Raw genomic sequence first — 72,089 nt, forward strand, 5'->3', positions numbered from 1 at the left:
CATAAACGTTCATGTTCATTAAAATTCTAGTTCAAAATGTTCGCAAATGGTCCTTGCATTTATTGGGTTCATTTAATATGGGAAAGGTATATAAAGAAATAAGATGGAAACCTAGAGAGAGAAACATTCATACTTCATCTTCTTCTTCTTTCTTCTTTCTCACACTAAAACACATAGTGCAGCCACTTTTTCACACACAAAATTCATCCTTTGATCTTGGATTGTTAAATCAAAATCACTTGTACTTTTAGCATCCTTGTGATAATCAAAACGTGTTTCTGGAATCAAATCTCAGGTAACAACAACAAATTATGAGTTTTTGATCAAATTAAAAATGAACTTTTCCAACTTTATGTTCTTGATGATTTGGTCCAATTTTGATATGAAATCGTGTTAAAGATTAATGGGTTTGTGTCTAAATGTGTTTAATAACATATATGTGAACATTTTTGAAAGTTAAGGAAAATGTGTTCTTGATGTGCCACACCTTATTAATGTTATAGATGATCTTGAAATCGTTAAAAGTGTTAATGGTTAGTGTTTATGTGCATATATGTACAAGTTCTATGTCCTAACTTGTTTCGGAATCGATCTAGATCTTTGTGCAATGTTCTTGTCCTTGTTTCAGCTCGTTTGGGCAGTGAAACGGTCTTGGTGGGACGATCTTGGTCCCCAAGATCGTCCTGGCTGCTCACTTGGTTCATAGTTCATGTTCGTCTGATCTCGTGTGTGATGTTGTGATGTGTTGGTACGTTTATGGGTAATCGATCCTTTGGATTGGTTTAGCTCAAACAATTGTTCAATCGATTGATCATTTGCCTTGTTCTTGTGCAATGGATCATAGGACGATCCTGATCTAAGTCCTTTAAGACTATCTTGAGGTATTGTGCACCTAGAACGATCTTGGCTAAACTAAAAAACTAAGATCATCTTGAACCTTAACTTGTGAAACGATCTTGTACAATGAGGCAACTGAAACGATCTGGTCTAAGGTCCTGTAGGACGATCTTGAGTCACCTAGGACGATCTTGAAGGGTCACCTAGGACGATCTTGCATCCAAAACCCTAGGACGACTTTGTGCAACCTTGAACCGACACGTACTTGTTCTATATCATACCACACTCGATCCTTAATCATCTAATCAGTTCTTAACAACATCATGACTTGATTAAACATCTCAAAGGCTGTCCATTAACACCAAAGCTAGATCATGGTTCGATCTAAGACAATGTACAAAGTGCAAACCCTAATTAAGTGCAAATAAAACATGTTCTATCTTGATTATCAAGGTACGACTTCTATGATCAATTAAAATGAGTTCTAAAGACTAAAGGTTCATCATTAAAGACATGTTCAAACTCATTAACACGATAAGTACTTATTTATGAGTCCAAAGACGTTCAGTTCGAGTCCAATTCATGTACTTAAAGTTCATTTAAAACTCTTTTGAGTCAAAACGTTCAAAGATCTTCAAAGGACCAAATCATCAGTTCATCAAGGACATTTCTGTGATTGTATGATCACATGAACTAATATATGTACTTATTTATGATCATTATGTGCTTAGGAATCCATCAAGACGTGCCTGGATTTCGATAGATATACTTATCTATCTTTGTGCTTGTTCTCTGTACTAATACTACTTATGCTTGTACCAGATCACTGTGAGTTCACTAATCCCCCTTTCGTACATTTGTTCAAAGTTCTTTATCGGGGACTGAAAAGCATGAAAACTATTTTGTACAAGTACTTATGTTCTTGAACTATCTTACGTACTATTTTATGATCTACAATTCTGAAACTGATTTACAGAGTGTTTAAGTCTTGAATGGGCAGGATCTTAAACACATCTATACTATTGTACTTGATCTCTAACATGTTCTAGTTCGTACATGTACTTGCTAAGTTCTTGTTCACTGCTATCAATTCATATCCCACAGTTCAGGGAATGAACCGTAGGTAATTATGGACAACGCTATTTAGGGTAGGTCCACCCTCATTCTCCACAGTTCAGGAGGATGCATATTACTTGTTCTTATACATGTCATCTGTTCTGACATAGATCTTATTTGAAGTACTTGAGTTATATGGGCAGACTAATACATTACAATTCAGTTCTGGCTAATTGGTTTAGCAGTGACAACTTATACCTAAAGTTCATTATATGTTCTTGCTCAGTTCATATTATTATGAAGTACTTATGTTCAAAGTGCAGTTCTTGACCTAGTTCCGATTATTATAAAGTACTTATGTTCAACGTGCAGATCTTGATCTAGTTCTTATTATTACAGAACACATTGGTTCAACGTACAAAACTTATGTTCTTGTTCTTATTATACATATACATATATATATATATATATATATATATATATATATATATATATATATATGTAAACTAAAAGTACATTATGTGAATTTCACCAACTACTTTTGTAGTTGACCTTTTGAACTTACATGCTTTTCAGGCTAGGTTCATAGTTCTCTAGCATAGGAGTCTTCCTCTCTTAAGCTCATCCGTTAGCGATTGTTCGAGCATCCAAGATCGGGAGTTGTGAAGATCTCCCCTTTGCTATTCAGTTCAAGTACTGGTTCTTGAAGACAATTGTTCTGTCTTTGTTCATTGACTAAATTTGAGTACTTCTTATGTTCTATAATAACTATCGTACTTCTGCTCTCTGATTAATCTTAATGGCTGTGTTGGAACTTGTACTATGTGCAATTGTGCTTATCTGTGCATCCCGTATATTCCGCTTTAGCGGGGTGTTACAGTTTTAACGGTATTCCTATTAAGTCACCCAAGCAGTTTGGCTTCCTATCAAGTCCCCAACCTACTTTAACTAGATCAAACATAAAAACAGTTCAACAACTACAAGCAAATAATATCACTATAGAGACATGATCACATTATCCAAGCAGATGCAAAACTATTTAGCTACTCATTGCAAAACAAATACTACCAACAATGATTAATATAAATAAATCCATAATAATAACTGTCAAACAAATAGTCTTGCAGTAAAGTATGCTAACCATAATAACAGAGTAAAGAAAGATCAGACTAATAATATGGTGAAGTCGCGCGGTCCGTATCCTTCTTGGCCGCTCCTTCAATTCATCACCCCGAATCCCCCTATTATTATTTTGACCGATGTTGGCTACGTTGAATTGATTGTTGTTGATAACTGATGCTCGAATTCTTCATATTCCGCTTGCTAGCCTTCGTCCAAAAGTCTTGTGGCTACCTGTTAAGTTGAGTAGAGATGTTTGCCTTCACTTGCACGCCTTGTGAACCTATAATAACATGTCATCCCATTAAGTACCAAAAGTTCACATTTCTTAACTCATTTAAACATCAAAACACGACCTAAAGATATAGGAAATAATCACAAAATGGACGCTCATCAAAAATTCTATTTAAAATGTATAAATCAACTTAAAATATTTACACTATCATCGTTTACATCAGATAACTGTACATTAATAACTTACACTACTCGTCGTTGCTATCGCCACACCACCACCATTACCAATAACCCTACGTCCTATATCACTCGACGTCACCGCCATCATCACACCACCGCCACATCGTGTAAAAATACATCTAGCATTACCCGAAAGTCTAGTGGTAAGAGTTAGAAAAACCTAAAGTTTACTATAAGGGGAAGAAAGTAAAAACAAAAAATAGTGGCCAAAGTTGGTACATCTAAGAGTTTGATGATAAAAGTTAGAAACCCTTAAAATTTATTATAGGGGTTGAAAGTAAAAAAATAATAATTTTGGTGTCCAAAAATGAAAAGCCTTAAAGCTTGGTGATAAAAGTTAAAAGTTTTAAAAGTTTAAGCTTAAATATGTGTCAAAAGCAAGAAACTAAAAAATTATGTGATAAAATTAAAAATTGAAAAGTAGTTACTGTAGTTAAGCATGTCTATAAATGTATATATATAATAATATTAGTTTCCATAATTATATCATTAAAAATATTAATTATTAATGTCTACAAACTTAAATAAGAAAATAATAACAATTTAAATTTATTAAAATAAAATTAAATCTATATAAAAAAAAGTTAACATAATATAATTATACGTATTGCTAGATACCATGAAAGAATTATCTTTTAGGAAAACATTATAAAGATCAATATACATTGCATTAGTATTAGTAATGTATATGAGAAGTGATATTCGTACCATTATTTAAGCTTGGTGTATCACAATATACAAATTGTATAACCGACTGTAATAGTTAACATTGCATAATTGTCGATCAATAAGAAAAAAGAGTTTTGCTAAACGAAGCTCGTTAAGGTGTATTAAATAGTTATACACTTACTATAAATTCAAGGGGCGTGCTTCGACATGGAAACATACAACTTTTTTTTTCCATTAAAAATATGGTACGAGTATCACATTTCCTACAATGTATATATACGGTTATTAATAACCTTATTTAATTATAAAATATCATATAGATAGAAGATATATCATATAGGGGTTGAGTATTGTAAACAAGTATTAAGGATAAACAAATGCGACAGATCTTGACATTTAGATCATGACTATATTGATACACGGAGGTTCATGAAACAATTAAAGCACGATAATTTTCATGATACATAATGATTTCAAGGAAGAAAACCCTATTATTTTATTTGTTTTACTTTAATATTTGTTTTATTATATATATACTAAATACCTATGTAAATGTACATGTACTTTATGTGTAGAATGTACAAGCTTTTAAAGCACATACTAATTTTAACCAAATTTCGATTTAACCCCCTAAATTTTAACCAAATTTCATTTTAACCCCCTAAATTTTTTTTTTTAAACTTTTACCCATATCAAAGTTTTCGCTTCATTTTCGTGACACTAAACTTTTAGATTCTCATGTTTTCATCAAACAACTTTCACACAGTTACGGTTTTACTTCTAAACATTTGGTATTTGATTATTTTCATTTGTCTTTTTCTACATATAGCGTTTTCATTAGACAATAGCTTTTATCATCGTTACTTCTCACATTAATATAGTTATTGTTTATGTTTTTAACTTTTTATACATCTTGATATTCTTTTTATATTATTTTTATTGTATTGCTATATGTTTAGTTGTTTTTTTAGTGAAAGTTTTCATCTTTTAACTTGTATCCCACATCAAAATTTTCGTTTTCATTTTTATTGACACTTAACTCTTGGGTTTTTCAGGTTTTCATCATACAATTTGCACACAGTTATGGTTTTGATTTTAAAGATTTGATTTTGCTTATTTTCCTCCGTTTTTATACATATATAAAACATTTTTAATACATAATAATTTTCATCATGCTTATGTCTTAAATTCATGAAACATTTAAAACATTAATATAGTTATTGTTTGTGTTTTTATACGACTTATTATTCATTTAAGATATTTTTAATGTTATTGCTAGATAGTTAGTTGTCATTTTTAAAGTTTGGGTTAATTTTATTGTATAAAAAACATTCTCCACGACAACGCGCGAGGTCGATAACTAGTTTTACATAAAACCATATCATATATGTGATGCGGGCCTCCTAAGAAGGCGTAAGGAAAGCCCACTCCAGACGACAGGAATTAGAAGGCCCATGAAGGTGTAGTGTATCACTAATTCACTATCAGGGATGCCAATTTACATTTACGCCCCCACTCCCACCCCCTTTTATTATTGGAAGATAGATAGATAGAAGAATTGAAGATTCGGATTTGATTGTATCGATTGAAAAGAGATGATATACAGGAAATGGAGTCTGTTAACGGGTCCGGCCGTGATGGTTGGCGGTGTTGGAGCCACCCTTATTGCCCTCAATTTCTTCTTCTTCAAACAGGTCCCTCCCCTTCCTTTTTTCTTTTTTATATTTCCTTTTTTATTCAACAACGTTTGCATATTATTATGATTTGTAGAATAGATCTACCAATTCACTACTTTTGGATCTGAACTCTTTATTATTATTATTATTATTATTTATCAATTGCATCCCATCTAATCTAATACTCACTACTTACATATTATTTGTTATTATTTGATAAGAGGAAGGGTTAACTCACAAATAAAAAAGAACTCAAGAATCATTCTGGACCACTCATTTTTTTTTTCTTTCCCTCTCTTCAATTAAATAATTCACCCAAATCATTCAAAATGTTTTATCTCACAAACCGTAAATCATTAGACGAAATAAAAAGCATGGGTAATCTTAAAATTTCGTCCTCTTTCATTAGAGATGCAATTCGATATACTTTTGATGACTTTTTTATTTTCGTTTTTTTCTTCTTGTGTACCTACACATGTGTAGGATCATTGTTTTTACATGTAAATTAATAAATGAACATATGTACACAACAATGAAGGCCAAGGGCGGAGCCTGTCGGTCCATGGCGGAGCCATAGCGGCTGAGGGCGGAGCCCGTTAGATAGATCACCTATCACCAGTCACCTCTTATGACCTAATCACCCTCTATGACCTATCACCCTATGACCTATCACCCTCTATAACCTATCACCCCCACTAGCTTTGGTTTATGAATATCCTTAAGGGCTTCCGAATCATAATTTTGTGTTCAACCGCATGTGTAAGTTCAATCTACACATGTGTAAGTTCAATCTACACATGTGTAAGTTAGTGTAAGTACAACAAAAAAAACGAAAATAAAAAAGTCGTCAAAAGTATATCGAATTAGATCTCTAATGAAAGAGGACGAAATTTTAAGACTATTGATGCTTTTTGTTTCGTCTAATGATTTACGGTTTGTGAGATAAAATATTTTGAAATATTTGGGTGAATTTTATTATTTAATTGAAGAGAGAGAAAATGATAGAAAATGAATGGTCCAGATTTGTTCTCGCGTTCTTTTTTATTTGTGAGTTCTTAAAATAACTCACCCCTATTTGATAAAACATAAAGATTAATTAAGATTACATGTAATTGATGGATGGATTGAATAATGATTGATTGATATATACAATTACAAACTTCTATCTTGTGTCAAATTTTGACTGCTAAGTGCTAACTACCAACCGTCGACATCATCCTTCCTCTTTTTCACACGCCTTTTTCCCTCCTAAATCATCTCTTTTTCACTCACTACCACCCTACCCCTTCCTCAAAACAAACAATAAAAAACCTAAAAAATTCATTTGGTCCCACACTCAACCCCTCTCCCTTCGTCCTGCCCCTTCCACCCATCGACCACCCTTCATCGAGGAACCCCACGAGCCACTTGCTGCCAATGCATTCCTCGTCGACGGAAGTGAGGAAGAGCCAACGAACACCCCGTTGGCTAAGGCCTAAGAAAATGGAATGATTTCTATATCAGTTCTTTTTTTTTTTTTTATAATTCCTTCTATACGAAGCATATATAGCATCACGAGTTGCTTGATTTTATTTTATTTCTTGCTGTAGGATCCCTTTGCTAAACCACCTCCAGAAAAGAAACAACAAGAAGGCCCCTCTGCATTTGCAAGCAACTAGCTACAACATCTCTTCTTCTTGTTATCTTTTTCCAATTAACTAATTATTAATAATACTGCTCATTTCTGTTTGTGATTTGGAAACACGTGTTTTCAGACTCTTTATTACTGTTTTTTATTTTTTATGATGAATAAATGACAACTCTCGGGTAAAGGATGCTACAACAGTACATATCATTTTTACTCGTTTGGAAATTTGTTACATGTGAATTTCATATTTATTTTGATAGATACCATAACTAATCAACAAACCTAAAGAGCCATTCCTATATATGTTGTATGTTTAAACAACCGAATCCAATGAACAACGAAAATTCAAATGATATAGATCAAGTTAGCTCCACAAATGATTTCGGTGGCTGTCATATGGTTATCATTTTGTAGAACCTATGTTGAACGCTACCCTTCAAACGCTCGAACATATACAAAACTACATATTATATTGTTACCAGCCGATTTTTAACCTTTACAACGGATTTCATTGGACTAATCGAAAAATAGGTACATAAATAATGACCGAATTCAAGCAAACGTAAATAATGAAGTAGGAGTAGTAATCTAGTTCATCATTTGAAATCTGATAAACACAAAGCTTGATACAAACATATAGCTACGAAGATGAGTGCCCAGATGAACACTTGGTATTAGGCTTTGGGAATTCCCATATGAACAAAATGTTCGCTAATACAGTACTTGAATCCAAAAGACATACGGTGCAAAAAACTATGGCCTTGAAGGAGTAGGAGATGTTGGAGGTTTGAGATCAGGATACTGCAACAAATGTAATTAAATTCAAACAGAAACAGTGATCAGCCGCATAAACATAAAATCCTTAATCCAATATACTTTTATTTTCTTCATTTTCGACCGTAAAAGAATGAAAACTTAGCAATAAAATGTGTGTCAGTCAAAAAGACACAAGGTTTATCAAGAAAGGGTATTATGAGTGTTATCATTTTGAGTTGGAATACCGAAACTTTCTACCTTTTGTCAGGTCAAACCTCGTCTTCTTACAAGTGCTTATATACGAAATCAAGTGATTGGATTATTCCTTTAGTCATCATAACCTTAAGGATATTATGGAAAATCATGTTGGATAAGAAAAGATTGGAACTATCATCCATTGATGCTACATATGTTTTACTATTGCGTAGTGGCGGACCTAGGACTAAATACCAGGAAGGTCACAATATTTTTGGACATGGTGCACCTTTTTGTTCTACCTCATGCATTGTAGAAAAATCTGAGTTTTTTTTAATGAAATTTTACACTACACCGTAAAAAATCATGTGGTTTATAGGCACCCTCCATTCCCATTCAAGTAATTGGTTTCAGGGCTTGCTAAAGGTAAATTTAGAGAACTTACATAAGGGTATGGTGAAAGAGAGCGTGTTGGTTTTGGAAGTTCTTCTTCTTTGACGTCTACTTTAGGGACCGCATTGACTTGTGCAGGGGGCACTAATGGTGTTGCTGCTTCTATTTTTACTTCAGGTGGGTCAGAGTTGGTGGACTCGACAACCGCCTCTTTGCTGGTCGTTGCTGGGGCAGGAAGTACTTTGCTAGTTACAGGTGGTAGAAGCGCTTTCCCAATGTCCTGAATTTCTTAAATTATTGAGTTCCATTTAAAGCTGAATGTAACATGCACACACACAAAGTCGAAATACCTTGATATCATCTAGGAGCTCTTTGGGTCCAATTTTTGAGGTCACAAAATCATTGAATTCTTGGAGAGTTTTTTTCCGATCCTGCCATGGAAAAATCAAAGGAAAGCCAAAAAATTGATGCAAGTCCAACCTGTTATTGTGATTTCGGATTTGACTGTAAAAGTGATTATGATACTAATTTTCTCATTTCGGAGAAATAATTTTCTCAATCCAAAGATACTACAAGAATTCATCTCTGACTATGATAAAATAGTCTCAATAAGTTTCAGAATGTACATCCAAGACCCAAATGCGAGTAATGATTCTAGAATCATTATGGTACCATATATAACCAAAAAAAAAAAACAAAAAAACAAAAAGGCTTGAGAATACAGCAGCCTATTCTAAAATAGAGCCAACAGTTTCACTTTTAAGGTGAAAAAACAGAGCTAATAGTTCGACTTCAAGATTGATATATATTTTAAATAGAATTTTTAAATACGTTAAAAGCCATAAGATTATATCTAGGGTTAAGTATCTGGGAGTGTAAGTAACTTTTACATTTTTTTTATTGTGTGAATGTAACTTTCATTTGGTTCATTATATGTAACTAACCTGTTAAATTTGAACAATTAATGTAATATTTTTATGTTGACCAATCAAAACCTTCAACGTGGCAGCTCATATGGTGTGCCATGTATACAGTTTTACATTAATCGTTCAATTTAGCGGGTTAATTACATACAGATACTAAACCCTTATATCTAATGACCAAAGGATTTATAGCCTAGCAGTATGTTTGTTGCCCCATCAACCAAAAGGTTGTGGGTTCAAGTACCGTAGGTGATGCAGTTTCTTATGCGATAAAATGACTCAAGAACAATTGATTAATCAAAGACCGAAACCATTGACAAAACGTTAATATTTTTATAAAAGCTCAATGGTAATCAACGGATTTTACATAAAACCCAAAAAAACACCCTATTTATATTGATCCTAACACCATTTAAATAAGACATAAATCAATACATAATTATCCTAATAGATTAAAAATATAACTTATAAAAATAAAAGATAGCTTAATGAAACCATAAAGATAAAGGATCACGCTACTGCATCATTAGGGAACAAATGTGTGAATTATTATGAGTGGTGTTGATATTTGCCTTTCTAAAAAAGTATTTGAATTTGCTACTATTTTCATTTTAGTTTCGATATGGAAGGTAGTACATTTTGACGCCAAATGCAAAATGATATGAATAAGCAAGAAAAAAATGGTGACAATGAAACAAAAAAAGACCTCTGCAAATAGTAGCTTCTTGCTGACAAGTTGCACCAATGCTGCGGAACCCAAGACCTCGAGTATTGTTTCAACCTGAAGATGATGAGAAATTACGCACACTGAATCCGATGAGATCATCCGATAAGAAGACATAAAATTTGATCTAAGGACAGGTTTGAAATCCTAACCTCGGTAAATGCTAACAAACTTAGTCCGGTAGCTGCAGCGATGCCCAAAATTATAGAGACAGCCTCAGAACCCTCCTGGAAGTTAATTCATTTCAAGATATAGACCATAGAGTTCTATTAGGAATTCTATGATTCAATATACTTGTTCAAAGAACATAATTACACTAGATATGCATTATATGTAGATACATACACCAAATACACCATCAATTGCATCGGTTAAACTGCCAAAATCAAAGGCGAGTGATTTTTTGGGTAATATCCAAGGAAGACCACTGTTCTGTAAACAACACCACAAAGCCATTAAAGAGTGAGAAAAATAGAGTTCGAGGAGAGAAGAGATTGGAGGGGTGTAACAAACCATCCATCCACGGGGTCCTTCTGCACCGTCTTTTATAGCAAATGCAGCTTTGAAGCCATTTACTGTGACCAACTCTGCCACAAGTTCAGAACTCCCATCGAATCTGGCTTCATCATAGATTTTGAAGGTTTCATGTGTTAGTTTCAGAAAAAAGAGCTTATTATGGAACAGAAACAAGTTGTATAAAATAAAGATTTGCCTCATTGGGTCTTGGTAAACCCATCCTAACACACACTTTTGAAGGAATAGGAAATGTAACTTACTTATCCAAAATAAACAATGTGGTGTCCTCTGGTTGTTTAAACTTGAAAGCTAGCTTCTTTAAGAAGCCTTGTTTATCATCGCCATTATAAGCAACCGTAACTGGCTTCTTGTTCAAACCTCTGATATCTGGACCACCAACTGCCCTTATCTCAGAAGTAGGCCTGATATCAAGCAACTGGGCACTTACATCATCACCCAACTTGTCATAAGCAACTCTTGCAGTCTGAACTCCCCAAGACTTACTACTACTACTACCTCCAAATACTTGCGAAAGAATGATTGGAAGTGCCAACAAGGCAGCACCAGCAGCAACCACCACCGGATTTTCAACACCGAAACTGATTAAGCTGTCAACAACACCACTGACATCGAAATCTGGTGGTGAGTCAGATGTTGTTGTTGACTGATTAAGTGCTTCTTCATAAGTAAGTGCTCTTGCAAAAGCAGAGCTAAAAACAGAACAACAAAAAGAAGAAGAAGAAGATAAAAGGACTAAACTACTGCTTTTGCCATGGAATTGGTTAGGTTTTGGGATTTTGAGGAGTTGCTTTCTGGGTTCTGCTTTTGCAACACAAAAAATGGGTTTCAACACAACAAGACCTCCTGCTGCTGCATTCAGGGCTTCCATAGGATGATGATAATACTAATAATTCTTAGTTGGTATATCAAGGAAAACACACACAGACTTATGAAAGAAAGTTTTAAAAAGTTGCTTCTTTCGTTTCCTGGGTGGGTTCTAGAGATGCTGAGGTGGAAGGAAATTTGAGAAAGGTTCCAATCAATGAATGACATGTCGCAGTTGAGGATCAGGAAATTTTCATCATCATGTTTTCTGTGGTGGAGATGAGAATTGAGGTGTGAAGTGATCAAGGAGCTTCTTTCCACACCGTTGATATTTAACCCTCTACTATTACTTTATTATATTACTACTATATTACTATTGTATAATTATATAAGATAATGGAAAAATGATAATACTTGTTAACCAAAAATCCTCTTAAACTACTTATCCACTAATTATCTTTTCAAATTTTGCCTCCTGATTTTGTCACATGCCTTCTTCGTATTCATCTATTAGTTAGGAAAATTTTTACACTTATTTTAAAAGGATTAATCATTTTCCTTATATTAGTAAAGTGCAAAATATCCTTGTAATATTTTGCCTCCTGATTTTGCCACATACCTTCTTTGAGAATTTTTACACTTATTTTAAAAGGATTAATCATCTTCCTTATATAATATTATAGATAGTAAAGTGCAAAATGTCCGTGTAATCATCCATGTTAAAATCCTACCGATATAACACCCCTGCTAATCTCTCTCATATGCTTTGCATATGAAGGCATTTTGGTCATTTGACTCATTTCACCATCTTCAACCACAAAGGCACAAACTATTCACTTCAACCACATTATCCATGTAACAAAATTGTTACATAACATAAGTTAACCATCATGATCGCACCAATCACCGATGATCTGGTACGACAAACCTTGTGCAGTACCACAATTGATCAAGTACAACTCAAAATTGTATAGTACAATACCAAAGATAAAGATAAAGCCCCACCATGTCTCACTACTTAGCAATGAGCATATGTTGATGTCATTTAATTGTAACTCACTAACACATCCTTTACAATCAAAACAAATTTAAATTTATATGTACCAAATAAACAATCTAATCAAACCTTTGCACAATATACATTACTGGTTTTTACTAATGTGCTTTCCTGACTCGTATACGGTATATCTAAATGAATATACAAAGGCTCGAAATCCAGGATATCAGCAACGATAACTTCTATGTACTCACCGTTTATGCATAAGCCACTCATAACATACAAGGAAACAATAAAACTAGCAGCTCTTCTAGATAGTTTGGTTCCCAAAATGATCAGATCACACTACCATTGTACACCAATCTAACAAAAGATCCTAACAGGAACAAGTTTCACGAGGCATTCCTAAACTTTTTTAGCGTACAGATATTAATTTAAGTTACAGAAGATCAAAGAAAGAAACAATTAGCAGCTCTTCTAGATAGTTTGATTCCCAGAATGATCAGATCACAATACCATTGTACACCAATCTAATAAAAGATCCTAACAGGAACAAGTTTTATGAGGCATTTATCCTAGACTTTTTTAGTGTACAGATATTAATTTAAGTTACAGAAGATCAAAGAAATAATCTAAACCTTGACCGATTTCCCATATGGAAATGCCAGCACCCCACGAGCGGGCTTCATCCAGTCGCATTGCTATAGACAACAGAGATGGGTAGAACACGACGTGCTTCACATGTTGATTTTTATCTGAATACAGGAAGAAATGCTCTGCACTTTTTTTCTCCCATTGTAGTTGAGGCTTATGCTTCTCCAACAGAGAAAGATAGTCTCTTCCAAGAATAGGCCCACCACCTATGCCTGCAGCAAGCAACACAAACAATTAATTATTTATCTTCTCTAACAGAGTTTCACAAGCATTTTCAAGCATTCTTGTCAGTTTCAACTACTTACCGTTTGGCTTAGAGAATCAAAGACTGTTTATTAAGACTATATAACATTCAAATCTCGTCGTTTTTATCAGACCAACTTTGTCAACAAAAGTAGATGCAATTAGATTAATCAACAAAAAAATAAATAAAAGTGATGACCACGTATCAACGTCACATACCTCCTTGAAGAACAAAATCATTCCCGTAAAAGTTGATGCCTAGAAATATTTTCTGAGCCAACTTTTTAGAGCCATCCGTTTGGGTACCAAGGAGCAACTGCATAGTAGAGTGAACCCACTCTAGTGGTGCATTGGGACCTGGTTTTTGAGGATTTGAGAAGTCATAAGTCATAAGGGAGTAACCATCCACAAAATCACTCAAGCTTTGCAGATCTTCAGGCCCAAAATCATACTTCTGGAGCCTATCAGAACGTGGTGGACCAATAACATATACTAGTTGCAAGTTGTACTCCTTTACAAAGACAGCATGCATGGCCTGTCCAAGTTTTTTTATGAACAGCAGGGCCTGATTTTGTAAATACAGTCAATCAGAAATGTAAAGCAAGAATCAAGTGCAGTGCCTGGTCTTATATAGCATGCCAATTAAGTGGAATTAGAAAAAGTAAAATCTAAGAAAATATAATAATAATTAAACATTCCAGTTTCTAGGAATCGGCCAAAAAAAGAAACAAAAAAAAGCTAATGGTAAGTTCTATGGTAACTGCAGCTTGACTTTTAAAAAGCCTATCACTCCATCAATTGGGACTCTGACAATTTGTTCTCTTTACTTCAATCCGAGCTTATTTATCTTATTATCTGTGCTCTTATCACAATCATCTTTTGTTATGGAAAAAGGACAATAAAACTTTAGGGAATATAGGATATAACAAATGATGTCACTGTCCGCATTTAGAAAGATGCAATCTGAGTTCGAACTATGAATCAATGTGGATACAAGAATGTAAGATACACTGGGCGTTTTTTACTCATAGTCTCCTACTATAATTCTGGCAAGATTCCAAAAATCAAAGTTTATCAATCCATGGTGGCGGCTACAAGAAACAATGAGGTAGAGAGACTTTCCAAGGAAGTCTCTCAACAGCAAGGTAAGATCATATCTAATGACAAAGGTGATGGAATTACTGCGACAATCATTTTGAAAATGCATAATCAACTGCCATTAGTGGTGGTAGACGACGTGAAAGAGAGAGCAATAATCATGTAACAAAGGTAGAATCCCTATGTTTGAAGGGGAAGCTATAGGAGGTTGGGTTCACCTTTGATGCGACTCCAAAAACCTCAAAAGTTAGGTACGCCGCAATTCATTTTGGGGGTTGTGCATTATCTTGGCATCATCAAGTGGGAATAGTATGGAAGCCACAACATGGTAAATATGGAATGAGTATTCCCGATCGGCTATTACAAGATTTGGGGCAAGTTTGGTAGAAGATGCCATGGGTGCCTTGAAGGCACTTACAGAAAGAAGAGAAATTAGATGAGTACTGCAATCAATTCGATTTGCTACTAAACAAGGTGAGTCTATGTAAAAAATACTCCGTAAGTATTTTTGTTGAAAACCTAAAACCTGAAACCAAATGTCACATCAAAATGTTTAAACCAAAGACACTAAAAGAAGCTTATTCTCTAGCGAGATTGCAAAATAATGTTAATAGGGCCTTGGGAAAGAGTACTGGGACTTTGGAAGTACTAGTAATAGTGGGTTTAGTCGTTTAGATCTGGGGTATGAGACCAACAGACACATTTGACACATTCATTGATGCAACAAAACCAACCATTATTAGCGACACCTATCACTTCTGCACCATCAAATGTCTTAGTTCCAAGAAAGATCAATACTAAATTCTTGGAGGATAAAGGCGATAAGGGACAGTGTCTTTTCTGGAATAAAGTATTTGTGCAAGGGCATACCAGGGTGTGTACAGAGAAAACACAATTGTTTTTACTAGAAGTTGATGAAGGGACTAGGGAAGATACAATGGGTGAATTAAAACAGACTGAACTACTTACAATGGGGCAAGGGGAACCCCAAATTGCATTAAATTCAATTACTGGCATACCTTCCTACTCTACTATGCAAGTAATAGGCTCAATTGGTACTAAGGGTCTGCACATTCTTTTGGAAACCCATAACTTCATGACTCGAGCATTGGCAGGGATGCCCCTGACTCGTCCTCTGTCTCTACCGGCTCCCACTGAAACGAACTGCTAGACCCTGAGAAATCCTGAGAACAAACACCCTCCCTAGTAAGCAAGAAAATCATCTACAGAGACTTTATCAGTCGAAATCTTGGTTTTCACAACCCAGTGTCATCTGGAAACTGTAACTGAAGCTTTGACTATCTTACTGCCAATGCTCCCACTGTCACGATGTCCCTTGACTGTTACTGAACTTCCTTCCTTCATTCTTGTATTCACTAAATCTCGAATCAAGAAAACTTTATTTGCTGCCGAAGGCTTCTCGTACATATTAGACAACGCATCTATGATTTCCTTCGCTGTCTTTTCTTTCAGAATGTTGAACGCAACATCCTTTGATAATGTCAACCGAATAACTGCCTTGGCTTTCTTATCCATTTGTCTGGTTTTATACTCTCTTGCCTTTCACCCGACAATAACACATCTAATTCCTTCTGAACTAGCAAATCCTCTACTTGCATCTTCCACCAACTGAAATCTTTCCCATTAAACTTTTCAATCGGAATCTTCTCGTCTTTTGCCATTACACTGACTAAACGAAAAACTAATCACGAAAAAAGAGCGTCTAACAAGAGAAAACAGTAAATCTGCCGCTGATTAACAATGAAGACCCAAATCGACTGCTGATTGACACTGGAACCCCCAAAATCAGCTGCTAATTCACAAACTAAACACCCTAATCTACCAAATTGAGCCCTAATGTGCCCAATTGAACCCTAATCTGCCTAAAATCAGACTTGATTCTACCAAATCAGACCTAATTCTGCCTTATTTTCCCAAATCAGACCTAATTTTGGCTATTCTGGCTGACAGCGGTGGCTGTAGTGGCTAGTTTTGGCAGGAGCCCTAATCTAGGTGACGGCTATGGTGGCTGGACTTGGCTGCAACCCTAAACTGGGTGACCGCTGGGTGAAGGCTGTGTGATCTGTGTAAAACCTAGCTCTAGATACCACTTGTTAGGAATAAAACTGCATACACACACAAGAACCAGAATATAACAAGAAAAAAGGACACGAGAAATTTAACGTGGTATCTCACACTAAGCTGTGGCCTGTGTGAACTAATCCACAGGGGTCAAAGAGGTTTTCAATTGATATTCCACACAAATACATGCACAAGAGATGTGTTTATATAGGCTACATATTAGGGTAAAAAACTTGTTCCCCAAGCTTCCTAACAAACCGGGCCTAATTTAATCAATAAGGCCTGCTGTAATTTAGTTCAAACAGAAAGAAGCCTGCTGCCTTTAGAGCTTCTGGAACTTTCACAATCAATTAAGGCCGACGGCCTTAATTCTGACTTCCACTAGCCTTTTTGGGTTGGGCCGTAGACAACAATAACGCCAACAGTTTGCATATTCCATACGTTCCAAATGACACCACAATAGCCTCAATTGAAATATTGCACAAGGACAGAGAAGGTATGATTAAAGAGTTGAAAAACCAATCTTGAAGAAATAGAATGAAACAGTTGGCAGTTATCATAAAATTGATAAGAGTGCTTGAGGTAGGTGATTGGGTTTATGTAAAGCTTCATCCATTTGCTCAACAAATTAGGGTCACCATGGTATTTTGGTCCATTTATGGTATAACAAAAGATTGGCAAAGTGAAACTTTGGGATTGTTACAAGTTAGTTACTAGCCGTAAAGTTTGTTAGTGGCGGTCATTAGATGTAAAAAGTCTACAAATACAATACATACAACCGGCTATCATTTTTAGCTTGTTTTTGTTGGACGTGAAGGCCTTTTGGGCCAGTTTTGGCATTAGGGCCAGTTAAACTTAAGTGTATAGGGGCCTTATTAGGTTTTTTTGTTCACCAAGTTTTAAACCCTAGTTGCTCTCCTATATATACTGGTCTACTTCATTGTAATTATGTGAGTATTGAGCTTAATAAAATCCCTAGTTGTAGCCGTGGATTAGTTCACACACATTGTATGAAATACCACGTCAATTCTCATGTTCTGCTTTATTTTCTGTGTTGCTTCCCCTGCGCAACCCTACTAACCGTTTTGAAATCAAGTCTCTCTTCTCTTAGTTTTTCTTCTATTATCTAGGAACCAGGTGCTAATTAACATTACCATTAATTACACATGAAGAAACATTTGAACTCTAATCTATGTGTTTGCTTCTCTAGTAAATGAGTAATAAATATATAAAAATTTGAACCTTTAACCTCCAAAGATGCATTCTTGTTACATTACAGAACCGGTACCAATTGGCAGGTTTGACTTAAGAACTTTACCATATTCCGCATGTGTGGATCATGCAAGACACCATATGCAGCCCATCTTGACCAAGATTCTAGTACTATGCCATCAAAATCCATCTCCCTGTACAGAATAAGAACATGCCGGCATAAATACTACATTCTCCTAGATAGGAAAGAAAGAGAACTAATCCACGAATTACTACATTGGGAGTTACACAGAGCCTAAATAGATCATCAAATGGATTCATTTAAGATATAGGGAGAATTTCATATATACCCTATTTTAACACCTTAAATACATAATCCCACTACTGTAAGCAAGCTTCCGGATACTAGTAAAGCGCCAACGACCTAATAATAAGTGACATGATGAGGATACAACATAACTCCCAATAACTTAGCACCTGAAAAAATTTTCATAGTTTCTACTTGAATGTAAATTAGAGTTTTATCTCGTCGAGGCCCCATCTCAGAAACACTTGTTAAACCGTACTTGAAGATGCATGTAAACCAATCCCTCATTATTTCAACATTGCTAATTATTATGTGAAAGCTCAACACAAATTGATATATATATATATAAGATAATGTAGTTTGTTGTAAAATAGATTCAGCATCGTATTGGCATACAAAATTGGGTTGGTGGGAAGTAGAAACAAAAAGAAGAAATGCTTACTTGCATTCGGCAATGATGAGGTCAATTACTTTAGCCCTCTGCTTGTTGTTATTTAGCATATCCATGGGAATAGCCTCGAGTACAATTCTGGGCAAAATCTGCGTTGGAAAGAGTAGATGAATATATATAATAGTAGTGTAATATTAAAGGGGAAGAAAAAAAGTAGTGTAATATTAAAGGGGAAAAAAAGCACCAGTGGATGGGTTGGGTTGAACGATCTGAGATCTGAAATCCATTGTGGATCAACATTATGTTTTCCGTGCAGGACATAATCAGGGCCTTGGCTGTTGGTAGGTAGCGATAATCAAATTGGCGGAATACGAAAGAAAAGGAAGCAAGGAAAGTAGCTTGCTTTACCTTTGGAGATGATACCAGACGGGTGAAATGTGTGTGAGTTTGGAGTGAAAGTCCTTTGCAGCTTCATATCCCTTTGAATTCCTACAAAATTCATTCATTCATTCTTTCTATCATCATTTATAATTTATACTCCGTAATAAATAAATAATAATAATAAAGCAAGAAAGGGAGGGACCAACCAAGGTGTAACGTAAGCAAGAACAGGGTTGGGGAATTCCCGCCGTTGATGATGATTTGATGATGCTACTTTATCATGTTCCTGTGATGGTAAACATCTATCAATCAATCAATCCATTCAAACGAGACAGAGATTTAATTAATTACATTGAGGATTTGTTGATAAGTGATCGTGTCTCTTCTTCTTCTTCCGTCATTCCAATTCCAACTGGAATTTAATATCTTATTATTACTACCACGAGGAGGAGGAGACGAATGACGATGCTTGTACACTAACAATCCTAAACACATTACTACGGCGGCACAACATACCACCACCGTCCATATCCTCCTCCCACCACTGCCATGAATTTTATTACTTGCACGCCGCCGTCTCCTCCCATTTGATCCCCCATCCTCCGCTGCGCCACCTACTTGTCTATTCTTTTTCTTCATCCTATTCTATTCCTTCCATTTCAATCTATTTTAGTAGCCAAGATTTTCCAGATGTAATCATTTTTTGGGTGCGGAGATATTATGAAATTCGATCCATAACTTAAAAAAAAACTATGATTATTTTTATAATTATATCACCCAATTTTTGTGAAGGTAAAATATAGAGAATAGAGAATCAGGTATTATTAGTTGGTTACTTATTATTATTTGTTTAAAGTTATGGATCGTTGAGGGCGTTTTGATATTTACTTTTAGGGATTTTTAAATCTTGATATAAACGAAAGAAGTTTCCTTTAAGATCTTAAAACACAGCTTTTCAATAAATAAAAAAGAAATTAATGAAATCAAGCTGAAATTAGCTTCAGATTAAGACGACGTGAATAAATACTTTTCCATGACCGATACTAAACAGAATTATGTCATTTTATTTATTTATTATTTTTTTTTTTGGGGGGTGGGGGGGTTGTGGTGGAAATTACCTCGAATTTAAAGAACACCATGTCATTTTTATAATATATATATCGATATACGGTTTTTTTAAATAGATCATTTTGAATGATATAGAGAAATAAAATGATATATGAAGAAAAGAGACTAAAATGAGTAGTTGAGATTTTAAGAGAGAGATAAAAATGAGTGGCTAACATCCTCTCTAAAGGTACAAAGGGGGAGGGAATCGACTGAACATCTCAGCCATTGACGGGAATTTCGCCCTCATCAGATCCCCAATTCTTGTTCACCCCGGATGATCGTGTTAGTTAAAAAGTTAAAAAATTAAAAAGGTGAAAAATTTTGACGAGAATAAATGTTTTATAAATTATAATGTAGTAGAAATAAGAAATAGATTTTTTACATATAAATTTAATGTTGATAATATTTAAATGGTAAAGCCGATGTAACGTCTGCTCTAACTATTTATTCATTACGACCACTCTAACTATTTATTCATTACGGCCACTCTGATTCAAGTTTTACGGGGTATACATCTAGAAGAGCGAGAAGAAGAAAAAAAGCAGGGTAACTCATTCGTAAGCAACTTCTATAGACGATTTATGCATTTATACTATGCAACATTGTCAAAGTAGTCCAACTTTATTAGCTAATTACAACTAACCACCTACATTAACTACCTACATTAACTATATTAAGTAGCTGTATTGTTGTTATAATTTTAGTACATATATATATTAAGCTAAGCATTTCCAAGGTAATCAACAGCCGTATCTATAGATTTTGTTAGATACCTAAACTTGGTATAAATCCTCTTATATACGAATTTTTTAATACTTATTGTATAATATATAAATGATTGACCTTTCAAAATATAAATACATATAATTATAGCAAAAATATTATACAAAATTAATAACAACAATGACAAATTTTAATCTCATCAAAAGCAAGATATAAGAAGAGGTAAGATGTAGTCAATCATACTTTTACCAGAAAGTAAAGATACCCAAGCTTTTAAAAAGACCACGAGGTAAAGTACTCTATAAGAAAGAATGACAACTCAGCTCTATCTGTGAGGTAATGATACCCTGATTAAGGCGGTGCAACAGACAACTAGCTATAGAATTGGTAGCCAGGCGGAGCAACTCGAAGAGGGGCATCTATCTCTATTAATCGAGCTAAAGGTTTTTTAACTAAGAAAGAAAGATGTGTATTATAAAAATGAGAGGGGCACATGTGTTTTAAAATACGACGTTAGAAAAGCTCAATTGACAAACTTATGTTTTCTCGATATACGAGTAGTAATAACTATTGATAAATTTCTATAGATAAGAAATTTTGAATTATACAGTAGTTCTTTTACAAATATGTTTGCAGGAATGAATTAGAGGGTAGAGATGGTGTAAACAAAATGGTGGAGGACTGTAAGTGGAAAGTGTAGTAGTCCGTATAAATTATTGTAAAAGGGTTGAATTGGATGGTTGACCGGCCCGTTGACAAAGACTATTATCCCGCTAAAAGTATATATATGTCTGGATTGGGTCAAATATGTCCGTCTGTCGGAGAAATTTCTCAAATCTATATCTAATCCTAATTTATTGGACGATCGATCATATACCTACCTCCGCTATTCATTCGATTGGTCATTTTCTACTGTCTGCACACATTAATTAATCATATATATATATATATATATCAGAAGCTAGTTTTCAGAGTTGGTTTGCAGGGGGCGGAGATCGAATGCATGTACTAATTAGTACCAGTAATTAAGTTGTTTGTTGAAATGAAGTTCAAGCATGAAAGATATGTAAGGTTAGTTAATTAGTATCCATCCATGGTTATATATATGAACAAATGTCACGCTAGCTGTTCTGATCTCACTTAACTTTAATTAAGGTTGTTGTTATTTGATTCTAAGCTTAATTAGGTGCCTTAACTATATTCCCATCCCAACAGCAGTAATAGTGATATATTCGATAAATAATATTCGATCAGGTTTAAGGAGGATACAATTCTTAGCGGGGAGCAATATTCTGATAGTAGTAGCAGTTATTATGATCGCCCGCCAAGAAATGGTTATGGACGAATCGTCCAACTGCCATCTTTAATATTAAGCGGATTTAAGCACCGTGGCTTCAAGAGTAGTAGTAACCATCACCATGGGTCGCCTAAAGAAGCATCTGCAAATAAGAAAAAGATGATGACCCTAGACCCACAGGGCTCTTTTCTTCAAAAGTGGAACAAAGTATTTGTCATCATTAGCATCATTGCTGTCTCCTTAGACCCGCTGTTCTTTTACATTCCTGTTATTAACAGCGACGAAAACTGCCTCGGTTTAGACAACCATATGAAGATTATCTCCTGTGTTCTTCGAACTGTGATTGATCTCCTTTACCTTCTCCACATAATCTTCGAGTTCCGCACTGGGTTTATCGCTCCTTCTTCTAGAGTGTTTGGAAGGGGTGAACTGATCGACGACTCTTTTGCTATTGCAAGGCGATACTTGTGCTCTTACTTCATGGTGGACATATTGTCAATCCTTCCCCTTCCCCAGGTGACCATTTTGATCATCATACCAACCAGAAAGGGACCGATTTCATTGGTCACTAAGGATTTGCTCAAGTTTGTCATCTTTTCTCAGTATATCCCACGATTTATTCGGATCATTCCGCTATATACAGAAGTGACTAGGACTTCTGGCATATTTACTGAGACCCCCTGGGCGGGAGCTGCTCTCAATCTCTTTATCTATATGCTAGGCAGTCATGTAAGTACTACTGCATGTTTCTTAATTATTTATTAAACTTTATAGATATATAGATTTTCTAAATTTTACTGTATTAATTGGTTCTGAATTAATGGAGTATATAATACATTCTGGAAACTAACTTTGATATTGCAGATAATCGGATCCTTCTGGTATTTATTCTCAATAGACAGGGAAGATGACTGCTGGCGTGCTGCATGCAAGGCTAATGACGCCTGTGATGTCAATTATCTATACTGTGGAGAGGACCGTAAGGGTACTGGAGACTATTCATTTCTAAGTACATCTTGCCCCCGTCTTCAACCAGATCAAATACAAAATCCATCAGATTTTGACTTTGGCATATTTCTTGATGCTTTCGAGTCTCACGTGGTGGAAACCAAAGATTTCCCAAAAAAGTTCTTGTACTGCTTTTGGTGGGGTTTAAGAAATTTAAGGTTCGTGCTAATTAATTAAAGACTCTTTGAAATACATTGTACCACACAATGCAAACAAACTCAAAGGTAGTATGGTCCCTTGACTCTGCCTAATGTTTGGATTTCCAATCTTCGAATTTTTTTTCCTTACACTGTTGTTGCTCAACTTTTTATCTGTACGTATACTCAACTATATTCTTTCTTCGATCAGCTCACTTGGTCAGAACCTCAAGACAAGTAAGTACGTGTGGGAGATGCTATTCGCCATCTCCATCTCCATTCTGGGATTGGTCTTGTTTTCATTTCTGATTGGCAACATGCAGGTAAGATCGATCTTTTTGAAAATGTTCATGAAATGGTATAGGGTAATGTACGAATGTGATTCAGTCGAAATCATTGGTAGTCTGCAGGGCTATGCATGATCCCACATTTAAAATATCATACACTTACAGCTTTCATCAAAGTTGTGCACTAGATTAGCAGGCCAACACGTCAAGTTCATAAAATGATATATGAATTGAAGCTTCTTTTGTCTACCTATATTCATCAAAATACAAGGATGTGATTACGCAATCATTTTACTGCTGTTAGTTTATCAGAATACTATTTCTTGTGCTGATACTTTTTAGTTATTAATGAAAAGTTCTAGATATTGACTTAAACCACATGCATCGAGTGTTTAATTGTTAAACTCTATTCAGTACTTTGTGGTTTGATGCAACAGAAATATCTTCAATCTATGACTGTAAGGGTAGAAGAAATGAGGGTAAAACGGAGGGATGCAGAGCTGTGGATGTCTCATCGCTTGCTACCTGATGATCTAAGGGAGCGTGTGAGGCGCTATGAACAATACAAATGGCAAGAAAACCGGGGAGTCGATGAAGAATCTCTCATTCGCAACCTGCCCAAAGACTTGAGAAGGGACATAAAGCGTCATCTTTGCTTGTCTCTACTTATGAGAGTCAGTAACACCTTCTCTACTCTTCTGTTTTTTTTTTTGTTTTTGTTTTTTTTTGTGTGTGTGTGTGTGTCTGTGTGGTAAACTCAGGTTATGACAAATGAAGTTATCATGCAGGTGCCGATGTTTGAAATTATGGATGAGCGGTTGTTGGATGCAATGAGCGACTGCCTGAAGCCAGTTCTTTACACAGAGAATAGCTACATAGTCCGAGAGGGGGATCCGGTAGATGAGATGCTATTTGTCATGCGTGGAGAGTTGCTAACCATGACCACCAACGGTGGAAGAACAGGATTCTTTAACTCTATCTTTCTTAAAGCAGGTGACTTCTGCGGAGATGAACTTCTCACATGGGCATTGGATCCAAACTTGTCTACAAGTCTACCCATCTCAACCAGAACGGTGAGACCAGTGACAGATGTAGAAGCTTTTGCTTTAAAGGCTGATGACCTCAAGTTTGTCGCCTCTCAGTTTAGACGTCTACACAGCAAGCGCCTCCAGCATACTTTTAGGTATAGTAGTAACTAATTGTAACTCAAGTCCTCATTCTAGATATGGAATAACAATAAAACTTGATTATCAAGGTACTACTCACAGCAATGGAGGACATGGGGAGCTTGTTTTATACAGGTGGCATGGCGCAGACACTGTAGAAGGAAGCAAGAGAAGGCCTTGTGGGAGGAAGAAAAGAGACTACAGGATGCATTAGCAGAGGGTGCTGAAACCTCATCCCCAAGTCTTGGTGCAGCAATCTATGCATCCAGGTTTGCTGTCAATATATTACACAACTTGAGGAGGAATCGCTCACATACTTCAAAACTATTGTTGCCTGTAATACCATCCTTGCTGCCACAGAAACCAGTGGATCCCGATTTTAGTAATGAGGTCATTGAATAAGCTAGGTACTATTCTTTATAAGTATTGGTCGGTACTACATCTAAAGAGTTCACACATACAGTTTGGTCGATAATTTGTGCAATATACTATACCTTTTATCAGCATTATGGATATGGAAGAATATAAAAGTATACTTGTGCCATATGGGTGCACCATACCTTAAACTGGCCGGATTGTATATATTTGGTTATAAGTCATCTCCAATAATTAGTCAACCTTAATTAGTAAAATTAAGACAAAACTTGGGGTAAAAATGAAACTTGATGAATCAAAGCCATTCATGGTTCAGAAGCTTATAATCTCCCAATTCATTTCATTACAAAAAAGTTTATATATCATTATTTTCTTAAATATAGTTATAGGTAATATAGCACACGATGTGTAAATACGGTTAAGAATGAACCTTTATTAGAGGTATTTGGAATATGTCACGGGTGTAGTTAATCATGAACCCTTTGAAAAATGACACTGGCTTCACTCCCATTGTAGTTTTAGCAAGAACCAAATTTGTCATAAAAGTAATGCAGCAAATATGGTTTACCTGGAGCGATGCAGACCGATGAGCTGATTTACTAGCTATCACAAGATGTGCCTGAAACATACTGTGGGCAAGGAACACACTAGTACAGATCGATAGTTCATTTTATTGGTTATATTGCAAAAGAGGAGACCTTTTGTAATTTTTGTGCACCTTCAATTGCGTAGACCAGGAAATCTGGATAACTAACTATTCGACATAATACAGACACTTTTAACAATCAGAGAATTAATATACAACTACAAAGCTTCAAGTGCAGATAAAACAAGCAACATTTTGGCTAAGGCTGTTGATCGACAACAAACTTTTGCTTATCATTATAATATATAATCATCATTTCATGAAGTTCATGTCAAAGAACATAAATGGGACATTAATTAATTTGGAAATGGTGTTGATATATTGACTTCAGCCCAATCATGCATCTCGACTATCTCCTGCTTTTATACATACCATCCACCACTTTCTGCAAAAACACAATTTTGTACATACATTCTCAGTTTCCAATTTTGCCATTATATGTATATAATCCTCATTTCTACACATCAGCTAAACAATCACTGAGAAATTTTTGGACCTTTATCCATTTGTTTACCCATTTCATTTCTTAAATTTGTGAATCCAATTTTCATGAACATGTTGCCCATATAATAAGCCTTGGCCCGCATTCATTTAAGGGCCAAAGAAACTGTAAACTTATCAAAGAGGTATTGTATTTTGTTTTAGTTCAATTGGACTTTTAACTGGAATTTGACATGCTGGATGATACAAAAACAGCAGTGGCTGGAATTTGACAAGAACATTGGTCAAACAGGTTTAAAACCTGGAAAATGACTAATACATAATAATGGAGTATTTAATTATGTATTTTTCTTTTTTAAGAGTAGATCGAGTAAGAGCCAACTACCTGGTAATATTTAAGGAGCTGGGCTCTCTTCTTCTTGAATGTTGGAGTGAGCAGATCACGATCCATGTCAAAGGGTATGGGGTCAACATGAACAGCTTTAATGAATTCAAACCCTTTTAACTGGAAATACCAACTCAATAAGTTCAGATTAGTATAAGACTTGTACAAGAATATAGTATATGAAGAAGAAAAGTCAAACCTTCTTCTCTTTAGCAATATTAGTTAGCTGTTGAAGAATATATGCATTTGTCTTGGGATTCTCGCAGATGCTACAAAAATCACCAGGCACTCCGTTTTCTGTTGCCCAACATTCAAGTGATTCTTTGTTGGGGTTAACAACTGCTACAAGGAAGGACTCAAAGCTGTTGCCATATATCCATATCTGAAGGAAAAAAAAAAAACGAACACTGATTAGCTACGGGGAATAGGGCAGAACAAAAAAACAGAAACGAGAGTACATATATGGTTTGTACTAGGGGTGCAAACATGCAAGATAAACAGAGGAAGCGTGCTGCTGCTGCTGCTTATGATGACTTGGAAAAAGTAATTACCGTATCAATACAAGAAACAAGGGAGAATATGGCTTCCAAATTCTCAACAGAGACATACTCTCCCTGGGAAAGCTTAAAAATATTCTTCTTTCGGTCAATGATTTTCATGCTTCCATCTGGTTGCCACTCACCAATATCCCCTGTCATATATACTTAGTGTCAGCTGCATGTCAAGTAGAATATATACTGTATTATATAGAAAAAACAGCTAGCACTACTGCACTAGGCTAGGGGTTTAATTAGTGAACCTACGTACCTGTGTGGAACCATCCATCTACAAACGCCTCTTTGGTGAGATCTTCACGCTTATAGTATCCTGAAAACAAGGAATTTCCACGTAGCAATATCTCTCCTCTTGGAGCACCGGCCAGGGCATCGTATCCCATTTCAGGGACCGAAATTAAACATACATCCACATTTGGCAATGGAGGTCCCACCGTACCAGTCATTGATATTTCATTTGGTTGAGCAACAAATGACCCCGCACAGGTTTCAGTTAAACCTATACCACCGTATCATGAGATCAGAACAACATGTGTAGCTAAGGATCCTAATTACACAGCTAAAAGATATGAACTTGACCTAAATAAAGCAATTTATAAGATAATACAAAACTGAAATATTGATTTAATGATCCGACCAAGAGTCACGGTGAGCTAGCTAGGCTCTTCTTTTGGATCCTTCAATGGTTTGTGTGTGTGCATTTAAGTTATATAAAGTATGTGTATGAATGTTCACAGATTCGTGAATGAGATCACGATGGTATAAAGGCCACGATGCTTTCCTACTTAATAACCGCTTGTAAATCCGACTAGAACAACACCTACCATATCCTTGAAGAACGTGAGCACATGTTACTACTCTTAAAAACGTTTCCACAGAAGTAGAAAGAGGTGCTGCTCCAGATAGAATAAGTCGCATGTTCCCTCCTAGACCTTCTTTCACCTATATATACATATTTTTGAAAAACAATCGAGAAGAAATATAGATTACTTCTACAAATGACTTCTGCAAGAAAGTAAGTGGGAAAAAACCATTTTAACCACATCCATATAGGATCACCTATGTACGTACCTTACTAAAAATAATCTTGTCAAAAGTTGGCGCTGCCTCTTCATGTTTGTAACCTTTACCCATGTTATGCAGTTTGCTGCAAAATTAATGAAGCAGTCAAGGGAAGAAATGATAAGCGCTGAAGGACGAGTATATGAATAACTAAAACATATACAATTGCAAGAAAAAATGCCTCCTTTAAGATGTCCATTGTAATTCTGTTATTAATGGAAAAATAGAGACTAAATTTTCACTCCGGTGAAGACACAACTTATATGAGTGTGATTTTAGTATGCTTTCATAGCAAATTATAGCACAAATTAATGTAACTTTTATTCCCAAAACTAATTATTTAAAAGTCAATATGAATTATGAAAGAGTACTGGCGGTTTATAATAAACTAATTGAATATCTGGGGCTGGACGCTATAGCAAAAAGCATGAGGCTATTAAAAAGCTACACGTATATGATCAACAAGTACTTAATGTGTAAGAATATCCATCAGATTCTTGTATACATAATCGTATTAGAACACTCACTATGTGTACGCAATGTTAAACAAACTTTGCTTGAGAAAACCGCTTGAAGAGATCTTCTCTACCAAACCTGAATAACGTATATAGCTCACAAATATATTCCGAGTATATATGATGAATTAAAACATAACGCTAACGAGATAAAAACACTTGTTTAATTACTAGTATATTGATCACGTATATATATATATATACCTGAATAGATTCTGTCCAGCACACGGGGAACGGCACAGAAGACAGTTGGCTTTAGCTCTTTGAGATCATCAATCAATAACTTGATGTCCTGTGAAAGAAGTTTTTATCAAGAGTAACATATGTACCAATTAATGTGTGCGTGCGTGTGTAAGTATTATGAAATTTCTGCAGACTTACCCCACGCCAAAATCCTATTGAGGCACCGGTGGAAATGAATAATTCCTCAATCACCCGATCAAAAATGTGGGCTAAAGGTAGATATGAAAAAAATACATCGCTCACACGGAACTGGTAAGAAATGGAAAGCAATTTAAAAGAGATGATGACATGATTATTAATATTATTATATATGATAAAACAAGAGTAGCTAGGCTGCATGTTGGGTCAGTTGTGTGTTAATTACCTCTTCACTCATGCTCTCAAGGTGGTGATGTACGCCAGACAAAATGGAAAGAATGCTTTCATTGGTTATTACTACTCCCTTTGGTTCGCCAGTGGTTCCACTAGTGTACATGATTGTGCAGATGTCACTTCTCATCTTCAATGGCAGCTGGTCATTGTTAACTATGTCTCGCTCCTTATTGGTTTCCTAATTGGAACAAATTTTAATCAAGGAGTAACTAACGTCATTATGCATGAATGAGCCAGCCAGACATCCACACACACACACACACACACACATATATATATATATAATTAATCTAAATGCACTCGATCGGCAGAAGTCAGATCATATCATTATAATTTGGCCAGTCAAAAGATCAAAAATATTAAAGATCGATCTGAGTAGTGCTTAGTTAATTAGTTACCAGATGCAAGAATTCTTCCCAAGAGAAGACTTCCAAACCACATTTTTCAGCCACAAGCTTCTGCTCATTTGTAATTGTGCCAAAGCTCACAAGAGCTATTTATATGGTAAGCAATAGACATATTAGTTCAAGTGGACAGTCATATATAAATAAACTACAATGAAGCAGACAATAAAACTCACTTTTCAAGTACTTGCCGGTATCAGGAAACGTTTTTAGTACCTACAAATGTCGAAGTTTTTCAATCAAACGTTAAAAGTAAGGAACCCATAAAAAGACAAGCAAAATATATACAGTGACGTAGTGAAAAGAATTAATAAGCTTGACCAGAATGAGTTAAATCAAGCATCTAGCTCGCTAGGTTCTCTTCAAAATGACTTATAAGTAACATATATATATGCATGAAGCATTTCAACAACCAATTACCTCGGAAATTTTGGTTTCTTGTGCAAATACAATAGAGACTTCGGCATGACATATTATGTATTTCACTGCACCAGCACCTAAAGTAGAAACAGGATTAAATGTTAATTGAACACATGACTATGATGAATGGCTGGCCGGCAGACTATTTAGTTGATGATTTTATTCTAGCTTCTTGTTTTGAAGAAAAGACATGAACTAGAGATACCTAGAGTGTCATACAAAGGGACACAATGAAGGGCAAGAGCATTGCAGGCCTGCATTTCAAGTAATATATATCAGAAGAGGATTAATGGAGTACTACATATATAACATATATATATATATATGTTATATATATATACACACACATATATATGAGGGTTGGGAGTATGTGGTTGTTATGTACCTAGCTTGGGTATAGAACCCCTCACATCTTGTTTTTTTAATCCATAAAATACATGGGGGCCCATCATTTATTCAAAATATTAAAAAATTATATACGTACCTGCATGGTTAGAACCCATTTAGTGCAATTAATCCCATATATTCCACATCGTGCACCCTGAATGAAAATAATTGATCAGTGATCGATAGATGCATTAATTAATTTAACTAAAAATAGATTACTGACTGACTTTGGTAACTCCTCCACGGGTGAGCATAGAATCTGCAAGGTTCAAGACGGTATCATAAACTTGCTTGTAAGTTAACCACACATATTTACCAGCTGCTGCTGCCTCGGCCTCAACCTGCTCCTGATCCAATCATGCATCATCGATCAGGATTTATAATTTAGTAGTAGTAGTAGTATGCAGTCATTATAATATACGGAGTAAATAGATTTTTTTTTTATATGAACAGAATATATATAGATTGTTATAAATGAATATATAGGCAATTAGGCAGAAATAAATTATAGTGAGTAGATGATCAGCAGAGTCGTAGTAGTAGGCTGACCTTGTTGGCATGATGATGATGATGATGAATAATCATCTCTCTTTCACCAAGCATGGGATTATTAGGATGTTTCTCCACTGATGAACTGTGTAAGTACATACATAATATTAACATAATGTATATATGTATGGGGATGGTAATATAAGGCGGTTTCTAAGTTTAGACGTGGAACACTCACATATTAATTTTTTAATTCATAAAATTTATGGGGCCCAAACATTTATTCATTACACCAAAAATTTTAAAAATTAGTATGTGAGGTGTTCCACATCTAAACTTAGGTGTCGAACAACCTTATATTCACTTTTCATATATATATATATATACACACACATAAAATATCACCCGGCCGTAAAATGTATTATAGAGATTAATAGACTTACAACAACAACAACACAGTAACAACATGATCGGATTGGATCGATAGTACTGTTGTTTAAATTGGATGGATTAGTTGAATATTAGAATTATAGTGTCGGTACCAGAACTTAAAAATTATGTTCAACCCCGCCTTAAAACAAATGACCCCCCACCTCTCTCTCTCTCCTTGTCCGGTACCAGTTCCGTCTTCCACTCTAATACCATTTACCACGGTGTAAGGATCTTTTTTACTCCTTTATAAAGCATTTTGGGTTTTTATTTATGGTATGTCTTAAGAAATTAAACATATTTTTTTTTCTCAAAAAGCCCATTTCACCATATTTATGGTTCCCAAAATGCCCTTCCACACACTACACCACTAATTAAATTACCATATCTACCCTTATAACAAATTGTCACTTCTAAAACAAAATTCCGCTGCAACGTGCGGGTATGATGCTCGTATCATACAAGAACTGCATCATCATCAAGTACAAAATGTATTCAAATGTCTTAAAGCTACTAGACATAATTACAAGACTCAAATGTTGCTTCATCAATGTCTTAGGAAATGTAAAAGTATGTAATTATATAATACATGGACCATTCATGTAAATATAAAAGTCTGAGGTCTATACTGTAAATTAATGAAGTCGATTAGGATTTAGTTAGGGGCAGTTTCTGTTTCCAATATATAATCATGTATTCTTTTTTCATTTCAATATAATAAGACATATAATTTCCCAACAATACTCTCTCAAAATGTCAATTCATCTTATGGTATCATAGCTCAATTGAAGTTGAATTCTGCTGCAATTCGGTACCAAGATCGCTCAAATTATCTCCATTTTCAGTCCATTTATCAATTCTGACGAACTCCTCCGGTGAAAATTGGTACACTGAAAACCTAACTTCACAAATTCTAACTACTCGGCTAAGGCGATTGAAACTCAAACATCACCGAATAACACCACAACCACAACCTCCAATGAATCGCCCAATCAACCTTTTTACCTTCATCCAAATGATCACCCTAGAATAGTTCTAATTGCAAAGGTAGTTTTAATGCACAACAATCAAAAGCCGACAGTTGTCACGAACCTATATAGTCATATATATATATATATATTTGGGGGCATCGTCGTGTTATACTTATTTTCTTGCGAGAGATTTCGTAGTGGGAGTGTCAAAACTATGGAAATATCTCAATGAATTTATATGGCCATTTATATATGATCCAAGAAGGGTCGCATGCAAAAAACGATGAAAGACTAGTTGAATTTGTAAATATAATGAAATATAAAGCTTTCCAAAAATAGATTTGGAAATGATGTTCGGGTCAAAACCACGACACAGGTCAAAACCGGTTCAGGCACCAAAGCACCATAGGTCAATTGTTTGACCCATGGAGCCCTATAGGGCGGCGGACGAACCAAATGGGGTGGGGGGGACTTCTTTTCCATCCTATATTGATAAGTTAGAAAACCTAAAGGCTTTTTTATCCATATATTAGAAAGTTTTTCTTTGTTTCTTTTCACATATTGGAAACTTCTATTCAATTTTTTGTTTTTCCTTATTTTTAGTTTATAGTTTTCTTTTACAAAATAAATATACGTATTCCCCCAAAATCTTGGACGTGAGGTATTGTCCTTAAATTGTAACATTCGTGAAATTGACTAGATTTGACTTACAATTAAATGTAAATGACTCTCGTGAATTAATGTGAATTCTCAAGCGTTTTGTCAAGTTTTGGCGTAAGGTTAAGTTTAATTATGGTTACGGGTTTGTTTTGGCGTTTAAATGGTTAACAAATAGCTATTGGTTGAATTTAGCGAAGCGGGAGCCTTGATTTTAGGCCTTTAGACCGGCCTCCCACTCACACCCACACACCCACATTCATTTCATTTTCTTTATCTTTTCCTTTATTACTCTCTTATCTCTATTCCTCTACTCCATTCATCCCCCATTTTAATCTACCAAAAATCACCACCACAAATTCATGCTAAATTCTTACAAATATTGATTTTTGGGTGTCTAAATTAATTAGATTTGGTAACAATAATAATCATCAAAATCCAAGAAATTCCAAGTTCAAGTGTTCATCCATTTTTAGGGCACAAAAACGGATTCGGAGTTTGGTGTCAAATTGGTAAGTGTTTTATAGCTTAAAATGTTCCTTTTACTTTGTAGATAACTTCCTTGTTGTGAACTTAAACGATTTGTGGTCCGTTTGGGTGTAAAATTAGTGTTTTTGAATCAAAGGTTGAGAAATTTGAAGTGGGTTTGTGAAACAAGATGTTTTATACCAATGATCATACATGTATCAAGTTGTGGTCAAGTTGGAAGCTTTGATTTTGCGTTTACCCTAGTCTATTTTAAGCAAAAATGAGTTTAGCCCCGAATCTGGGAGTGCGTTCGCTGAGTTTGAAGCGCGTGCGCTGAGAAAGGAAGCGCGTTCGATATGTTTCTGCATAGAACGCGCTCTACCGCCTCTTTTTGAACTTTTTTCGTTTGGTTATCGGTCAACTTCTTCAAGGTCCGATACTTATATACTAGTCTTATATCATCAAACCAATGTCAAATGAGTTGTTAAAACAAAAAATTGAACACTTTGATCTTCATGTCAAATTTTGGTGCTAAGTCATTGAAAGGTGTTTAACTAAAACTCTTCCTTCGTTATCCAAACATTTCGAAATCACTTCTAATGTACCTTTGAGGATTGTGACATTGCATAACTAGCTAGTCCTTACCATTGGGATACCTTGTGATAATGTGATGTTGTATAAATATAGGTTGCGAACGTCTGACGATTATTGAACGCTTGTAGCTCAATCTTATTTTGTTAATACCGATCAAGGTGAGTTTCGTAGCTCCCTACTCAATTGAGATTCGGGCTGAAAAGTGTACATACTTGATTAATTGATTGATTGTTTCAATGACGTTTGACTTATCGTTCGGTTGATTATGATTTCGTTTATGAATACATGTTGTGGTTTGAATAGTTGTACATACATGGAAAACGATTATGCCTTCAATGAGTTGTAGATGTGGTGGGAAGGTTGTGGGTGACCCTATATATAAGCATATATGATTCCTTGAAAGTAGGATCGTATGAAGTGTAAGTGCATCGTGTGACCGCTTTACATCCGTATCAAGGTTATATGTTCGTTATGCTTGTTTATTGATCGTTATAACCATAGGAAGGTTATATATTATATATATATATATGTCCGTTATGCTCGTTATTTCGTTTGTTTATCGAATCGGGGTTATATGTTCGTTATGTGTTATATCGTGCAATATTTATTATGTAAGTCGTGCCAGACTCGTATATCGCGCATTATTTATTATGTAAGTCGTGCCAGGAACGTATATCGACATTATTTATTATGTAAGTCGTGTCGGGAACGTATATCGCGCATTATTTATTATGTAAGTTATGCCAGGAACGTATATCGCGTATTATTTATTATGTAAGTGGTGCCAGAAACGTATATCGCGCATTATTTACTATGTAAGTCGTGCCTTTATAACGATTATCTAACGTAGATGTTGACTCGTGTTTTTGTGCAAACGTAATCCCTCTTAAGGTTTCCTTGGAACGTAATTAGGTATCTAATCCTCGTATATCATAAACGTTTGATATCCCGACACTTGATTCCTATTACTTACCCTTACGAACTCACCAACTTTATGTTGAAACATTTTAGTACACTTTTGAGGTGAGCAGGTGAATCAAAGACATATTGGATGTTTCAATGCATGCTAGGATTGGACTTAGACTTTTCTATGGATCCGTGATTCATTTTCCCGATTAAGGGTTATGCTTATGTGTGAACCGGTATTTGCATTTTTGAATGGTTAGTATGGATTGTTAAATCCTATTTATGCATTTAGCTTTACTCTACATAATTTTCATGTCGTCTTGTGCTATTTGTGTAACCCTCGTGATTCCGCCTTATTAGGGTGTTACATAAATAAATATCTATATATAGCAACACAATATCAAAAACAAAAAGTAACCGCAATGATGGATACCATGCAACACACAGACAAAAACTAATGTGGTATTGCAATTAAACAAATATATATTTGATATCACAAACTTTTTTAACGACATTTTATCCTACCCCTACTCGTAAATTACACGCATGCCTCTAGTGATATCCAAGACTTTCGAAAAAACCCTTATTAATTCACCCGCATAAATGTGGAAAGTGAGACTCGAACCTTGGACAAAATAATTTTTAATTAACTGTTTGTAGGTTTATCACAAATACACTATTATTACGAAACACCGTATCAATACAAAGATTGAGGCCCCGCAATACAGGACCTGAACCAACTAGTATATATATATATATATATATATATATGGATTGTGATCATTTCAAAACCAAAATTTTCATGAAAACTAGAAAACTGGCCAAAACACACTGTGATCTGAATTTAACACAATGTGTTTTTAATTTTCTTTAAAAAAACACATTGTGTTAAGTCATATCACAGTGTTTGAACAAATTTCTAATTTTTACGCGCTATAAAAAACACACTGTGATTTAAAACTTAACACAATGTGTTTTTAGTTTACACAGTAAAAATACATTGTGTTATTAGAAAACACAATTAAAACACATTGTGTTAGATTTAGATCACAGTGTGTTTTGATCAGTTTTCTAATTTTCACGGAATTTTTAGTTTTCAAATGAACATTTCACACACACACACACACATATATATATATATATATATGGGAAAAGGGAATATAAGGCTGTCCGACACCTAAGCTTAGGTGTGGAACCCCTCACATACTAATATTTTATTATTTATTGTTTGATGAATAAATTCTCGGGCCCCCATGATTTTTATGGTTTAAAAAATTAATATGTGAGTGTCCGACATCTAAGCTTGGGTACCTAACAGCCTTATATTCCCATCCCCCTATATATATATATATATATGACTACATATTTAGATAATAAAAATTGAAAATAATTTGTGATATATATCTCAAAAGTTTATATATACTATATTTTGTAAGATTTAAAATAACTATTAGTTTGGGTTTAATTCTTTATTAAATCATAAGTTCATATTAGTGACGGAGCTCGAGTTTTAGTTTACAGGGATACTTGAAACTTAGGTTCAAAAAATTCATGTGTCCAAGGGTTCCTTAATCCTATCTTAGTAGGGTCTATGGTTTCTTGAATTTTTTTTACTAGGGATACAAAAGGAAAGGATACGAAAAAAAAGTTTTTGTTCATTCTTGGGTTTTTAATATAAGAAAAAGAAATTAGAAGAAAAAAAATAATACTAGAGATTTTTTAGTCCAAAAGTTTTCTTTTCAATATTGGCATGTTTTGAAGCAAAAACTCTTAATAATTACACATCTACCTTATTTTAAACTCAAAAATGTAGTGCAAAAGCTTTTACACAGGCTTATTCACGTACTAAAGATCATAGAATGGTTGTTTCCCCTTCGAGCTATCATGCTATGAGAGGACAATTCCAAATAAAAGAGGACAGCTTAAAAGTCTCATAAGGTCTAAAATTATTTATTTATATTTACGAGAGTAAATACCCGCTTGTTGCGACAGTGAGATGGTGAGGGTGATAGGTCATAAAGTTGATAGGTCATAGAGTGTGATAGCCAAATGCATTAACCGTACGGGTTCCGCCCTCAGATTTAAAAATTCGCCGAAAATATATCGAATGATATCTCTAATGTAATTTATCGATGTAGGGTTTTTGAGATAAAAGATTTTGAATGAATTGGATGAATAAATGATTTATGAAGTAGAGAAAAAAAAATGATTGGTTGAGATTTAAGGAGAGAGAAAGAGTATTATAGTTATTTTAGGTAAATATAGAATAAATATAAGAGCATTTTGGAAAAGTAAATGTTGAAACTTAAAATTTAGACTGTGAAATTTGTTTTATAATATAGTGTAGATATGTTAGCATATAATACGCATTAAATTGGAAACCAACTAAAGCGTTTTTACAGTTTGCCATTACATTAGCATATACGTTTAAAAGATCATGGTTACGATAGCATTGATTTTGGCCCGTACTTGTTGTCATCTTTCCATTTACTTAATTACAAGAAGCCAAAAATATTGAACAAATTAAATATACTAGAAATGTGCACACCAAATATGTTTTGAGATATTTTACAAAGACGGATGCAGTTGTAAATTTAGGATTCAACACACGTAACTCTCTAGTTTTGACTTACGACTCTTTTGTTTTGACTTGACAACTTAATTGACACGGAAAAAAAAAAAAAAAATGGTGGGTAATACAAACATAAACTTTGAGCCATGAATCATAAAATAGGTGGTAGCCTCTTCTTAGTACTATTGTTATTAATAATAAAAAAAAATACCTATATTGTTATCAATAATCAATCATTTATGTTGTTCAAAAAAATAGAGTAATATGTTAAACCTACACAACTTATTTTTGTTGTACACAACAAATATATGCATTATATGATTATACTGTAATTTATTGTGTATGGTTAAAAAGTGTTGTGTAAAGATCATTTCTCTAAAAGATTAATTTGACTTTGTTGTACTTACATAGGGAAAATGATCCATCCTTCTAAAGAATAACCTAAAAATCCTCCTAAGAGTATTAGAAGGTGACATGTGTTATCTACTCTATCTCTTTTCTAATTTTGTCCCTTGGTTTTTCCATATGTCTCCATCTCATAATTAGGATGATCTTAAGGCTATTTAGTTAGAAAGATTAATCATTTCCCACTTACATAGTTATATAACATTCACAACAAGTAAAAATATAATTTACTTACCTTACCAAGGTCCTAGAAAATTTCTCATCATGTCTTAAAAAGAATTTCAAAGATAGTTTCGATCCTAGGACCCACTCAGGTCTGGTATGGATACAACTAAAAAACTAGGATTAAGATTCCCTATATTTTAATCTTGACCATTTAAATTAAAAAAATTTTATAGGAAAGTTGGATCAACTTTATAAAATCTGAATCCAAAAAACTAAGAGTCAATGTCTAGTATCTGTTATGAAAGTATATACAAATAAGAGAAACTTAAAGTGATATTATATTACAAAGTTTAATTCTAAGTTTAATTTTTTTAAAAATTTATTACCACACAGACTTTTAATTCTAAAACTCTATTCGAAATTTTGTTCTAATTGACTTTCTATTTTGACTTATACTTTATGATGTAACATAAATATCACATGAATGTATACATATTGAATGACACAATTCAGTGACTTTAATTATAATCTAGATTCATTGACTAAAAAAATCTCAAGTTAAACGACATCAATCCAGAGAACAAGTTAAATATGTATGGCACGTATTATTAATACTATTTTATAAAGTATTTACATAGTGTCTTAATATATTTTTTTAAATATTATCATTTTAGAGCTTATTATAATTGTGTTATCTTACAATAATTAGTTAAGCAACTCGGGTTCAATCTGGACTTAAAAACAAATAAATGTAAAAGAATATATTTAATTTTTGTTATCAATATATTATAACCTGGTATGAAAATAGTGAATCAACTAACACAATGATACGTAACATAAGAGTACATGTTGCGTTAACAAAGTATAAAAAGACATTTCATAATATTTTATAGAAAAAATTAAAATTTATTTTTCAAATAAAAGATTAGAAATTTTAAATAAGTATTAAGTGAGGGGTTTTTTTTTTGTCAAATATGACATCATAAATGAAAGTAAAAAACCTTTTAAAAAATGTGTGATCTCGACACATCATAATCTTTCTAAAAATACTTATAAAAAAAATCATTCTTTATTATATATAATAATAATATTATAACATAAAGATAAAGATTTTACTTGCTAAAATAATTATCAAACTTTTAGTTTTACACACTTTTTTGTGTAGAGAAATTTATACACACTTTTATTTCTATATATTTTTACACACAAAAAAACGTGTCAAAATTTTTAATTTATTCACACTCATTAAAAGTGTGAACAAATGAAGTATTGTTTAGAGTGCCTATTGCATTAACAAAACATAAAAAGACATTTCATGATATTATATTAAAAAGAATTTACTTTGTTTCTAATAAAAGAATAAATTTGTAGACATCATAATAAAATAAAACATTTTAAAAATATTTAATGGGCTATTTACTTTTTTGTGTGAAAAATTTATACACACTTTTATTTCTATACAAAATTTTTAATTTGTTCACACTTTGTGTGAAAAATTTATACACACTTTTATTTCTACACAAAATTTTTAATTTGTTCACACTCATTAAAAGTGTGAACAAATGGGCTATTTATATTAAAAAGAATTTACTTTGTTTCTAATAAAAGAATAAATTTGTAGACATCAAAAATAAAATAAAACATTTTGAAGATATTTAATGGGCTATTTATCTTTAAAAAGATTATTAACTAAATATAACATCATAAATAGAATAAAAACATTTTGAAAAAATTTATTGACATGACACATCATAATTGTTATTAAAAAAAGTTTAAAAAACAATCCTTCTTTATTATATATAAAGATTATAAAAAGACCTTAAATTCTTTTATAAAAAATCCATAACCCTTTAATAAATAAAAAAAAGTTGAATTAAAATCTTTGAATTGTTTTGTTGACATCATTTTTATAATGAGATTTTTACTAAATGATAAAGGATGTTACCAATTTATCAAAAAAAAAAATTTTTAGGTCATCCATTCATTAAACTTTTTTTTATAAGTCATCAAAGTTTTTATTTCGTATAATTTTTACCAATTTCGATTGAAAATTACATCAAAGTTTTGTCAAATAGTAAGAGTGTCGCTTTTTCCAGAGAAAAAAAAATATAATTTTAAAAGATGCAGTCAAATGTTTTCTACATATTATATCTATTTCAAAGTATTGAATTCGCGAACATTTTCCTCTGATTAAAGATATATAAGGTGATACACATTTTAGTTTCAATCCACGTTATTATGAGTTTGTAAAACGATGACATTTATAGTTAAGTAATATTTTTTGATTTTTTTTTTGTTGGAATTGGTGTAAAGGAAAAATATTTTGAACGACATATAATAAATTTTTTATAGCTTGGTGGCCTAAAAGAAATAATTTGATATTTAGGTTGGGATTTTCTACCATTTAGGTAAAACATGGAAGAGGTAAGGTTTGCCTATAACTTAACCTCCCTCATATACCATCGAGATATATTGGAGCTCAAAACTTACATAAAGCGGCATTAAGCCGTTCTTTTCCTTTCATTTCCTTTATCTAATCATAACTATTTCATGACGAGAAAATATACATTATATATATATAGCTGGCAAACTATAATAAAACCATTTTCAAATAATAATATTTTTTCACCATGATTATCTATACTTAACTTTACATTATCATCATATAAAGATATAACATATCATCCGATACAAAACATTTTTATGAATAATATTATCATTAAAATTTGACGTATCTTTTCTATAACGGCTAATAATGTAATTGTAAAAGCTTTAATATGTTTATCTCGCGTATTACGCAGAAAAATAATCTTTTTTTTTTTAAAAGTAAATAATCCAGTTAATAACAACAAACACAAATTTTATATACATGTATTAAACAATTTATATCCGACAACTGAATCACCACCGCGAATGCACGGGTATTATTTCTGTTTGATGTCATGAATCGATCACAAAGAAATTAGAAAAAGAAAACAAGGATGATGAAGCAGGCCTAGGTACGTACCGGAAAACATCCCAGCAACTATTGAGGCCATTAGTAATTGGTCGGAATCCATGTTTTGCTAGCACATTGCGGTAAACTGGACCAACAGATGGCCTAGTCCCGTTTGCTTCTTTTGCCTTTTCGATCTCGACCACATATTTTTTGGTTATACCCATATTATTATTATTATTATTATTATTATTATTATTATTAATATATAGACGATTGGGGTCTGTGCTTGAGTGAGCAAGTCAATTTATAAGAAAAAAGATGATTTGCAAGGTATGTTTTAATGTATATATATAGAGGAAAATAATGATAGTGAAATGAAATGGAGTATATGGTTCTGTAAGGTTGGTAAGAAAGAGAGAGTGTAGTTGGCCTAATGATATTGACAACACTTCCGATTTAAGTCACATGTTGCAGTTGAAGGTAGCCTTCCTCACCTCCACAAAATCAACGTTACAAGTTATATTTATACCAATAAGTAGCTCATCAAATTTTATCATAATTTACTATTCCCTGCATTAGTCCCATTTTATTTGTTTATAAATAATTAAAGGAAAATGATAAATTCTTTACAAAAATTAGCCTAAAAATCATCTTAAACTATAAGAAGATGACATGTGATATTCACTAATTCTCTTTTCTAATCTTGTTTTCAGATTTTCTTCACATGGCCTCATCTAATAGTTGGGTGAGGATTCCCTCAAGTTGATTCCTCAACTTGAGTCAAGTTGGGAAGATCTTGACTCTTAAATGAAAATCAATGGTCAAGATTCAAAGGTCATCTTTGAATGGTGGCCCTATTTAGAGTCATCTAAAGGAATAAAGCTTTAAACTAATTTAGCTCAAGTTGGCTCAAACCCACAAGTGGTTACAAATCGATTAAAACTGAACCGAAAAGGACCAAAACCTAATGGTTTTATTTAAAAACAGAATTATGGCATTTTGATTTTTGGTTTTAATAAAAAACCGATCCAAACCAAACCGTACTCACCTCTATCAGATTGCACACAAAATAGAAAACATAATCATCATTGATCAACAAATCATTCATTCTGTCCTCTTCAAACATAACCTACAAATCAAACACAAAAGTTCATATTCCCTGACAACTTGAATACACAACAATAACCACACTTAGCTAATCGCTTGTCACATTTGTCTAGTTTCATTTTGAAAGTTTAAATTTATGGTGACTTTGACCAAAGCCCAGGCACCTCATATTCCGCCCAGGATACACAAACTCTCCTTATATGTGGGGACATTTTATTTTGAGTTTAAACTCTTTTTATATGTGGGGACATTCTATTTTGAGTTTGGGATTTAGTTGACCAGCCACTCTACTACAGCACACATCATTCATGTTTGTTTCTTTGTTTTGACTTTTGTTGGGCCACGCAAAGATAAAGTAATTATGCTTCTTGTTTTAGCGGAGGAACCAATCACTCACATTTCTTTTCCCTTTGTTGACTACATTTGTTTTTGTTATCTTCGAATAATTTTTATGCTAATTTTTAAGATAATTTTTTTACTTTTGAATAACAAGCTAATTTATTGTGTTAATAGTTTTGTTTAGATAAATTAGCTTAGCTTTTATTTCAAAGAGTAAGCTATAAAATGGAACTCTACTTAGCGTTTCATGAATTTTTAGTTTGGAAAAAAACATTTGATTTTTAAAAAGATAAACTCACGTGATTAGCTAAATTTCATTGCGATTATACCAGATTAGCCATGTTTTTTAGATTTTCACGAACTAGTCAACAAAATCACAATAAACTGACAAAATCGCAATGAGATTATGATAATCTCGTAAAGATTCCATAGAAATTCTTTAGGATCTCATCGCATTGATTTTGCAGAATGTCATTGCGATTTTGATGTTCTCATTGCGATTTTGATAATCTCATTGCAATTTTGTTATTTATTGCAATTTTTGTATGCTATTTTGTGAAAATCCAAAAAAACTTGGTTAATTTGGTATAATCTCAATGAAATTTGACTAATCACGTGTTTTGTACACAAATACATCTTGGAATTGCACCTACAACTATCATACCAAGTACTAGCTAACAGTTTCGTTTAAAAATTACAGCTTACAGATCTAATTAAAATTATAGTTAAATTAACAGTTAACTACAAGCTACAGTTATCAGCAAAAACTACTTTTCTAATTGTGACCAGCATAATAAATAACCAAACAACATATGCATTATATATTTGATACAAATTTGTTGCTTGATACTTTGCGTTAATTAGCTGAAGATGTTTAACCTATGTGAACAAGATCTTTCATTGTTCGCACGTACGTACATTTATGATAAATCAAGTTTGACTGTAAATGAAAGGATCGTGCTTATCAAAAGGAGATAGTCCCTCGTAATTACCGGCAGGATCATACTCACACACGATATAGGTGCTTTTACCTTTGCAACTCGATAAGGCACAACCTAATTTTTTTGTGTCACGCCACATAATTTGTGTGTAATGGCCACATTTTTGGCCGGGCATACATGTATTTGTCGTCTTGTTATAATACTTTTGTTCTTTTATCCAAGCATAGACGGCGTCTTTGGGAGCCCATTTAAGGGACTTAGCGGCATTACCCCAAAAGAGGTTTTCACCATATGGTCCGTTTGAGTGCAGTAAGGCACAGTCACGAGCATGCGATAATGCATGCTTGCGTGCATAGTCGGCAAGTTTTTGATCATAGGTGAATGGTGGCAAGCCAGCACGGAGGCGAGCCTTATTATGGAGGTCCAGAAAATCTTTATCATCTTTTGTGGTTGCTTTCGTTTTATAGGCCACCAACAATACAACAAAAAAAATTGAGAGAAGGTAGTTTTCAATCTGTTTCATTATTATGTAAAATAAAACAAGATATTATTATTATCTAAAAACCTAAAAAGAAAGAGGGAAATAAATGATGGGTATCTAATCAAATTCAATCATTTCCTACAAAATCGACAATCCATCCACAATTATATGTGAACCAGATTAACTTTACCAACTTTTATTTGTGTCCTTCATGTAATTCCATTGAATTCTCCGGTAAAGTCCTAATACCCGTACGATGTACGGTAATTATATAGGTTGTATCATAAAGAAATTCAAATATGCCTCATTCATGATTCGTGAGTATGAAATAAATTATGATTAAAGTAAACCGATGATCAAAGCTAAATTATAATTAACAATAATGATAAATATAATATATATGTTTAGTTAGAGTTTTGGATTTACCTTAAATTTTTATAATCACATAAAAATCAGAACTGTAAGCAACTAAGCATAGTGAATGATGACAAATAGTCTTGTGATTTCGGATCGTAAACTCGAATTTTTGAAGTCTTCATGTTAATATAACTTAGTTCGTATAAGTAATATGAGTAGTAGGAGTTGAAGAATTGAGAAAGAAAAATAGACAATTTATTAGTTAGAAAGTGATCAATCAAATAAGATTTTAATGTCTTTTGTATTAATATGAGTAAAAGTTTAATTCTAAGTCTAATAAAAAAAATATATATATACAATTTTAAAAAACTAATTTAATAAAATAAATAAATTAAAAGAACACGTGTCGATCAAGAATTATGTTACGTGTCGTTTCAAAAACATGTCAATCATGTTTTAGTTTATTGGTAGATATATCCCTTCACGGAAAAAGATACAACTTATTTTGAGTCCATTGATTTTCTTCCATCACCTCAAATTTCAACCACCTCCTACTACCACCACCATCATCTCCTACCACCACCATGATTTTCCAAGGACGACGACCATCGTCACCACACATGGACTTTTTTTGGACTCAAATTAAGTGGACTCAATTTATCTCATCTCTGTTCTTTCACTATATATATACACATAAAAATAATAATAAACAATATGCTCTTGGATATTTGGATACCTTGTTTTAGGCCTACAAGGCAGTTCTTAACTACATGCAAATAATTGAACGACAGATATTGCCTAAATTAGTTTGCAATTAACCATTTTCTTAACATAAAACCATCTTTTACTAGTCAACTAATTTGCAATTCTAATTTAGATTTGATTTTACTCATAAACCCGAATGGAATCTAACAAAATACACATACAATTCAAGAATATAACAAATTGTTGTATGTTAATCATAATCCACAAAAACATATTGATAACTAAAACATAACATGAAAACAAAAGGCAAAAACAGACCACAACCGTCTGGGTGACATAAAATAATACTATTATTAACATGCGTACCGACTACCAGAAAGGTTCTCACTACAAAAACAAAGACAACAGGTACAACAGGTGGATATGGGGAGAAGCAAGCACTTATCCTAAACTTGCAGGCCAAACAATATACTGTTCCAATTTCCATGTGACAAGGGACGCATCCATGTGACAAGGGACGCAGTGAGATAACAGAGAGTCTACTTGGCCCACGCAACTGCATCAACCTCAGTTTGGGCCGATTTATACAGTTCCAGTCTCTTGGCCAAGTCCATGCGCCTCTGCATTATTGCTGGATCCTCGTCCAACAATTTAGCCAACTGCTTTCCCTGTAAGCAGAATTTCAGTATCACCATCATCAGATTGACAGACCAAGGTTATATACACACTTTCTAGAAGAAACATACTTATGTGAACCTGACCCTCACCTCCTTTGCACCCAACTCAGTGAAGAAATGGTCAAGTAGGCTACGTTTAGCCTCACGAACTTGACAAAAAACAACAGATTTTGGGATGGAATGTCTTAGAGTTCCAACCACCATATGGATATAAGATAGCACATTTGATCCTGCATTGGTAAGAGAAAACAAAAGCAAGTTGTAAGTATGTTTTAGATGCAGGTGCATTGAGATGTATGTCATTATGTGTGGTTCGTCACTTACCAATTCGACGAAGATAAGAATCATTATATCTATCGAAAATCGAGTGTGTCGGATTTCCACCCTTTTCAATATCTTGGGGAAGCTTCCGGAAAAAATCAACAGTCAAATAACTGCATTCCATGTCAACTAGCTGTATAGTGGCTCTCTTGCTTTCAGTTCTCATCTTATCTAATGAGTCACAAGCTGCGTTCATTACTTCAGCTCTGAGGGAAGGGTATTGCTTCAACTCCTGGATATGATTAGATTGGTGTGAGATAAACACAACCTTCAACGAAGGTGGTATGATACTTTGCAGATATAACACTTGGGTTGTCCTCAAGGTAAAACCACAATGACACGAACAAGATAGTGAAATAAGAAGTAACTTACAAAGATCATATTTTTGACTATGTTTTCTTTTTGGGTAATCATGGGAGTCATACTCGCTTTGCGATGATATTTTTGACTACTTTTTTCTTTTTGGGTAATCATGGGAGCCCAGAGTCAAAGCAGGTGAGCCTTTGTGGCCACTAGGGTATCTTTTTTTAAGTAACCAGGAATTCAACTTGATCTTTGACAATTTTACGAATAGTATAAAGCTATAAATGACATTCAGGTTCCCTATAAATGACATTCAGATTTCCCTCAAGTTAACAATTGAGCATTTAGTGGAAGAAAGAAAGTGAACAGCAAGAAAGTTTTTCTTGACTAATGAAATTATTAAGAGTACTGACACAGGCGCATATTTGATAAAATATGAAACTTTGATTGATTTTGTCACGTGTTATCTTTATTATTAAGCCCCGTCTTGTAGGTTTATCTTTTAGGCATATCAATCAATTTCTGATTAAAAAATAAAACAAAGTACAAATAAGTAACAATAGACGTATAGAAGGTACTTTCCAAAAAAAAGACGTATAGAAGGATGTTCACTGGAAACGCAATGTCATATGAACTAGCAATACCAAAATATATGGAAGGACAAAGTTAAACGCAGTCATAGTTGTCAAAAGAGAAGGCGAACTTAAAGCGCAAAGACCACAATTGGGGCGAAGGCGAGAGGCGCAAAAAAAGGGCGGGCCCGGATAAAAAGCACACTAAAGTAAAAACAAACTAAATGCCATTCAAATTACTAAATACCATCTAAATAACCCACAACAAATGATAATGAAGAAAATTTCATTTATAGAAAACTGAGTTTAAGAAAAATAGAAGAAAACTTGCTTGGAAGTTGAATGGAGAATATCATATGTTGATGAAGGATGATCCGATGATATTAATGATATATTCTGATTCATTTTAATATTTGTAACAAAGATACTCCTCGCATATCCCCAAAATATACGTGAATATCTTTTTTCCCTAACATGCATTAAAATCTCTCATTGGAATACTAATCGGTTACATAGAAAATTGTGAGATGCCACCTAATATGTGTGTGGGCCTGGGCCTAGGGTTTCAGGCGGCCTAGGTGGGCCTCGCCCTTGCCTTGCGCCTAGGCGTCCGCCTTTGACAACACTGAATGTATTAATAAAATTTACTGGTGACTTAAAATGAAATATATTCAAGTTACATTAGATAATGAGAAGAGGTATAAAACTGACCGCAGTCTCATTAATCGACTTGTGTACCAGATCCTTCAGTATACCATGAACCTGAAGCCAATAATAGAAAGAATTCAATCATTGGGTGGTCAGACAAATGTCATACTTCATTTCAGAACCAAAACCTTCTATAAGGTATTTCCTTGCAAAAAAAGAGGACCACAAAAAACAATTCATACTTTAAACTATAAAAGGGACCCAATGAGGTAAAGTCATAATCTGCAATAAGGAAAACAAGAGTATATATACAATACCAACCCTTCCATACATGCAGGTTACTCAACGGAGTTTGGTATCTGAGCTTATTTAAGTAGATCATCCAGAAATCATAAGAATAAAGTATCTAAACAAAAATTCAAAGTAACACATTCCAGAAAACTCATTAAAACTTGGATGCTTACCGCATCTACAGCTGCTTCAGCAGGACCTTTGATAGTAATTAAGGTAGATTCAATAAGACGTCGATATCCTTGTTCAGGGGCTATTAAATGAGGCTGATATCCATCAGCTTCTGTAATTAGTTTTCTCACATTATCCATCGAAAGTTGCTTGTCAAATTGCAAACGTTTCAAGGCAGCAGGAAGTTGATTATCAAAGATGCTATACACTTTGTCACCACCTGGACGTCTGTAAAGCATAAAGGTCACCAGAATAAGATACTACAATAACAGAAAATGCTTTAAGTACTCGAGAAATAGTAATAAACTCATTCTGATACATACATGCCATCAAGATGTTCTTTGAACGTTTGATCAAACGCGCGACATATTTCCATAATCATGTACAACTTTCCCTGCAGAGCAGAAAAAAGGGGGGTGTTATAAAGTTAACACAATACACATAAGATCAAAATACGGGGGAAAAGGAGGTATCCTCAAAAGATTTTAAGATCTATATAGACATCAAATCACATAAAAAAAAAAGAGCTATCATCCAGATTTCAAGCCACAGATAAGCATCATCTGACTAATACTTTAGAGTCAAAAAAACATAATTAGCCAAACGAGAAGTATACATATATAAGAATATGCTTACTCCGGCATCAGTAGCAATGGGCTTCCCAAGACGACTCAACTCTGTTTCAAGTTCAATAATTGTTTTGTTGATGAGAGATTGAAGACCCGGAATCCGCGACTTAATGACTGTTTCCAGATGCTGAAACGATTCATCATGTGGTAAAGCACATTAGAAATATTTATAATATAAACACCTGCAGCTCCAAACCAACATACAAATGGAAAGATCCATGGCATTTATAATATATAGGCACATGATTGTGATCCTGACTATGACAAAGATAAAGGTTACCTTGGATAGCACTTTCCCTAGATGCTCCGAGCCCATTTTGCTAGCAAGATGCTTGTACTCTGGAGTGTTGGCAAAGTACTCCCGCTCCCTCCTCCGAGCAGCAATCATGTCAACACTTTTGTTAATATCAGCTTGAGAGCGGTTCACAACGCCAATCCAAGGAAACTTCAGCTTATATGATTTCCCTTCCAGCATCTGCAATGATAAATAAAAACGCCTCAAAAAGAAAACAAGGTCGAAGGCGTTTATTTGTTGCAACTGCAATAAAATGCAAACATGTTGATGCTAATGTGTCATGGGCATCCTAACATGAGCATGTGAGCTAGCATTACATATGACCAGAACAAAGGACCACCCGTAAATCAGAAAGCTTGTAGTCACCAATCCTATGAATAGCACGTAAGAACACACAAAAATAGAGCGGGAAAGTAGAGTGCTTAATATTCAAAAGTCAAAGATGGCCAGTCAAAATGAAGTAGGTGTTTAGTTTATAGTCCGGCAGTCGGTTTGGGTTTGTAAATTCATTAGGCTTACATTTAGGTCAGAAGCAAATTATATAGAGATTAGAATGCCACATTGCAGCATTATTGCATTTGACACTATAACAAAGTTACGAGAGCACTGAAATATGAAGTATCCGCTGCTATTAGTGTATTAGACCAAGACTATATCGGTGATAATATAGGAGCTAGTCTGAAATACTGTCTTTATAAACCACTCCTATTGTAACCCTAATTACATTATTCTAATACAATACAATATTCAATGGTTTATTGGTTTATATTGGTATCAAAGCTAGAGAACAATCATCATGAACAAGGCCGGCTGCCGCCGATCCTCCCAACCCTAACAAGTTTTTTTATGTGCTTTATGTTTCTTCTTCTTTACAGCCTTTCTTTGTGATTTTGTTTATACCTTTCTAATCAAGGATCAGATCTGAGCCACCATCTTCTTTACACCTCAACAACAGAACTACCCTCAACAACACAAACCCTAAACCACCGCCACACTACAACCCCAAAACTGGCCTTTTTTTCTAACTACTGCCGCCATACAAAAGAAACACCGCTCACAACAGCGGTTTACTTTTCCTTTTCTGGCACAAATACAAGCCGGGGACGGAAACGGGGGAGTAAAGGTGTTCAACAGTGGTTCACTTTTCCTTTTCTGCCACCCTACAAACGCAAATCTGGCCTAATTTTCTAACTACAGCCGCCAAACAAAGGCGGCACCGCTCACAACAGCGGTTTACTTTTCCTTTTCCGGCACTAATACAAACTGGGAATGGAAACGGGGGAGTAAAGGTGTTCAACGACATGAATCTCAAGACATCACCCTTTAAAAACAAGGAATTTAGTGTTTGAAGAACAGAAGTTGAAGATGAAGACATTGCTTTTAGATCGGTTTTTTTGATGTTTATTTTTATTTATTGTTCTTATCTTTTTATGTATCAAGCTAGAATCGCTCCCGCGCTTAGCTTGCGGGGAAATATTAGAGCACTAGACTAAGACTATATTTTTGATAATATAGGGACTAGACTGAAATATTGTGGTCTATATAAACCACTCCTATTGTAACCCTAATCAGATTATTCTAATACAATACAATATTTGATAGTTTGTTTACTGCTATAACAAAATTTGTAACCAAAACCCAGCTTACATCAACTGCATCAGTACCCTTGTCCATAAGATCAATCTTCGTCAAAACCCCAAAAGTCCTCTCACCTGTATCAAATTCAGTCACATATACACAGGTAGTAAGAAACAACTTTAAATGGAAGATTTCACAAATTGAACTTACAGATAAGTATTTATACTCTTATGAATATATGTATGAAAGGTTAGTCACATATACACAGGAACTTGGGCATGGATTTAGGGTAAGCCAAATGAAACATTGAAGCAGAGTATGAAAACTAATATCACATAAACGACCTCCATTTCCATATGTAGACTATGAGATGCAAAGCTCACATAAAACCTAACAAACTCAAGCCGTCTACAGCTTTAGAATCAACTATCTACCCTGTTTTGCTAGGTTACTTTGCTAGAATATCGTTATTCTAATTGCCCCACTTATGTGTCTTTGCTTTTGAAAAATGTGCAAATAAGCTCACACTTCACCCTGTCTAAACAACTCCAAGACGGCACTTTACTTGCCATGTTAACCTTTCCATGTGGCGTCCATGCTCCACTAAATATAAGTACTATCAATTCAAAAGTGACTGCATCATTGTACACACAAACTGATGTGCATCAGCGGCCATATCAAAAATTTAAAGACAACATTTCCCACGTCATTATTTCCCGGCGTTCATAAATTAACTGTTTTTTTTTTATCTATGACCAAGACTAATCACAACAACGACATAAAAACAGAACATGTGCCTCTTGAGAACCCACTTTCTTACTTAACAATCACTGTGTTATTGCAGTGACATTACCTCTTGAAAAAAGACCTAACTCAAATAATTAAAATCAACACATAAAGGTTTCATGAGATCAACAGTTTAGTAGTTTACAAACCTTGTGGATCTACCTCCCGAGCAATTTTGATAGCATCAGATGTAGCAAGATCCTGGTTGGCAGGAGAAACTGCCAGAATAATGCAATTAGGCTGCAAGGAAGAAGATAGATATCAATATAGGATGATCGCAAGAAACAAAGTCCAAGTGCCATATGCTGTTAGTATAAGATAAACTATTTTGAAACTAAAATATTCCTTTTAACTTAAACAAGTCCCCAACCATCACTGTGCGGGAAATGTGGAGAAATAAATCATTAAAAAAAACTCAAGTGGAAGAACATTACCTTCTCAATGTAGGACCGCACCATGTTTTCAATGTCTTGCACAATGCTCTCAGATTGACCCTCTACAAAGATCAATATAGGTGTTAGAGAAGCTATTGAAAGCAGAAGTTGTCTAAAAGTGCATGAGTTAATAATGCTAAACTCACCAACAGCTACTTTTGTCAGACCAGGAAGATCGATCAGGGTCAAGTTCACAACTGTCAACACGATACATCAGCAGATGAACTTTTGTATTAGAAAGAAGAGCTGCAGAAAACTAGCATTTTAATGGAAAAAGTAATTCGCTGAAGACAACTATATATTGCCTGCTGCATTGATTTAGAGTGCTTAAACTTGTCACAGCAAAAATCCCATGTAATGGGAATCTGAGGCCGGGGACTCAACTTCTTTACAGCAAAAAATATATATGCAATGTTTGAGTTTCCTTATTTTGAGAACCATTTTTTTGTAAGAACCATGAGAACTCTTAAATAATATATTTGTTCACATGTTTTTTTAAGTAATATAAAAATGTGTGGTATAAAAGAAACTTTTTTAAGAAACCTTCAACGTAGCCTTTTGTGAGTTTGTGAATGAATTTGTTCACGTTTTTTGTTCACATGTGACAAACGGCTATATATAAGGTTTTAAAAAAAAATCTTCTACAACATATATTTTTATAACGTTACACATGTGAATGAAAAAAAAAAAAAACATGTGATCTAATATGAAATTTAGGAGCTCTCACAGTTCTTACGAAAAAATGGGTTCTCAAAATAAGGGTCCCCTGCAATGTTTTAGTTATTTTGAGAAGAGAAAGTTTCTGTGACACGTAGCCATACAAAGAAGTAACAAAAAAGGAGCATAGCACCATGGAACAGTCCTAAAGTAACACTGGTGCAGAAGGTTTGGAATACCAACATATATATATATATATTATAAAACTATGTTTCTCAAAGGCACAGTTATAAAAACAAAGAAGTAGGACCAATTGTTATCTTGGTCCACCCATCTGTGTTTCATTCATGTGCTAAAGATGGTATAGAACATCATCATGATCATCGTAAGCCACAATACGGTTGCCTCTTATACGATGGTTTTGAAATATAATGAAAAAATTACATGCCTAGTTGTATCATTTAAGGACTTTTTGTCAAACCTCTAAAGTTAGTTATAAGGAGGGGGGGGGGGGGGGGGGGGGGGGGGGGGGGCAATAATAGTGATGAATTGGGAGGAAAAAAAAGGTGATGGAAAGGGTGGGTGGGTGTCTGACTGACCATTAGGAGAATAAATGCTGAGATAAATGGGAACAGATGAAATCTGTTTGGTGCGACCAGTCTCGCGATCAGTTTCATCAGCAATTTCTTTGCGAACAGCAGCTGGGGGAAAGAAAGAAAGAAAAGGAAGGAATTAGCAATTTATTTGAATTGTGTTTGTTTGTTAATATGGGGGAGGGAGAGAAGAATAGATACCGAAATCAGTAAATCTCTTTCTGGGCTGGTGAGCAAACTCGGCATATTCTCTACCTTCATCAATTCTGTGAAGCTGTAGAACAAGAGGGCGACGAGTAACAATACCTGCAGATGATGAAAGAGGATGGATGATGACTTTATACGCACTTGCAGCAAAAGGATGATATGTATATATATTATTACCAGATCCACGAGGCAAAAAATCCTTGCCAACAACGCTCTCCAGCACAGATGACTTTCCAGAGCTCTATTTATTTATAGTATATTATTACAAAAATCATCATCAATATATACTAATATTATATAAGTTTATTATTATAGATAGATCTAAGGAAAGCAGAGTTAGATCTAGGGATGCAAGTAAGGATTTTGACCTGACCGCCGACGACGGCGATGGTGGGAAGGGCATCCCAAAGCGTAGGAAGAGAAGAACCTTCACCGAAATCGCCAAGTGCTGTACATGCCCTCTGTAATTTGTTCACCAGATTTATTAAATTCTCCATTCCTTCTTCTACGATTTGATGATGATGATGAAGATCTGGTGAGTATTCAAACTCCGTCCAGTCAAATCAAATACGGACTATATTACCTGCTTTATCTATTTTAGATTTTAGATTAGAAAAGGGAATAAACAATTGAACTAGTAAACCTCTCTCAACAACGGAAAAATGTGAAGATAATATACGAAATTTTGAATTTCTTACATGATTATTGTCTCGCGTGACAAAAAATAAAAAAAAATTGTAAAATAACGATTATTAATCCAAAATTGTTTTATTATAAATTCTTTTAGAATTAGACAATTTTAATGATAACTTAATGCAAAAATTAACATTAACAAATAATAATTAAACCAGGTGACATTTTCAAAAATACATAATAATTATAAACGCTATGTAAAAACTTTTAAAACATCACCATCTTTTATCTATACTATCTAATACTATTTTATAAAGCATTTTGTCCTTTTTTTAATCTCAATTAATGATTTGATATACCTAATCTACCTTTTTTTTATTCACTAATTTACACATCTCTACCTAATATACCTATAACACCTTTAAATCTCAACCACTCATTTTTTTCTATCTCCTCCATAAATCATTTTATTCCTTTAATTCATTCAAAATCTTTTATCTCAAAAACCGTATATCGATAAATTATAAAAATTGTATTGGTGTTCTTAAAATTTCATGTTCTTTCATCAGAGATGTCATTCGATATACTTTCGACGAATTTTTAAATCCGAAGGCGTAGCCTGTACGGCTAAGGCATTTAACTATCATACTCTATGACTTGACCTATCACCTCCAACATCTCATCGCCGCAACGTGCGGGCACTATTGCTCGTATTATAAAGCAGATTCTTTCTGTTTAACATTTTAAGTTTCAACATTTACTTTCTCAAAATCAATTCTAGATTACCAAACATCTTTTTTCTCTCTCCTCAAATCTCAACCAATCATCTTTTTTTTCTCTCCTTCATAAATTATTTATTCCTCTAATTCATTCAAAATCGTTTATCTCACGAACCGTACATCGATAAATTATAAAAATTATATGGGTGTTCTTAAAATTTCATGTTCTTGCATTATAGATGTCATTCGATATACTTTTGACGAATTTTTAAATTCGAAGGCAGAGCCCGTACGGGCGGTAGATCATTCTATCGCCGCCGCCATTACATCACCATTACCGCCGTAACGCGCAGGTACCGTTCTCGTATTTATATACATATATCTATACAATAAAAATGATATAATCGTAACAAGTAAAAGTAAGATTTACAGTCACCTTATTTAAGTTGCTTTTCAAGAAACAAAAAAAAAAAATTTAATTTGCTTTTCAAAAATCTTCATTTTGTATTGTGTAACTTTTTTTTTTCCAACAAGTACTTTGGGTATGTTTGACACTCTTTAAGTCGGAATTGCGGCTGGGAGATTGGAGCTAGATCTTGAAAATGATGCTAATAACCCTTTTTACTCAAGCTTTTATTTTAAAAACCTTTCAAAGCTTTTAGCAATTTAATAACCGAATAATATAACATTATGATTCTTTCGTTGGTTATAAAGGTATACCAACTCAACTCAATAAATCGAAGTAAAAATGAAGCTCATGTTGGTGTTTATAATGAACCAACTAGCAAAAATGATTTGACAAAAATGAGAAATACCAACTGACAGCCCAAGCTCTTTTCTTTTTTTTTTTCTCTTTTTTTTTTCTTTTTCTGTTTTTCAATTCTTTTATTCTTTTTATTCATTTTTTGTGAGCTACTTTTACTCTGACTAATTGGTATTCTCTGAAAAACATTGAAACAGTGACAATTCATTTAATAAAATGCTAAGATGAATAATCTAGACTCGATCCAATATCATGACGAAATCGAACTACCCCCATTAGATGAGAATATCCCAACCCGACATAACAAAATCAAACCCAAACCATCCACTAGCAAAGGCAACCAATGACCCACCAGGACTTCGACTATCGGTATGGCTAAGAAAGGTGTATATTTAGGTGGATTTAATAACAAAGAACAGGCTAATGACAACATATTTTCTATTGTTTCTTGCACTAAAAGTGAGTGCATCATAAAGGTTTAAACGGGTGGTTCACTAACAAGTGTAGTTAGCTACCAAGCACATTACAAAACATGCACATTGATATCGCCTATTTTATACATATTTATTTTACGCGATATCATTTATTTTATGGTTGATTAAAATTATTTTTATGAACTTTGATGCTTAATTTATTATTTTTCTTAAATTGTAGGTTCAAATGATTAAACATCACAAAAGAGGATCAAATGGTGAAGATTCAAGAGATTTTATTAAAAGAAATAAAGGAGCAGCTCAATTTGAATTAGTACGTGGGCATTAACCCATAATTTTGCATCAACACATTTTAAATGGGCTTAGCCCTTGTCTTGTGCGAGCAACAGCATCCCAAAAGTGGGGCTGACCCTTGTTTCGTGTAAGTTAAACCCGGAAGAAGAATAGAGAGAGGCGGTCACGTGGGATTCAAGATATCAATCTTATATATATATATTACATTAGTCGCAGAACAGAAGAGAAGATATCTAGCTAACGAATTACTAGGGAATTGAGGAGGTCGGTAGAATTAATTCGTAGGGGTGTCGGTCGAGTTTTGAGGAGCCGCAAAAGACATAGACTTATTGCTTTTGCTTTCGTGACAAGAAGCAGCCGTACACTTTCGATCGCTGGTTCATTCTCTTCCCTTTTATTACTTCACTATTATTATTAGTTTACTTGTTTGTAAGACTATATTATCATACGGTATTAATATGATTTCTTTTCTAGCTGATATTGTGTTTATCTGTCTTAATATGAGTTGCTAAATAATTTATCATCTATTAGATGAAGTGATACAATAAATATGGTTGCATGATTTTATGAATTCAAGTTGATGGTTAAACGTTTTGGTGAGATCTTAATGTTTTGAGTTCTTGTGCTCTTATCTATTGATTTGTTGATAATGTATGAATGATTTAGAGGTATCTAAGTTTAGGAGTACATTATTGTAGTTGATTGGGTACAATTAATAGGTGTTGACTTGTGGTAACAAGACAATAATGTTGTACCACGTTAGTGTGACCATCACTGATGATGTATCATTCCTGATATGATAATTGACGATAACTGAAATCCCTATGTCTAGGTAAATATATGATGGGCGTATTTACTCTTAGAGACGTAGTATAGGGTTTCCCATTAGGTGATTGTAACTAAGAGGACTAATGATACACACATTAAACACCAGAAGGGTTGAATGTGTAATTACTCTCATTATAAATAGAGAGTAATTAACCCTAAGTTAAGGTTAATCACACACACATAATCCCACACAAATTCGTGTGTTTACTCCTCTCTAATTCGTGCATCATGTTCCAGCTGAATTTATCATCCCATTATTACTCAATCACCTTGTTATGGGAACCCAAAATCAAAAGCAATTATGCTTTATGTTCTTACAGGTTCCATAGGACGATTGGGGATGTTTCATCACTCGAATCGAATCATGTTTATTCCAACATGTGGTATCAAAGCCTCGTTACGAGCTATAAGTCAAGATTTGGTTCGAATTTGATGAATTTCGCGATCTTAAAAAACTGAAGAAGACGAACTTCGTGCTGACGTCACACGAACTTCTTGCTGACGTCATCACGGACTAAAGCCACAGGACGAAATTCGTTAGCTAACACTTGCTCTTTTAAAATGTGTTGTGCCCTCAGGTCTAACAATAGTGAGCATGTAGATGTGAGAAGATGTGAGACATGGGTAGATGATTTTGAAGCTGGCTGTAGTTTACCCATAGAGGCTGTTCGCATTAGACATTCATTTATGTTTAGATATTTATGATTTGTATTTACTATAATGTCGGTTGTTTAATGTTGGGAAACTAATGGGTTTCCATTTAGACTTGTTTTGATGATTTGGCTAGTAACACCATTTTATGAATAAACCAAACAGATTTTGATGGTTTGGACTATTATAGTTTAATTCCGCTTTCTTTTAACGCCGTTAGGCGAAATTTTTGGAAATCCATATTTTTAAACGACGGGTGTTACAATAAATTACCTGGAGATGGCGAAAGAAAAATTAGGGTAGAGCGGTTGAAGCAATTGGGGAAACGATCGGATCAAGATTCGCAGGTAAATATGAGGTATTTCCCCTTACTATTTTAATTTTTCATTTTTGACCCTCGAGATTTTTTTAGTTTTACAAAATAGCCAGTCGCTGCCTCTTTCCTTAGACTAAGGGGCTTGATGATATACCCATACGGATCTCCAGCTCCGTATCCGAAGCAGAAGCAGAATACGAAGCCACCTTCGTACAGGTAATAAGTATATATGTCCGTAATGGAGCTTAGCCGCCGATCAACACGATTATCTCGGAGCTCAAGGTAGCAAAAACCCAGCTCCCAGGAAGTATACAAGATCGGACCTCTTCCTCAAGATTATTCTATTAAACTATATTAAGCTCCGATATACTCGGACACAATTTAGTAACAAGATTACCACAAATCTCCTCAAGAAGGAAACAAGATATTCACAAAGGAGGAAGAGATTTACCCTAATTCTCTTACCCTCATCTCCAAGTCATCTACCCTCTATATAAATAGAGGAAGAGCCATACGGCAGGGACACACATCACCACAGATAAACTCATATTCATAGTTTATTCGACCTCCGAATAAAACCTAAACAAATCCACAAAAACCCTAAGTCTAACATACGGCTTTGGATCAACAAATCATAGGCGTATAGCGGCCTCCGACCCTCTGACCGTATGGGAATCGCCGATAAAACACCAACAACCCCACGCATACCTCTGGTTGAGCCATAGTGCGATTATTTGATCAAACAGAGAGTATGTAGGTCACTTTTAGATTGGGCGGATATTGGTGAAAGCCAACTCATTGGGCCCGAAATTATCATTGAAACAACAAAGGTGATCTCGCAAATCAAGGGGAAGTTGAGGGTAGCCCGGGAACGACAATTGAAGTATGCTAATGTGAGGTAGGCGATCTCGTCTTGTTAAAGTGTCCCCATGGAAAAGAATGGTTCATTTTGTGAAACGTGGCAAGTTGGGGCCAAGGTATATTGGCCCATTCAAGATCTTGGAGCGTATTGGCTCGATTGCTTATCGTTTGGAGCTCCCTAAAAAATTGAGTGGAGTTCATAATGTATTTCATGTTTGTAACCTTTGGAAGTGTTTGGTGAATAAAACACTTCATGTGCCTCTTGAAGAAATTCGGGTAGACAAAACTTTAAAGTTTATAGAAGAACCGACAGAGATACTTGATCATCAAATTAAGAAGTTAAAGAATACTCGATACTCGATCGTCAAGGTGAGATGGCGAGCTAGGCGCAGACCTGTGGTTTGTACGTTTTAGCAAGGGGGTCCCTATTCAAGAATCATTGCAATGGGGGTCCCTATTTTGAGAATTTTTTGCAACATTGGTCCAATTTTGACGGATCTGTTAAAGGTGACCATTAAGTGTGCACGTGTACAGCACGTGCAGGGGTATTTATGTACTTTTTCCTCCACAAGGACCCATATTGCTAAAATGGAAAAACCATAGGGACTAATCTTGCAACTAACTTTTTTTTATTATATAATAAAAAAACTATTGGACTAACCACTTGTTAAATATTTAAAAATAAGTTAACTTAAAAATTTAATTTACATGTATCATAATTAAAGTTATAAAACAAAAAATATGGAACTAAAAAACTTTTAATTATTAATTATATTAATAGTTGTAGAAAAGTTTTATAAACTTACAATTGTTAAAAAATCAATCACTAATACAATTGTTAACAAATCAATCACTAAATAATTCCTTTTAACTTTTCCATAAAAGAGTAAATCTTATTAAATAACTAACTTAAATAAAATTTTTAACACTTTTTAGCTTTGCAAGATTATTTATTGTTAAATTTCTAAAAACATATTTCCACTAAAAATTCTAAAACTTATAAATACTTCAATATATGATAAACTTCAATTCCCATAATAACTTATATCCACTTCCTAATAATATATCGAACATTTTGTTTTTTAAGGCAATCATATTACTAGTTTGCTTTTTCTTATATTTGTAAATTAGAATTTATAAGGTTTTTTTTTTAATTTTCATCTACTTAATAATTTATTGTATTTCAAAAAATGTTGTTGACTTTTTGTGCATTTGACTCGAGAATAGATAACTAAAACACCATATATGACATTTATATTATTAGAACATATTTTTTTTTCGTGTTAATAAATATTCAATTCCTAACATACACTCTTTTATTCATTTAAGCTTATATAATAACAAAAGTGTATATATAAATCAGTTTTCTAAAATAAAAGTATTTATGTAAGGTATATCTTTATTATAAAAATTTTAAAGTGCATAAATTTAATATTAAAGACCTAACAAGAAGATAATTATATGTTATAATCTTTTGAATTAAATCAAAAAAGTATTAAGACATTAGTTGCAAGATTGGTCCCTTTAGTTTGTACATTTTACCAATGGGGTCCCTTTGGGGTGAAAAGTACAAAAATACCCCCACACGTGCACACTTGACGGTCACATTTAACGGATCCGTCAAATTTGGACCAATTTTGCAAAAAATTCTCAAAATAGGGACCCCCATTGCAACGATTCTCGAATAGGGACCCCCTTGCTAAAACGTACAAACCACATGGACCAATCTTGCAATTAACTCTTTGAATTTTCAAAGTCTTTCTTTGTAAACTTTGACCTTAATATTTTGATTTGTGTAATATAATATTTGATGGAAACTATACCAATAAAAAATACATTTAAAATTCAATCATTTCATATAACTTTTATCAAATCTATATCATACTATATTATAAAGCAAATCTACTTTTAATTTTCAACATTAAACTTAAATTTCAATATTGATTTTAAGTTTCAACAATGTACACATTCAAATGCATGATATCATACATCATAGTCACATTACATTAATAACTTCCAATACTCACCGGTGCCACCACCACCACCACCAATCTTCGCCGCCACTACCGCCGCCACGCCACCACAACCCATCACCGCTACCATTACATCACCACCGCCGCCGCCACCTCCATTACTGCCGCAACACATAGGTACCTTTTTCTCGTATTATATTAACACAAATTAAAATATTTGAAGTCAATGTTTTTAAAGAAAGACTTTAAAATTTTAAAATAAAACACATTTAGTGAGTATCATATAGAGATTTTTATCTGCCTATATTAAGAGCCAAAATGGGCCCGAGAGACAAAGAAAAGCCCAACAAAAAACATCAAAAAGTGCTGTGGTGTTAAAAACGAAAATAAAAATAGGAGTAGTGGGCTGGGCTGGGCTGGGCAGGGAATGGGTTGAACACTTGAACTTGTGGCGGAGAATGAGGAGGAAGGGGGAAATAATTAAATAAAAAGAAAAAGGGAAATGGGGAATGAATTTATACCACACAAGGCGTTGGTTGGTGTTATGTAAATTCACTGTTATGTGTATGTATGTGGCTTTGGTAATAGAAAAAAGAAAAGTGCAAGGTTAGGTTCCATTAAAATAGGGCCACGTGTGATCCCCTTGGATGGATTCCAGCCTCAAATTAAATTTATATATTTAATTATTTTGTTGTCGAAATAATAGTGGCTGAGATTTGTCCTGAAAAAACAAAAAACTCTGTTGGTCATCGGCTGTTGCTGCTGCTGTTCTTTCCTTGCTTCTTATCAAACTCAACCCCCCCTCTCTCCCTCCCTCCCTCTCTTTTTCTGTTTTTTTTCAACAATCACGAGAGGAGTTGTTGTATTCTTTCTTTGTTATCTTAGATTTGGGGTTTGGATATTCATAAATTACAAATTGGATTGGATCTACCAGTGGTGATGTACGGATAATTTTGAGTTGTATTGATAATAATAATTAGAATAATAATAATTGTTGTGTGGGTGTAACTGTTGAAGAATATTCAAATCAAAATTCCACCACCCGATGTCCATGGCTTCCGTTCCGGTAGGCTATCATCTTCTTTGTCTCGATGATTGATTGATTTGATTAATTCTCTGTATTATATGTTTTGCATCGTATCTGCCGGCTCATGAGTAGACAACCTAGCTACCACATCATCATTTTGTAGTTACTTACAACATACATATCTATAATATCATCTTCTTCCATGGATGGACTTCTTGTTGTTTGTTTTGCAGTAGTGGGTTCACATCTGCTGCTGCGGCGGCCAGTCATGAAGATGAAAATTCAACAAACCCCCTTCTTCTTTATCTGAAATTTTTAACCCCACCCCCTTATATTAAACATATATGGACTCCGTTGACAAACTTAACAACATCAAGGTTTCTATTACTCAATTCATCTTATCTGTTATTTCTTCCTAGTTATTATATTAATGATACCCCCTCTTTCTTTTTTTCTTTTTTTTTTTTTAAATTCATCTCAGACAAGAAAACCTTATACCATTACTAAACAACGTGAACGATGGACAGACGACGAACATAATAGTTTCTTAGAAGCCCTCAAACTTTATGGCCGAGCTTGGCAACGTATAGAAGGTACAATACCATTCCTTCTTACTTCTTTGTCTTTTTCTTTTCCGCATCTTATAATCCTCCTCGACTTTAATTCTGCTAATTGTATTAGCCCCCCTTCTCCGTCCCTGTGTTTAATTTAATTGGAGGCACACTTTACTTTTCCTCCTTTTTTTTGGTTTATATGCAGAACACATAGGAACCAAGACTGCAGTGCAAATCAGAAGTCACGCGCAGAAATTTTTTACGAAGGTCATTTTTATTTCCATGTTCACTTACCTTATTCTGTATTTTTTACCTCTCTTTTTTTATGATTTTCGTTATAAGGCAACCAACTTTTTTTACTATCATTTAAACTCCAATTTTATATTTGTTCATTCAACTTAAAGATCATCATCTCAACAGTTAAAATGTTAAACGGATATTTTTGTAGATTAATTATGACCTTCGCATTAGCTTATTGGTTGAAAGGACATCCCCCATTTAAGAGGTCTTGGGTTCAAGTCTTGGGGTGGACATAGGAAACCCCTCAATGAGGGATTGACTTGGGTATACCCAGGTCTAACACCGAGGGGGCAGGGTTTACCCCTATTAATCGTCGCGCCTTTGGGCGGATTGGTAAGCGGTTTCCCCATATGTATATACGCATTTATACTTCGAGGAGGCTCTCTAGCGTGGACCTAGTTAAGACTACCCCCTGCTGTCGAATTGCGACAGGAAGTTTCAAGCGAAATTCACCTTAAAAATAAATAAATTATGACCTTAACCTCCGGGTTAAACTTTAAAGAAATATTAATTGCCTATTAATTTATGGAGGTATACGCAAAATATTAGCCTAACGAAGTTGAAATATAATGTATGTTGGGTATATAATATTTTATCTCTTTAACTTCTTGTAAATTCAATTTTTTTCTTCTAGTTTTGTCTCAATATATTTTATGGTGCATCCATTAACACCATATATGTTGTTGTCATTATGCGTATAAGTTTCCTTTTTTTTTGTATTTGGTAACTTTTATGGTGTATGGGTTCTCGTAATAACCCCCTTATAATATTTTTCCTAATAAGAAATGTGTACAGTCAACTCTTTAGCCAAGATGAATCCAACCATTCTGATATGCTTGTATCGATATCTCTACTACTCAATAAAGATTATTGGACCCTTGTTGAAAAGTTAAAAAAAAAGAGAGAGATGTGATATTACCTTTACCCCCACCTACCCATTATCTATTACCTATTTATCTATACTACTTATACGCCCAATTGAAAAGCACACTTTTGGGATATACAGTTCTATTAAAGTACCTTTAATGATTAAATTACCTTTAATGATTAAATTACACCATCAGTTATTTTCTATTATATTTCCACTAACCCAATTACATCGATTATTTTTACATCAATAATCCACACTATTCGACGCCGCCACCACCACCACCAAGTGCCGCCATCACCATCAGTCCTCGCCACTCTGCCCTCACCGTCACCATCGCTGCATTGCGGTGGTACCGTGCTAGTATATAATAATAATACTGTTGTAAAATCTAAAATTCTAAATCTGAGTCCAAGACCAAGTACTCACTGCAAGGTCTGTGGCTGAGGCAAAGGTGTTAACCACTTGATTCATTGCTGGTGTACATTTTTGTATGAAAATGCGTTTGTTATTAGGTTTAACCACAAACTTTCAATAAACACTAACAACTTCCTGTTTCGTCAATGGGAAAATTTTGTTATCAGTGTTTAAGACAAGTGTTGTATTTGCCATAGGTTGGATCTAACACCATTTGTTTTCTTACTGTTAGTTTGTACGCACGAAGGTATTGCATGCTATAATCCTACCTTTGCGAGTGTTAACTTTGCTGAGTCAAGTCTTCTTTTCTGCATCATTTGGCTCGTACGAGTTATTGTCAGATTTTCGAGTTTTGTTATCAGTTGTTCAGATTGATTTGGCTTTTGCACCCCTTTTGTAGATTCATTGCTTTAGGACCAATATAATACATGACATGATGCTAATAATTTGGGGCTGGCGACTATTTGGGAGCAATATATTACAATCATAAGTAACACAGTTGATGGTTGATTATGCTGTTTTAAGCTACATGGGATGATCATTTGCCATTCTCAACTTGGAAAAATAAAAAAAGATGATGCAGTTTTAAGTGAATGATTTTGGACCTCTTGGTCTCTTCATTGGGATTGTGGTGTCCCTTTTATCATGGAAGATTTAAACATGAATCTAATGCTAGAACTTTAATAAGGGGAGTTAATGAAGGGGGGCTGTTCCTGGTAATTAGATAATTAGTTAGGCTGTTCCTTGGTGACTGAGCTAGAGTATTATGCTAAGTATAGGATATTACTAGTGTAATTCAGGTTTCCCGAAGTGTAGGTACTATTTTCAGTATTTTGATTTTTAATATTGTTCATTTGTTCGTTTGATATTATAATTGTGCAATTCAGCCATGTTTCTATTAAAAATAACTGACATATAACATACATATTGTGTTGCATTAGTACCATATGTCTACCCTATCTGGGGCATTAGGACGAGGGTGTCACTTTCTTTACATTCCCTTTTTATAATAATAGTTGGAGAAGGAGGCTGTTGCTAAAGGAGTTCCAGTAAGACAAACTCTTGATATAGAAATTCCTCCTCCACGCCCTAAAAGAAAACCAAATTATCCTTATCCTAGAAAGATTGGGTTGCAAGATCATCCACAGGTGGCAGAAAAGGACGGCGAACATGCAGCTTTAGTTTCTTTGCGATCAGCTATACAAATATTGGACCATGAGAGAGAACCCCAATCCGAGGTATCCATTTATTATATTTTTTTCTTTATATGGGCCTGTTACTTCATTTTTTTTTCTTCCATTCCAGATAATCAACGACAAAGAGAAGTTAAAATATTCAAAAATAAGTGAGGAGGCGGAAAATGGCAGTGAACCTCTATGTGCATCTCTGTCCTCGGAAAATGAAAATCCCATACGAAGATCAGATGAAACTCGAAATCCAAAAGCTTTTAGAGAGCTCGCACCTGCGTTGGATGATGTGATTAATCATGATGAAATAAATGAATCCTACATCACAGTTGAAACCAGAAAGAATCAGAAATCGGATCAAGATGGCATTAACCACACAGATATTACATCTAGCAACTCATTATTTAAAGCACATGAAACTCTCACTCAAGGTCAATATTCTGATAAGTTGAGTCTATCAATAAATGATTTACGGAGTGCACAGAACTACCCTAGGCATGTTCCTGTGCAGGTTATAGATGTAAACAAAGAAGTTGGTGCAAAAAATATTGTTCCATGTGAGATTTCATTTCATGACTCAATACTATATAAGCCAGGAGAAGTTCATGAATTTGTTAACATAGCAACAGCATCTGGAACTAGTGGACATCATAACAATTCTTCAAGATCCTCCGGTTATCCGACCTTCCATCCTCCTGTCAGCCCGTTGGGTGGTGATAATCAAGAAAATTACCAATCATTTTTCCATGTTTCATCGACAATCTCTAGCCTTATTGTGTCATCTCTGTTACAAAATCCTGCAGCCCATGCTGCAGCAAGCTTTGCAGCTAAGTTCTGGCATCCTGCTAATACAGAAGGTTCCCCAGGAGATTCCTTTTCTACCGATCATTTGACTCCTGAGAATCCCAACATGGCAGCCATTGCTGCTGCAACTGTGGCCGCTGCAACTGCATGGTGGGCAGCTCATGGTCTGCTTCCTGTTTGTTCTCATTTTTACCCAGGTTATTCTTCCACATGTCCATATCCATTTGGGGCACCAACAATCAGGAGTCAAGAAAGAGTGGCCCATGATGGAAGAGAGAAGGCTTCTTCTGATGTCTTGGAAGTAGAGAAGATGGATGCAGAAAAGACCGAAGATCTATATTCATCGGAAGACTCTGATGGGCGGGGAGATATGAAATCAAATACTGAAGCAAGTCCAGTTGACGATACCAATGAAACAACACCAGTGGTCGAACTTCATGATTTAAAACAGACTAATGTTCGGAAGCAAGTTGACAGGTCTTCTTGTGGTTCTAACACTACTTCTAGCAGTGAAATCGAGACGGATGCTTTAGAGAAACATGGAAAAGATAAGGACGAAGCTAAAGGGTCAGATGTGAATATTCCATGCAATGACTCTATTTCCCGTCGTAGTAGAGGCACTATTACCCCAAACGAATCATGGAAGGAGGTCTCTGAAGAGGCAAGTAACATAATAATATCTAATTATGTCTTATATATTCTTTTATTAAAAAGGCTAGAGATTGTTGGTATTTGAAGTTTAGATGTGAAGGTATAATTAGAAACAGAATAAATGTATCATACCCTAAGGACTTCTTTTTTAGGCAACTAACTTCACCTATAGAAAGATAACATAACCAATTTTCAATTTGATCCAAGGTAAATTGACCTGGTTACTTCATACGTGGTCAAAATGTTTACATGGACCCATCAGCTTTGACCATGTTGACTTATCCTAACTTTGTGACCGCTTAGCTTACAGATTTACCCTAAATGCAGTTATATGAAATTGTGTTACCTAGAGTAGGAATCTCCCCTAAAGTAGGTCACTTTTTTATGAAGTTTTCTCCTAATTTCAAGCAGACATTACGCAAGTTGTATATGTTATAGCTTCCATCTCATTGGTGCTTTTTGAGTTTTCATACAGGGACGGCTTGCTTTTCAAGCACTCTTCTCTAGAGAAGTGCTACCACAGAGCTTCTCTTTAGGTGAGAAGGATCAAGAGAATATAATGAAGAACAGTGAAGATGTATCACAGTTGGACCTCAATAGGATGAGTTGCTCCAGTCAAGGTTTTGCATTTTTGAAAGGTGAAAAAACTGTCGAGGAAGGGTTGCTGAGAATGGGCTTAGGGAGTGTGCAGCTGAATGTTAATCATACAGGGTTTAAACCTTACAAGAGGTGTTCAGTAGAGGCTAAAGAAAGAAAGATGGTGAGTGGATCTACAGGCAATCACAATGATGAGAAAGGTGCAAAGAGAATGCGTTTGGAAGCAGATGCGTCAACTTGATCGATACAGAAAGTAATTGTGTTGTATATTATTTTAGTCTTGTCCTAAAGCTCACCACGAAACTTGCCGTGTAGTTTGTCGGTGCTATATGTTTTTACCGTTGTTTATGCTGCTCATAGAATGGACAAACATTTATTATGAATGTGTCGTATTTAATTAAGTTGTCATGTTCCTCCTAACTCTGGAGAATGAAGAAATGGAGTTTCAAATAATGCATATTCTGAGCATCCAGTCCAATAAATATATCTATCCTCGTTGCTTTTGAAACTTGGTGACTTTCGTACCAAAAAGTGGACACCTGAATGAGAATTAACGATCTTGAAAGGGCAGGATCAACTTTATAAAAACAAAAACTCCGTAACATTACAAGCATATAGGTGGTTTTCTAGCGGCGGGGAATACGAAATAAAAGTTAAAAGCTAAAGAAATATAAGGATCAGATTTGGAAAGATGTAATACATTATGGATAGGATCCAAAAGAAGTAAAAGTTGAAGGCTCAAAGTGAAAATTCGTTAAAATAGTAAAATACTCTATCGACTACCACATTTGTAAATATTATCGACAAAACCCATTTTTGCAGTTATATATCCTTCGTTGTTACATTATATACAGTTAACAAATATATTTACTATGTAACATGTGGACATCAGATATAATAACTTGTGTTAAGATTGGGTTTGCTTATTTAGTAGATATTTTGCCTTTTAGTATTTTGATCAATCCTGGAAGTTTTGGTGTTTAAAGTTGAGTTTGCAAGCCTAATCAAATAGTTAACTGAAAATCTTAAGATAGAGTTGTAATGTTGTCATTGTTATATCAACAATTGGAACTTATTGTTGCTGGTTAGAAATGCCTTGTAGAGAAAAGTATACTAGTATTTCATTCTTATTTAGTTAGTAAGGCTGACATAGCTTATAGTTAATAAGTTTGGATATACGGTAAGATAAAATCTATACATGTAAAAGTTCTCACGTACTAGTATAAGTGATACCGGTCGTTTTGGGAGTCGTGGTCCATTTAAAAAAAAAATGTTAAGAATGATTTCCGGGGCCTACTTTGAAGATCTGTAATTCCCTAACGGTTTCGTTCTGGAAACAGTGGCTCATTGGGTTAGAAAGTAGACTTTGTGGGCTTCGAAACGGTATAGAATGTGTTTAGTTTTATTCAAGGAAAAGTGGTACAAAATGGGTCGTAAAACATTCGGTCAAGGCTGTTTTTCTGTGTTTTAGCATTTAATCAGTGAGAAATGCCTCTAAGCAGTTTTCAGGAAGCTGTAACATCTTGTGTACTGTGTTTTGGTAAAACCTGAAAAGTAGGCACTGAAAGTATAGGTTTAGATCTTTCGAATGACATAAGATTTGTTAAAAACAAATATGTCTAAGTGGATTAGAACCGAGTCACAAAACTATAACTTTAAAATGGTTATCTATGTTGTTAATGGTCGAATAACGGTTGTAACGGTCGACCACCGGTATTTGATATATCTGTTATAACGGTGGTATAACGGTTATTATAATATTATGCTATATATAATTATAATATATATATGTAAAAATTCCAAAATAATTAATACTTTATACTAATACTAAACTTAAAAGTCAAGCTTAAAATTAATAAATTATCTGAAGGAAGCTGCCGTGTACTTGATGGAAGCTGCTGTAGATCGATCGATTGATTGAAGTTTGGGTTGGGAAATGTTTTTCTTTTTTATATTGTGTTAAAATAATAGATGGATCTGGGTTTTTATTTAGTTAGTATTATGGACTATTAAAAAACAAGGTATTTATTAGTTTTGGGCCCAAAAAAAGGGGAAAAGAAAAAAGTCTGTTATAACACCGTTACAACCGAAATATCAAAAACTAAATATCGGTAAAATAATGGTAAATACCACCGTTAATAACGGGACCGTTATTTTGACCGTTATTTTGGGGAAAGACCGTTAACCGTTATACCACCGTTATAACACCGTTATTAACAACATAGTTGGTTATAACTTTCAAGCTATAACTTTGTTTTTTTATGAATGAGTTGTCGACGGTAGGGGGTTTAAGTCTACTTTCTTATGGTTGTGGTCTTGAAGTCGATATCAGATTTCAAGTATTACTTATAAGCTATTGACTGGTTGGTTGTTTCAAGTATATATAAGTTACAAAATACTTATATTTATGTCATTAAACAGTGTTAAAAGAAACTAATATATGTATGAGTTCTAGGTAAAGCAAAAAAAGTATTAAAGTAAAACAAATAAAATAATAGGTTTCATTTCACTAAAAATACCGTGCATCATGAATATAATTTTGTATTATATACTTGTGTTTGTGAATTTCCGTCCATTAATTTAATCATGATTTAAAGGTCAAAAACTCAAAATCATGTCCTATTTATTTTACTTTAATACTTATTTTATAATAACCAACCCATGTATAAATATATATATATATATATATATATATATATATATATATATATATATAAGTTAATGTATCCTCAGGGAAAGATAATTTGAGACCAACTAAAAAAAGTCCAAAAAAGGACCATTGATATTCGTAACTTATACACCACCATCATCATCTACTACGATATTACACATGATTTTTTTGTGGGCCCGTCCCTGAAAAGTCTTAGTGTTTTTAAAAAAGTCTTGTATATCGTAGTAGATCATAATGGTATACAAAAATCAATGGTCCTAGTTGGTCCTAAAATAAGAGGTGGTTTCAAAATATCTCATATATATATATATAGGGGTGAGATATTTTGAGACCACCTCTTATTTTAGGACCAACTAGGACCATTGATTTTTGTACACCATCATCATCTACTACGATATACAAGACTTTTTTGTAAAAACATTAAGACTTTCCGGCGACGGGCCTAACAGAAAATCATGTGTAACTTACACATGTGTAAGTTAACTTACACATGATTTTTCTGTGGGCCCGTCGCTGGAAAGTCTTAGTGTTTTTACAAAAAAGCCTTGTATATCGTAGTAGATCATGATGGTGGTGTGTAACTTACGAAAATCAATGGTCCTTTTTTGGACTTTTTTTAGTTGGTCTCAAATTATCTTTCCCATATATATATATGAGGATACATTAACTTCTATTGGGTGCAGGTTACTAACGTTGTCCCTTTCGAAAGCCCAAACCCATTCTTCAGGATTTGCATTAGTCTTATTCCGGGTGCAAGCCTCTTCAAATCAATCATTAATTGACTAATTATTAGTCACTGCAAACAAGTCATCTTTAGTTACTTTTGTTTCTTATGTTAATCAAACAAACTATGGACTTATCATCAATCTATGTAATAGTCTAGTGTATATTTTAGGTTTCTTAATCATTTTTGTTACTTGAATGGGGATTTTGCTCCGGGCATGATGACGAGTTCATATGATAAACAATTCAACCATAAGCTTTAGTGATTGTTATGTGATTGAGTTTATAAATAATTTTTTTCATGTTTGGTGACTATTATTTTATTTACGATGCAACTTTTTTCATTTTATTATAAAAATTATAAATAACTTTTTTTCAATAGTTATTGTTTTTTCATATAAATAAACAAACCAACAATTAGGAAATTTAAAAAATTATATTAGAAGTTGTGTAGGAATACTCATGTTAAATCCAAGGGGAGCAAAACAAACCATAAAAAGCATGAAAAAAAAAAAAACTCATTATATAGGTGCATATTAAAACCCCAATAAAAAAAGAAAAAAAAAAACAAACCAAACCATATTATATAATATATATTACACATTTAAGTTAGACATTAATATTTGTGAGAGGTTTCCCTCGAGTTACCCGTAACATGTCATGTTAGGGTGTCTTGACCCTTAGATGAAAATCAGGGGCCAAGATTAAAAAATGATCTTTGAATCTTGGCCCTTGATTTTCATTTAAGGGTCAAGATTTTCTCAACTTGACTTAAGTTGAAGAATCAACTTGAGAGAATCCTCACCTAATATTTAATATATATACGCATATCCCTGATGATAATAAATTTTTAATTTAAACATTCAAAATTTTGTATGGATTATAAAAATAGACTTTGAGTATACGTGCATGAAGTCATAAATAGTTGAATATTTTGCAGAGTTGTTCATGGAAGGATTATTTAGCAATACCTTTGATATTATGCAAAATGATCTACAATGTGAAATTCCTTTTGTTATGAAATGGTTCTAAGAAAAAACCAACCTAATAAACCGAAAAAAACAAACCGTTATAAAGAAAACACAAATGATTTGATATTTTCAAAACCCAAACGATTTTTTTGGTTTTTAACCAAAAACTGTACCAAACCGATCCATATTCATCCCTATTAAGTCTTAGGTTTTTTATTAGCAGCCTACGCGGGTAAAGTATTGCACTATTGTCGCTATTCTTATAATCTGACTTGATATAAGTAATAATTCATTATGTGGTAATAGAATATATGTACGTGTAAGTTAATTCATAGTTTAATATATTTTTCAAATTTTGTACAGTATTATTGTGCAAAGGCTTTTATAAAATCTATTTCTTTGTTTATCATTTCTTCCCCATCACCACCACCACCTCCGGAATGTGTGATTAAACCCGGTCACAACATTAATAAG

General features: G+C 34.1%; 5 protein-coding genes across 7 annotated transcripts; 2 read left to right on the plus strand and 3 right to left on the minus strand.

The window, feature by feature from the left end:
- Positions 1-8,001: 8,001 nt before the first annotated feature.
- LOC122601922 lies at positions 8,002-19,822 on the minus strand. The gene is made up of 17 exons (XM_043774654.1): positions 19,507-19,822; positions 19,362-19,441; positions 19,183-19,263; positions 19,019-19,109; positions 18,826-18,923; positions 18,183-18,270; positions 13,904-14,249; positions 13,401-13,653; positions 12,917-13,097; positions 11,226-11,869; positions 10,963-11,065; positions 10,795-10,881; positions 10,602-10,676; positions 10,432-10,506; positions 9,153-9,233; positions 8,855-9,082; positions 8,002-8,259 (listed from the first exon to the last, which is right to left on the minus strand). The coding sequence occupies exons 1-17, from the start codon at positions 19,792-19,794 to the stop codon at positions 8,212-8,214; spliced, it is 2,847 nt and encodes a 948-aa protein (XP_043630589.1). The 5' UTR covers positions 19,795-19,822; the 3' UTR covers positions 8,002-8,211.
- Positions 19,823-21,826: 2,004 nt separating this feature from the next.
- Positions 21,827-25,427, plus strand: LOC122599973 (cyclic nucleotide-gated ion channel 1-like). 2 transcript variants are annotated; one of them, XM_043772597.1, is made up of 7 exons: positions 21,827-22,059; positions 22,243-23,014; positions 23,150-23,451; positions 23,642-23,753; positions 24,155-24,391; positions 24,506-24,900; positions 24,986-25,193. In XM_043772597.1, exons 1-7 carry the CDS (start codon positions 22,031-22,033, stop codon positions 25,095-25,097), a joined length of 1,959 nt encoding a protein of 652 aa, XP_043628532.1. In that variant the 5' UTR covers positions 21,827-22,030; the 3' UTR covers positions 25,098-25,193. The 2 variants fall into 2 exon arrangements, with proteins under 2 accessions (XP_043628532.1, XP_043628531.1); XM_043772596.1 differs by having other exon boundaries at positions 21,868-22,059; positions 24,973-25,427.
- Positions 25,428-26,112: 685 nt separating this feature from the next.
- Positions 26,113-41,513, minus strand: LOC122599851 (long chain acyl-CoA synthetase 4-like). The gene is made up of 19 exons (XM_043772440.1): positions 41,351-41,513; positions 31,237-31,321; positions 30,915-31,034; positions 30,785-30,841; positions 30,506-30,554; positions 30,301-30,377; positions 30,057-30,096; positions 29,875-29,969; positions 29,469-29,654; positions 29,243-29,353; positions 29,066-29,153; positions 28,874-28,940; positions 28,356-28,431; positions 28,109-28,226; positions 27,538-27,783; positions 27,282-27,421; positions 26,930-27,112; positions 26,731-26,850; positions 26,113-26,289 (listed from the first exon to the last, which is right to left on the minus strand). Exons 1-19 carry the CDS (start codon positions 41,503-41,505, stop codon positions 26,254-26,256), a joined length of 2,049 nt encoding a protein of 682 aa, XP_043628375.1. The 5' UTR covers positions 41,506-41,513; the 3' UTR covers positions 26,113-26,253.
- A 3,895-nt stretch (positions 41,514-45,408) lies between these two features.
- On the minus strand, positions 45,409-54,031 carry LOC122599084 (phragmoplastin DRP1A). Its single transcript, XM_043771542.1, has 16 exons — positions 53,742-54,031; positions 53,551-53,614; positions 53,368-53,472; positions 53,173-53,274; positions 52,063-52,113; positions 51,917-51,978; positions 51,632-51,722; positions 50,766-50,830; positions 49,104-49,298; positions 48,831-48,950; positions 48,518-48,588; positions 48,197-48,422; positions 47,796-47,846; positions 46,213-46,441; positions 45,979-46,118; positions 45,409-45,879 (listed from the first exon to the last, which is right to left on the minus strand). Exons 1-16 carry the CDS (start codon positions 53,868-53,870, stop codon positions 45,751-45,753), a joined length of 1,830 nt encoding a protein of 609 aa, XP_043627477.1. The 5' UTR covers positions 53,871-54,031; the 3' UTR covers positions 45,409-45,750.
- A 7,555-nt stretch (positions 54,032-61,586) lies between these two features.
- LOC122598819 (protein LATE ELONGATED HYPOCOTYL-like) lies at positions 61,587-67,707 on the plus strand. 2 transcript variants are annotated; one of them, XM_043771306.1, is made up of 7 exons: positions 61,587-61,911; positions 62,106-62,249; positions 62,354-62,465; positions 62,632-62,693; positions 65,028-65,249; positions 65,317-66,663; positions 67,129-67,707. In XM_043771306.1, the coding sequence occupies exons 2-7, from the start codon at positions 62,217-62,219 to the stop codon at positions 67,489-67,491; spliced, it is 2,139 nt and encodes a 712-aa protein (XP_043627241.1). In that variant the 5' UTR covers positions 61,587-61,911; positions 62,106-62,216; the 3' UTR covers positions 67,492-67,707. The 2 variants fall into 2 exon arrangements, with proteins under 2 accessions (XP_043627241.1, XP_043627242.1); XM_043771307.1 differs by having other exon boundaries at positions 62,109-62,249.
- The last annotated feature ends 4,382 nt before the right edge of the window (positions 67,708-72,089 follow it).

Source organism: Erigeron canadensis, chromosome 5 (assembly GCF_010389155.1).
Source record: "Erigeron canadensis isolate Cc75 chromosome 5, C_canadensis_v1, whole genome shotgun sequence".
Classification (NCBI taxonomy): domain Eukaryota; kingdom Viridiplantae; phylum Streptophyta; class Magnoliopsida; order Asterales; family Asteraceae; genus Erigeron; species Erigeron canadensis.

Excerpts from the sequence above, each read along its gene's own strand:
- LOC122599851 (XM_043772440.1), bottom strand. The coding sequence starts at position 41,505 with ATGGGTATAACCAAAAAATATGTGGTCGAGATCGAAAAGGCAAAAGAA. Across the intron at positions 30,378-30,505 it reads CCCTTTGTATGACACTCTAG|GTGCTGGTGCAGTGAAATAC; the intron begins GTATCTCTAGTT and ends TTTCTACTTTAG. Across the intron at positions 28,941-29,065 it reads GCTGGACAGAATCTATTCAG|GTTTGGTAGAGAAGATCTCT; the intron begins GTATATATATAT and ends TACGTTATTCAG.
- LOC122601922 (XM_043774654.1), bottom strand. The coding sequence starts at position 19,794 with ATGAAGAAAAAGAATAGACAAGTAGGTGGCGCAGCGGAGGATGGGGGA. Across the intron at positions 19,442-19,506 it reads CTTATCAACAAATCCTCAAT|GAACATGATAAAGTAGCATC; the intron begins GTAATTAATTAA and ends TTACCATCACAG. Across the intron at positions 11,870-12,916 it reads GTAATGTATATTGTGCAAAG|TATTATCATCATCCTATGGA; the intron begins GTTTGATTAGAT and ends AAGAATTATTAG.
- LOC122598819 (XM_043771306.1), top strand. The coding sequence starts at position 62,217 with ATGGACTCCGTTGACAAACTTAACAACATCAAG. Across the intron at positions 62,466-62,631 it reads AGCTTGGCAACGTATAGAAG|AACACATAGGAACCAAGACT; the intron begins GTACAATACCAT and ends GTTTATATGCAG. Across the intron at positions 66,664-67,128 it reads GGAAGGAGGTCTCTGAAGAG|GGACGGCTTGCTTTTCAAGC; the intron begins GCAAGTAACATA and ends GTTTTCATACAG.
- LOC122599084 (XM_043771542.1), bottom strand. The coding sequence starts at position 53,870 with ATGGAGAATTTAATAAATCTGGTGAACAAATTACAGAGGGCATGTACA. Across the intron at positions 51,979-52,062 it reads TCTGACAAAAGTAGCTGTTG|AGGGTCAATCTGAGAGCATT; the intron begins GTGAGTTTAGCA and ends TGATCTTTGTAG. Across the intron at positions 48,589-48,830 it reads CCATTGCTACTGATGCCGGA|GGAAAGTTGTACATGATTAT; the intron begins GTAAGCATATTC and ends TCTGCTCTGCAG.
- LOC122599973 (XM_043772596.1), top strand. The coding sequence starts at position 22,031 with ATGAAGTTCAAGCATGAAAGATATGTAAG. Across the intron at positions 23,015-23,149 it reads TCTATATGCTAGGCAGTCAT|ATAATCGGATCCTTCTGGTA; the intron begins GTAAGTACTACT and ends TTGATATTGCAG. Across the intron at positions 23,754-24,154 it reads TTCTGATTGGCAACATGCAG|AAATATCTTCAATCTATGAC; the intron begins GTAAGATCGATC and ends TTGATGCAACAG.